We start from the raw sequence: 71,906 nt of genomic DNA on the forward strand, positions 1-71,906 counted from the left end.
AAGTGGTGGCTTTGAATGTTGATAACCTGGGAAAGATGTAGAAACAGAGAAAGGTAGATCTCAAGCAATGATCCAATCCCAAGACAAAACCAGGTGATGTGAGAGGAACACGGCATGGACTTTGCTTTGTTTCTCCTAGTCATAGGAGACAAACTAGCAGCTCACCAACAACCAAGCACATAAATTCTATTCTATTTTATATTTTTAATATAACAATTTTTCTGATAAATGAAACTGAACTTTCTTCAATTTTATTTTAACTATAATATTAATATTTCGAAAAATATTTTAGTTTTTTAAATTTTAGAAGATATTTTAACCATTTAAATATAATTTTAGAGATCAAAGCAATTTTGACTTTCTCAAATTTAGTAAAAATATAATTAATGTAATCTTTATAAACAACACATAAATAAGGAAAAAATTGAAAAGTTTCAGCGCTTGAAAGGGAAAGAAGAACTACAAAATGATATATTCTCATTCATATAATATTAAAATAATTTTGTATGGTTGATTTGATTTGTAGTGTGTGAAAAGCTTATGTATTTTGTTTTGTTTTTCTTGGTACTGTGAAAAGTTTACCTTGAAAACAAGCACAGGTACGTGTGAACTTCGTGGAAGGTGAAGTTCGAGAATGGAAGCGTCAAAGCTTTTTAAGGGACCAACAAGATAAGCACATGAATGGATTTGGCAGAAGTTTTCAGAAAAAGTGAAGCCTATGAAAAATGTTGAAGAAGAAGAAAACTACAAATAAGTGAGTGAATTCACTTTATATTCGAGGTATTATTTATTTTGAAAATTAATATTTTATTATAACTTTTTAAAAAAATATATATAAACTACTTTTAACTTCTAAACGGTAAAACTATATTAATGTTACGTGAAATTTTGAGTGATATAAATATATTGATAAAACATCGATTCTTAAACGATATGAAACAATTTTAATATAACATTAATTTTTGAACAATAAAATTATATTTATATTGATGTAATGTCGACTCTTAATAAAAATTAAATATGACATTAACTTATGAACAAATGTAAAATTATATTGATGTAACATCGACTCATAAAAACTAAATGACAATAAATATAGTTAACAAAATCAATCTCTATTAATTAATTGTTAAAGATAAATAATACTAATATGCCCATATATAATCTGGTATGTTTTTAATAAATTCAGAATTTAAATGCACTCCTAATAATATCTTATATTTTCTCTTATATTTTAAATATATTTTCTCATTCAAATATCAGGTGACCAACTTAACTAGTTATTGCTAAATATTATAAACTTTTAACTATACTTATATTTTATCTTAAAAATTTAAAAGGGGAAAAATGAAAAGATAGAAGATTAGAGAATAAAAGAATTATTTCTGTTATGTTAGCTTTTTGCTTGAATGGGTGAAAGCAATTGCGTTGCTCTCAAGTAAAGCATGATGCCCACAGCTACATTATAGGATCACAAAGAATCAATAAAATAAAGTTTTTATATAAAAATATTTTGAAATATATGAAAATATATGCACAATTTATTAAAACTAATATATTTTATTATATTAAATGAATGACATAGTTTTAAGAGATTTAAAAAACATTAATAATATATTTATCCAGATTATTCCCATGCTATTATTAATGATAAGTATTGGTGTCCTTTAGTTTGATTAAATGTGTATTTTTATTTATTAATGTACTCTTGATTTTAAAATGTATTTTATCATGTTCATTACAAAAGATAAATGCTTATTTTTATGTAATTGTAATTCATAAAATAGATATTTTAATTTAAAGTTATATTATTAAAGTCCATAGTAAATAAATATTTTTGAATGTATTAATTATATTTTAGACTTATAATAAATAAATTAAATTTTGAAATAATATTATTTTAAAGAAAAAACGACTAATGTATTTTTAAAACTCACAGTAAATTTATTTGACATAGATTATAAATTATATATATATTATAATTATTCACAATCAAATTTATATAAATAAAAATTGCTTTAGTGTATGTGTTTTAAAATATATAAATATCAATTTTTATCACATTATTCATAATACATTGATATGTGTATTGACGTAAAAAATAATCATTTAACAATATATAAAAAAATCAATATCATGAAGTAAAGTATTTTAATTTAAACACAGTAAATAAAACATGATAAAAAGAATAATAACTTCGATCAATTTATAGAAAACATTAATTATATAAATATAATTATCACATGTTTATTAAATTTTCTATCTTTAAAATTGCTAGGACAGTTACATAATTTTGTAGTATGAAACAAATTTAATTAGAAAATTCTATGAAATTAATTACATAAATATAACTTATTTTAAAATGCTATGAATTATAATTTATATAGAAAATTCTTTATGAATAAATTATAAGTTAGAAGCTTATTTGCATAAAAATGTGATTTTTTCCAATAATTAAGACAGTTATTAATCTATTACAAATATTAGTTATAACATTGAATATTACAGCCATAAATTAATAAGAGATGGTGATGTTTCTCATATTTAATTTATCAAAATTAAAATTAAATTAAGTTGAACAGTTGATTTAATACATCTAATTCATCACACGTTGTTAAGAGTTTGAAAAAATTAAAAAGAAATTAATTAATAAAATCACGAATTAGTATTTTGGTTTAAGGATAAATTAATATACGTTTATGAGTGATATTAGAGTGAAGGTCAACATTTATACAAACAATTACAAAAATTTAATTTCTTTCTCATTTCTGAAACATTAGTTTGGTTCGCTGCTTTTTCTCTTTTGCTTTTGGTAAGTCCCAATTTCTTCTCTTTTCTCCTTCTCACTTTCCAAACACAGAATTAGGGTTTAATCATGTTCCATTCGTCAGTGTCCCCTTTGGGAAAATTATTAGAGACATCGAAAATGATGGTTTGTTGTATGGCCGTTTGGTGCTGTCTCTTGTTTGGCTGCTGAAATTCAACCTTTTAGTGTTAGGCATAAATTTATCATGAAAGGAAGGAATTAGGGTTGAGTAATGTTGCTAGGGCAAGACCATGTTAGGATTTTTCATATTAGATATTTGTGAAGTTAAATTTTCTGTATGGCTTGTTTGGCATTTGTATTAAGCATATACCTCTGTTACGGATATAGAAAATGTTGAAAAAATTATTCTGGAGCATGGCACTGCTGGCAAAAAGACCAGGTTGAGCTAGGGTGAGGGTAGATTTTGATATATATGGGTTTAGTAGACATACACTATCGGTAGAAACCAGTTAGTGATCATTCGTTTGTGTAACTAAGACATTTATTATAATCATCAACCAACTTAATGTATATATATATTGAGGCTGGATAACACTGCAAAAGAACTTTTGTACTGTCAGTTTGTGTATTTATTCTGATGATATTGTTATGTATTTACGTTGGTTAGAGTTTCCTAAGATTAGGGGAATGAACTAGATATATGCGTCTTAGATACTGATACATTTGAGTTACAGGTAATTTAATGGGGGATGATTCTTCTCTTAGTTTGGACAAGTTGAGGGCTAACTGGACTCCATCTCAAGACCAATATTTTCATGAGCTTTTGCTGTGCCATGTTCACAAAGGGAATAAAACTGGTAAAGCTTTTAGAAGACACGCCTGGCTAGACATGATTGAACAATTTAACACCAAGTTTGGTTTCAAATATGATGTAGAAGTGTTGAAGAATCGTTTCAAAAGATTCAGGAAGCAGTACAATGAGATAAAAATGATAGTTAGTCAAAAGGGATTCCAGTGGGATGAGGCACAAAACATGATAATAGCCGATGATAAAGCATGGGATGCATGTATTAAGGTACCAATTGTCATAAAATGTTTCAAAAGCATTATTGATTAACTGTTACATTGCAGTTATGACTGTGCTTTTCTACTTGCAGCTCCACCCTGATGCTCAACCTTTCAAGACAAGGTTAATTCCGAATTATAATGATCTACGCATAATTTTTGGCCACACAGTTGCTGATGGCAGATACAGCCTTTCATGTTTTGATGTAGATTTTGAATATGAAGGTACAAATGCCCTCATCATTACATATTCTTGTATGGTTGAAACTGTTGGGTTGGAACAACTGAATCTAAAAAGGAAGGGTTGAATAGAGTCTAGACTCTTCTCGCAGAAAACTAGACTAGATCGTCTAGTGAACAACTAGAACAAACAACACACTAGATTTTATACCGGTTCACCCAAACTCACGGACTATATCTAGTTCTCTCTTAAGTAGATTGCATAAGAGATTCTACTAACAATCAATTGATTACAAACGAGTACATCAACCACTCCTAGTTACAAGCAAGTAGACAATTCATTTTTGGTTCTCACGAGTACAAACCACTCCTAGTTATACCTTTTTAATCTCCTCTAGGATTAAAAACTCTCAAAAGAAATTAACACTCTCAGAGAGAACATAATTCAAGCTCACAGTGTATACTTCACAATGTGAAAAATTTCAAAAGATATTGCTCACCAACAAAGAACACTATAAGATAGAAAGAATTGTATATAGTAGGTGTGTGTTCTTCATCTTCAACTCTTTATATAAGCTTAGAAGATGACCGTTGCAATTTTGATTTAGCTAACATTTGATCTTTGTTGATCTTCAATGAGAATCTTCATCTTTCTTGGCTTAGAAGCTTGATAAAGAAAGTTCTTATTTGAATCTTCAAAACACTTTTTTCTCTGTTCTGTTTGTGAAACAATTTGAACAAGATATGCATATATAACAATTAATCATAAACACTTAAATTTGCTTGTTTCCTCAAGTAGCTGATTATAGACCGTTGGTAATAAAATTTTCAGACAAGGTTATTATAGACGTTGAGAATAAAGTTTCAAACACTTGATGTTTATCTTAAAATCATTTGATTGTTACAAATTGTTTATAAGTTATCTTCAAGCTAAGAACTCGTGGTCTACTAGACTGTCTCTTGCAAGACTTTATATTTACTTGTATCCTTCATCTGTCAAAAAACACATGTTAGAATGTGCAAATAATTTGTTCACATTCAAATAGATAATAAGACATTTCGAGTATTTGTTATCATTAAAACTCAACTCATACATGGTCTACTAATACTATACCATCTAGTGGGGCTTATGGGGTTAAACCGTCTAGGGTCTTAACGGAAACTTGAAATTTCTTTACCAAATGTATTGATTTACGTTGTATTGTCCTCAATTTTGAACTACTATAATTTTTCTCTCAGAAAAAGAATTGGATGAGAAGACTATCACCAGTAAAGGAGTGGATAATCAAACTCCCACTGCTTTTAGTCAAGGTAAAATAGACTGGTCTCCAATAATGGACCAATTTTTTGTAGAACTTATGGTGGACCAACTGCGTAAAGGGAACAAGATTGACCGTACCTTCAGGAGACAAACATGGGTACATATGACAGAATCATTTAACAAAAGATTTGGATGTCGTTGTGGTAAGGTTGTCTTGAGAAACCGTTTCAGTGTCCTAAGAAGGCATTACTGCTCTATAAACGTCCTCCTTCGCAAAGAAGGCTTTAGTTGGGATAAGACGCAGCACAAGGTTGTGGCTGATGACCAAGCTTGGCAAAAATGTATCAGGGTATGAGATTTCCTCTCTCTTGGTCATTTTCATTTTTCTTTTTGACACTCTTTTATTTCCTATTACCATCACATCACCAATTCATGATTGCAGGTAAATCACAGCTTCCGGCTCTATAAAATTAGAAGCATGCCTTTTTATTCTGGCATGTGTATAGTATGTCGCAATGAAGAAGTTACTGCAGGTTTCAAGTCAAATCTTCCGAAGGGATCTTCAGGGGGTAATAACTCTGTCCCAGATGCTCAGCCACTTTGTAATGAAGATAAAGGAGCATCACATTTAGGTGATGCAGATAAAGAAGCCTTGCATATTGGTGGTGAAAAGAAGTCTTTCAGAGAAACTCAGACCCTTACCAATGCAGATAATGAAGCATTACAACATGTTGGGAAAAATGTTTCTGGTCACCTAAAAAGGCATCAACCTAAGATGCCAGCAACCTTGAATGAATCTAAGAAGGCAAGAGGGCACATGGCTGTTGCAGTTACATCACTAACCAAAGCAAAGGATGATAATTTTTCTGTAGATAATGTTATCAGTGTGCTTCAGGCTATACCAGACCTGGATGATGATTTAATATTAGACGCATGTGATTTTTTGGAAGATGAGAGAAGAGCAAGGTTGTTTCTGGCACTTGCTGCTCCTTTGAGAAAGAAATGGTTATTGAGAAAGCTTCGGTCACAATAATTGAACCTTGGACTGGTTCATCAGCTTTTGTAAGTTTTGTTAGACAGCATGCAAAGCAAGCCATAACTTCATGTGTTCACATGCACCCTGAAAATATTTCAAACTAGAAGAATTATTCTTGGTTTTTCTTTCTCAATATTAATATCTCAAGAGGTTAAACTACATAATTAGTAACTGCACTCCATAGTTTTTAAAAATATCTTTTATCTAGACTACTTTTCTGAAAATATTTTACAATAAATTTTTCAAAACAAGATTTCTAGAACACAATTTTCAGAACACATGAAATGTTTTAAAACAAAATCTTTATGAAATAAGATTTTCAGAATATATGAAATGTTTTTTGAAACAAAATTATATATAAAAAAATCTTTATAAAATCAGATTGTCAGAACATATGAAATTTTTTTCAAAACAAACTTTCTAGAAGATGTTTTATGGAACAATATTTCCCAGAAGAAATTTTACATAAAGTAATACAACAAGAGAGGGTATTTTAGTCTTTTTGATGTTAATATAAGGTGTAATTAGTAATCATGGGTGCATGAAGCGAAAGCCTCACCCAAATACAACGCAATTCTTATTTTATAATATCCAATTGTCGGTCATATAATTTTTTTTATTTTATATGCAAAACAATTATTAAATGTAATAAAAGATACACAAGGAAGAAAATTTTCTAGATATAGTTCAAAATATAAACTTATCTTAATTTATAAAGCAGTTCATTTATTATTATTTTTTCTTTTGTAAAAGTATAGTTGAAAGATTTGTTCAAAACACACCTTAGGTAAATGATAAAATATATAACTTGAAAACGAACCTAAAGAAAGAAAGCAAAAGCAGATAACATAAAGCTAATGTCAAACTTAGCCAGTGGACCAAATTAAATTAGGTTAAGTGTAATTTTTTTCTCTCTTTCACAGCAACACCACATCCATAGTGGAGAGTGTTGAAAAGTAATAATAAACACTGTTTTCTTAAAAATGAAGTGAAAGTCCACTATCATATATATATATATATATATATATATATATATATATATATATATATATATATATATATATATATATATATATATATAATTAGGTCGGTTTGACCATTTTAGGTGCTAATCAATTTCCTCCAGTTGTTTACATAATATCGGTCAAAAGAATGATAATTAAAGTCAAAATACAAAACACTCACATCTAAATATATAACTATGATGTTCGAATAGAAAGAATAATGGCAAATGATAGGGTAAACTTATATAATTCCACATAATTTATATATAATTTCCTTATTTAATTTATTGAGATGTTTTTTAAGATAAAATTGTGATATATAATATCTTTCTTTATTTTACCTATCTCTTTAATTAAAAAAGGAAAAATCTTAAATTTATTATTGTTCTAATCAGAGTATTTATTATTATTGATTATAAACATTTTTACTTATTAAAAAAGTTAAAAAAAATAGTGTTGTTATCTTAAAGTTGAATAAGAAGATTCTATTAATGTCTAATATTAAACAAATTTTATTAGTGTAAGTTAAGGTTATGCTAATATGATACTAACATTATTTTTTTATTAAAAGAGTTAAAAATAGTTAGTATCAAGTTAGAGTGGACACAATTAAATTATTTTAAATTTTTTAAATCAATAATAATAAATTTTATATTTTTTAACAACTAAGTGATTCTATCAATAATTTTATATTTTTTAACTTTATTAGGTTAGATAGACTCTAATAACATTAGAATTTGACCGACATTAATATTTGAAAGTTAATAATGTATATATATATATATATATATATATATTAAATAATATTTTTATATAAGTTATTAAATATTAAATATAAATATTTGTTTATAAAACTCATGTTAGGCAACACGTGTCATCACATGAAAAATAACATAAAAAAAAAAAAAAAACCAACATGAGAGACTAGACAAAATCCATGCAAAGAAAAACAAAAAAACTCTCAAGATGAACCTAAGCAACTACAATGAAGGTTTAAACAAAAAAAAAGGAAAAACGAAATAAAAACAAGAAGGAAAATAAAAGAATCTTCTCTAAAGAAAAACTCCCATAGACAACAAAGAAGAATGATTGAATACTAATAATCTAATCATGTTGACCCCCATTTGCATATATCACATCCATAATAAAACTCGATGATAATCACACATCATTACTTAAGTTGACGTGCTTTGTAAGTTTTTTTATTAACTTTTACTCCAACTTTAGGAAGACGTATGGAGGTTTGTACATGTTCTTCTTCATTTAATTATTCATCTTTATCCATCTTTTCATTTAGTGATCAAATTGGCTTCTTTTAAGCAAATACCACTTGAGGTAGATTCAACTATATTCATTATCAAGATGATCGGATATAACTCATGAGCCTCTTGATAATCACCCAAAAGAGATTCAAAACCATTTAAAAAAGTTAAATCATCATAAACAATTTTAGAAGTAACCTCTTTGGCAATAACAAATTTATGAGGTGTTGCATTAGATGCGGATTTTAGTTGAAAGAATTCTTCAAGAGGTCACGATTTATCAATAGGAAATGAGACATTTTCTTGCAGCGAACAATCTAATTCATGAACACTCTCCAACGAGGGTATATCAACAATAATATCAACCTTAGATTATGACTCAACCTTTATATCATCAACTGCAACAACAAAGTTATCAACAACAGATAAATCTTTAGTAGATTTCTTTAACTTTTGACCTACAAGAGATCAGCCTCCACTTGGCCAACAACAACTTCAACATAAGCATCTTGATCAATAGTAGATCCCTTCATCCCAACAACAACACAAAAATTTGTATTAAAAACAACAGACTTATTTAATTTTTGTCTCGTAATAACAACAACAGAAAAACTACATTAGAAACAAGTGTGTGTTTTTTTTCCAACAACAACATAAACAACACAATTTTTGGTTTTTTTTACAACAACAAAAATAGCTACAATATCCTCATTAGATACAATAATGTCAGAAATTAAAACATTCTCAAAAATTATTTTCTTACTAAATTTTATTTTGTCTCTTTTCCCTTATAATTAGGTCACAAAAGTAACTATGGCTAACTCAACATGTTTCTATAGAAGAGAAAGATTAAACACAAATTTTCTAATATATAAATTGTTGACCACTTGCAATCATGTGAACTGGTATTTTTATTTTACTTATTATTTTCCATGTTTGCACCCTAGTTAGTAGCTTGTATCTCTAGGGTTATGATCACACCTTTGTGGAATTGTGTTTTAGCACCGCCCCTCTATCACAAGGTCCTACTTCAATCACTCCACATTCAAACAAAATTAAAACCTACCATACTCCATACCCTTTCATTATATGTTTCTCTTTTTTCTAGATCCACATAAACACATATTTAAATACTTTTTCCATGCAAGTCAACCATTTAGTCAACTATATAGGCATGCCATAAAACATTCATGTTATTATGATATATTATTGTCTCTTCCCACCACAGATTGCTGCTGCACATCCTCAACTTTGGTCAACAGCACTCCAAAATATCTGAATCACACACTCTCAACATCTCCATCATCAGCTACTAATGAGGTCAACCTTTAATCACCTTCTCCACTTCTCATAATTAAGTCAAATTGTAGCTCAAATTATCTTATTTGATTTACTTATCCTACACTAGGGAAAGTTAATTAACTCCCTCCATCATGAGATGTGCTATTTTCCAATTTACTGAAAGATGGAACAATCATTGGTGCAGTATATGAGACAATTACTGTTGGCTAATAAACAGATTGAGTCATCTAAAGACCAAATATTTAGACACTATTAACATTGTGTCTTCTGTAATTTCAAATCCTCCTACCCATGAAAACATTGAAATGAATACACATTTTGAATATCTTTCCCTACCATCTTAGTATTGTGCTACACCAAAACAAAAATTAAAATTTATTGAGGAAGTTTTAAGCAATGTATTATCTGATATAATGTTTGGATCGCATTGGTTAGCGAGATTTGGACACACAGGAATAACTGTTTATTTATTTATTTAAAGGAAAAGTGGTTGACCATACTGAAGTTTTTTTCCTGACACAGGTTAAGGTTTACTCTTGGATCTCTTCAAAGGGACTGTCAATGAATTTCTCATTTTTTGACTGGTACTTAAAACTTCTGGTATGTATGCATTCGATTTAATGTTATTATAAGGGTGGTGAGGTCGGTTCTTGGTCTTTTTGTTTCTTTTTAGTTGGTAATGTTAGGGTATGTAGTAGGAGATTTCATTTGGATTTTTGTTGTGTATGTGGAAAAGTTCTATTTATCTCTCTTACTTTGTATAAGGGCTAAACCACCTCTTAAGTGGATCTGTTTAATTTAATGATAAAAAAAATGTATAACTTTGAATTTTTTGGTTAAGATTTTGGTGACATCAAATCACAACTTTTTTTAGCACTAAGAGAGTATAGTAGTAAGGTGGAATGATAAAACTCTCTCTCAAATTGAGTTTCAACACATGCATTTTGAAATTGAGAGAAGAAGAGCAGAAGAGTCTTAGAGTTGAAGATACTGTGTTGGTCACTTGGTTGATGTACATGCAACACCCTTGATATGTGTTTTCATGGTTTGAGATCACTAGCCCCTATTATAGAACTGGTCTGCCACTTGATGAAATGCATTATTTAAGTTCTCCATAGCCAATTATGACATGTCCCTGTGGATGTAGAAAGCCTGTGATCCATATTCTCCTACCCTTCTTTTTCAAATCACTCACCTTTATCACATTTTCTTCCACAAAAAAGCTCCTTCTTTCACGTGTATAGTTAGTTACTTACCTAATCCCTTCTCCTTCTGCCACTGCCAATTCCTCCAACACACTTTCTCCAACTCTCTTAACATGTGTCTATCAACTATGAACTTAACTTAGTTTAACCGATAATTTCAATTTCAAATCACGAATCAACAGTCTCATTAAGTATGCTTTTCAACATCTGTGTCTTCCAAAATCTAACATGTGTAACTTATAGCCTACACATTGTAACTTTCAACTGTTTTTTCAATAATAATGAGATCGAAAATCAGGTTAAACGTGTGTTTACATGTTTAAATACTCAGAAAGAGAATTTGATTGTATAATCAGATCAAATATTCAGAAAGAAAATTCTGTTTTCTGTGATATATATTTGACATGAGCATAATTGTCTCATATTCTCTCTTTTTTTAGTTCAAGTTGTGTAATGCTCCTGAGTTGGTTATCTTAAGGATGAAAAGTATTTGGATTGCGGTGATTAGTGAGATTTGGAGTTATAGGAACAAGATTATTTTTAAATATGAAATGTTAGATTATTCTAAAAAAAATTCTTTAGTTCAATTAAAAGTTTGGTCTTGGATTACTCCTAAAGTCCCCTTTGCTTATTTCTCTTGTTCTGATTGGTGTTTTGATCCTCTGATCTGTCTCTTTTTGCTTTAGCTTGTATGCGGTTGTTGTTTTGACAGGGTTCGTTTTGAGTAGTTGTCTGAAAGGTATTTTGTTGTATGGTTGTCTCAGATTTTTTCATATATGGGTTGAATCACCTCTGAAATAGTTTATATGTATATATTGTTTCTTGCTGATAAAACAAAATATCATATATACAAAAAGAATTTCCATAGGGCCACAGTGGCACCAGAGACAAAATACATGGCCATTATACCTTCTTGTCTATGTTTTGCAAAAAACAAATGTTATCTCCCCTTTACAAATGACAGTGAAAAAGTTGGCAACCTAGCTATTTGAACAAAATTATAAGTAACATTCTTGTGACTATAATGGGAAAATGAAAGGCATTGGGGAGGCATAATTTCTGGGATTCCTTCACAAACAGCAGTGGATGAGAACCAAAGTGGAGAGTGTGGCCCTCTCAAAGGGCCTTCCATCTTCCACCCCACTACCCAACTATGATTATGTCTGCATTTGATGGTCCAAAAACTCCACCCTCTTCAAAAAATTTGTGCATTTATCTTACCCCTTTTTAATTCCACATATAATAACACTAATGATATAAATCCCTTAGAGAAGGAAAGCATATATAGGTCCTGTGATTGATTCGATTACACGTAACAAGATGTTGAAAACCAAAGGCATGAAATGAAAAGTGTAGGGAATGCGTGAAAAGTGAAAAATAGGTCATTGAGTGGCCCATAACAGCCACAAGAATTTTGGATACACCCATCACTCATCATCGATCTTAACTCTACATTCATTCCAACTTGCTGCCAATCAATTCAAATCAGAGTCTTCTTCTTCAGTTCTGTTTTGTGGTATTTGCTAGCTCTCATCACTTTCTCAATAATACCATAATAGTGTGCGCACTAATATTATTCACCACCTTTAAATTCCCTTTATACCTATATAATTTAAGACTCGGACATGTTTCTTAAATGGAATGTTTGTGTCGATACAGTATCGGACACGACACTCGTACTATACTTGTTGGACACGTATTGGTGGTGAAGTGTTCAATTTAAAAAATATATATTGAATTTCTGACAATTCTAGTACAATTCTAATATAATTTTGAAAATGATAAATACATTATTTTTTTTTAAACTCAAATTTATTGTATAAAATTTTATTATGGTGATAAAAATAAGGAACAAATCTTTTTGAACCAGCCATCAGAAACATCTTCCTGCTAAAAAAAACGAAAATATACTTGTGCACATAAATTTTATTGTCGATTTATATATATAATTCATAATTATATAATATATAGATTCATATACTCTGTATATTTTTAAATTATACGTATTTTTTTTTTGTGTGCGTGTCTATGCTACATGGTATAAGAGTTATTGCAGTCTTTAACCTTTCCTACAACTTGTAGGAACATCCTATATGTCACCAAAAAAATCTCAATCTGATAAGTGTAAAGACTTGTTAAATCAGTAAAACTATCGTTCTAAGAAAGAGATTAATTTCTATTCTATTGGAATTGAAAAAAAAAACCCTAAAATTTCCTGTGATTATGTTACTTGTTATCTCATTCTTGCGTTGTGTCTCAGTTAAAATTGGTAGTGTTTTCAATGGATGGTGCTTTCTCTACAAATGTCAATCATGCAAACTAACACGTCTTTCTTTTTCAGGGATAATTACAGAAACTGTGTATCTAAATATGTCTTTTTTTTCTTCTTATAAATATTTCTTGTTTCATGAATCAAAATTATAGAATTCACGTACTTTATAGATCTAAATTTTTTGAATGTGAACCCAACTTCATTAATTAGTAGTATAGAATTAGATTGTCATTGTTTATTATTTTTCTTAACTTAAATAAAAGCAAAGATATATAATCTTATATTCTGATTTAGAATATTAATATTACAAAATGAACTTTAAGGGTAACTTAATCCTATAAAACCATGAAGTTGAAATTGAAAGGTTCTAATCTTTAGTCGATGTGGGATCTCCAACAATTAATTGAGTTTATTAAAAAAAAAATTATTCTGAATTATTTGCATATATATTGGTATATATACAATGATTGACACAGTGCATAGTTTTGGGTAGAACATCTTCTAAAGCTTTTGAATCTATCTTTCTGTTTTAGTTTGACACTTCAATTTTTTTTATGAATATGCTGATGCACTTCTGTAAGTTGAACAGTGAACCAAACCGACCAAAAAAAATTGCATGGACACAATGCATTGAGGGAATTTCTAAGCATTTTTTAAAATATCCCAAGTTTAGGTTGGATATGTTCTACACCATTCAACTTTTTATTCTTCTAAATCTTCCTTTTTAAGGCTTTTCAATATATTAAATTCATCCACATTTTATCTAATCTTTAATTCATAAAATACAATTAGGAAGGTGTATAAGGAAACTATTAAAAAAACACAATACAAAATTATTCTAATCCAAAGTATCTAGTATTACACTCATGTGTTGTAAGGATATTTTATTTATTAAAAAATCTTGAATTTAATTTTATTATGAATAAAAAAATTGTTGGAGCAATGAGAATAATTTTTTTTATCAACCAGAATAATAAATAAATATGAATAATTTAAGGGGTGACCTAACCTACAGAAAAAAAAAATATAAGACTTCACTCCATAGTTTATTACAGACTTCTAAAAATTACCAACAAATTTTTATCCTAAAAAACGGTCACACAAGTCCGTCCAAAATGACAGTCAGGATATATCATCAAAACAAATTCAAAAATACATATGAACATAAATAACTCACCAAACATTAACCTTCAACAGTTTAAGATCTTCTTATTAATCCCATATACAGAAAGTACAACACCTTAACAAATCACAGACACACACAAAAACAAAAATATACATAATATTTACACGACACATATTCCTCCAATTTTATGAAAATAGTAATATTATGAAAAAAAAATTAAAAAAAAATTATATATATATATATCCCTACAAGAAAATCATAAAATAGAAACCAATTTTTAGAAACCAAAATAATTAGTTGCAATAGTAACTAAATTAGAGATCATTCTAAAAACTAAAAAGAAATTTGGTTTCTAAATTAGTTTCTATTATTGTTAAATAGTTTCTAAATTGGTATCTAATTAGCAACCAAAATTTTGCTACCAAATTTAGAAACTATTTAAGAATAATAGAAAATAATAAAAACTAATTTAGAAATTAATTTTTTTTTAATTTCTAAAATAGTCTCTATTTTAGTTCCTATTGTAACTAATTATTTTGATCTCTAAAAATTGGTTTCTATTTCATATTATATATATATATAAAAATTGTTGTTTTAGGTTTAGGGTTAAATATATTATGTGGAATTAGGTTGTCATGGTTTGGAAGAATAGAATATTGATTTGGAGAATTGGATTGCCCTCTTGGACTAATAATGACGTTTCCTCTTTCTGTTTTCTGGCTGCCCTTCAATTTTGTACTTTTCTTGGGACCTTCAACCTTCCTCTTCCTTCTTTTATGTAACCTTTGTTTTCAATCTCTATTAGGGTTCATATCTAGTTTTTCATTTTTTTTTATCTTTAATGAGTTTTCAAAATGTTATAGGGTTACATTTTTTTAAAGACTTTAAATTCTATGCACCAACACAATTTACTCTTATTTAAATAATTATTTAACTATGCTTACTATAAAACAATTATCGACGTTAGCAGGACAGAAAAACAAACATTTTTATCATATTTAACTTATTTTTTTAGTACGTATAATTTACTTGAACTTGCTTAAGATATAAAGAAATCATTTTTAAGATTTTAATTTCAGTAAAAAAACAATATAAACTTTTTGTAAAAATAAGAGCAGGAAAAAAATTAGTTTTAGTAAAAATTAAGATATAATTACTAAAAAAAATTATTGATTTACTCACGAAAAATTATTGGATTAGTTTTTCTCAGTAGTTTTTAATCATTGATAAATTTTATCAATACTTTTACAGAATACCTTTACAGACGAAGTTTTGGTTTGTCGATAATTATTAACAAATTTTGTATAAAAATTAAAAAAAAAATATTATATTTTTTATAATTAGTAAAATTTATTAATAATTGAACGTGAATTAATATTTATCGATAATTGGACGTTAATACTATTTATTGACAAGATTTTCTGGAAACAAATTTCACAATATTAATATATAATTATAATTATAATAATTATAAAAATAATAATAGTAATAATTTTATTTTATATGAATATATAATAATGTTGTGTTAAATTGAATTAATCTAGAAAATTAAAATTTTTGTTGATTAAAATATAATTGGTTCTGATTTTTGGTTAAATGATTTAAAATATCTTTTGTTTTGAACTAAGTGTAAGTTTACTTGAGTAAAGATACAAGTCTCACTATAAGAAAATCACTAAATATTTATATTTAGAGATAAAATAATTAGTCACTATATTAATTAAATTAAATACTATTTTAGATACTAAAAAATTATTGATATCTAAAGTAGTTTCTATTATTAATAAAATTTATAAAATAGTTTCTAAATTGATATCTAAATTAGCTACCAAAGTTTTAGTTACTAATATTTTAGATTCTAAATTAGTTTTTTAAAGGCTAATAGATACTAGTTTATAATATAAGTAATTAGTTTATAAAACCTTAGTAGTTAATAGTTAGATACCAATTTAAAAACTACTTTATAAATTTTTATTAATAATTGAAATTATTTTAAATATCAATAATTTTTTTAGTTTATAAAATATTCTTTAATTTACTCAATACAGTAACTAATTAATTTTGATTTTTAAAATTAATTTTTATTTCATAATTTTTGTGACGAGCCATATACTCATTGGACAAAATTTAGAAATTAAAAAATCCAAGAACCTTGACAGTTGGACGAACAATATTCTCACTAAATAATATTCAGGAAATTAAAAACTTAAGAGCATTAAACTCTATATTAGCCCGACAGAAAGATCAAGTTTTATGTCAAACAACTAATAATTTGTCGTAAAATTATATAAATTAGGACTTCCAATTTCTTGTAAGTTTTAGACATTTACTTTATATATCCATACTCATTAGAATTTTTTTTTTTCCTTGTACTATATAAAGATTTATCAAATATTCACATCTTAAATAAATATCTAAATATAAATCATAAAATTTTTTTATTTTCAATTCTTTAAATTGCATATTATTTTTTTCCAAAAAAATACATATTTGAATTATACATTATTAAATAACCAAAATTGGAGAGTCCTTTTTAAACAAAATTTACAATACTTTTGAAAGTGCATATGTGAAGTTTTGTTTCACTGTATTTCATCCAATATAGATATTATAAAAATAATCTCTTAACAATGTTTTTATTGAACGATGATATTTTGAAAAAATTGAATACACAATTCAATCATCATTTATTATGTATTTTACATGTTTTTTTTACAATTTATTTTAAAAATAAATAGTTTTATGTTTTTTTTATCTTATTTACTTGTTTAATAAATTATTTTTTTAAAAATAATTACGTTAAGTTTAAGCATAATCTTAGTAAACCAATCATTTGACATTAAAATAATGAAACAAGGCATTCACATATAAGGTACATTACCCTAGGTCAAATTAGACCGTTTGAAATATTATATATTAGAAATTTTGCACCAACATGATTATTTTCTTTCTTTGTGATGAAATCATGCAACTTTTTTTTAAATGTCACGAGTATATAAATTTAGCTTATGCTTTATTCACTTAGTTTTCGACCGACCAAATAAATGAATAAATAAAAAACTATGGTTACGACGTGATCTTACAAAAATATTTCTTTTCTTTTTCAACTTTACAAAATATATATTTTTCCTTTAACATTGTCACTAAATGTATTCCTCTGTTCCTTTCTCTCTTTGTTATTTCCTTTTGAATATGAATTGGTCAAGAGATGATAAATATATTTTTCTCTCCTCGAGCTTATCCTTTTAAAATTTTAATTCATTGTTGTTTTTTTCTATTATTTAAATTAAATTTAAATATATTTCAGTTATATAGAATGAGTTGTTTTGGATTTAGGTTTATAAATTTTCATTTTTTGTTCATTCCTCTAAAATATAAAATTATTATTTTCTTAATAGTGTAAAATCAAAGTATTCTAATTTTGATTTGATTTCACAAAACATCATTGTACGATTTTGAATCCTTCAAAAACTTGAAATCACTATTTTTATTTTTACCATTTTGTAGAGATTTAAACATATTTAATTCTTTAAATGATTAGATATAAATCGTATTAATCTATAATTCAAAACCATTAATATAATAAAAATAATTATTTTAGTGATATCTCAATCCTTATATAGAAAAAGTAAAGGATTGGTGAGTGAACCACCATTTACAAAAAAGACTACCTTCTTATATACATAAAGACAGTACATATACAAAAAGACTACACTACACGTCCCAAAGCGTAACAAAACGAGCTAGCTTCATCAATGATAATTCCCAATCCCACCTTTTAATTAAAATTTCAAAAATACCTATATAAGCAAAATGAGATATATTGTCCTAAAGATGCTTAACATAAAAAAAAAATATTCACAAAAGTTCAAAATCATTAATATTGTACAAATTCCACTACAAATATTTGACTAAAATTAGGGTATTAAAAGTTGAACTTAAAGAACTACTTTTTTATATGTGTAGACCACCAAGATGGAAAATTAGCATATATATATATTATTTATTTGTTTTATTTAATTTTTTGTTTGTGTTAGCAATAGATGGTGTAATAATAGTTTTAGAAGCAATGCAAAGAATATGTTCCATTCTTTGGTCAAGGCAACAATCCTAACATACATGATTCATTCCATCACCACCTTTTCACCAGCTTTACATTCATGAAAGGCATCAATGAAAACTATCTTCAAAGGGAATTAAATACTTTTCCAAAAGCATGCCAATCTCATTTAACTATTCCACCATTCTACTCTTTTCAAATAAATTTATGTTCACAATTTTTTAAATCATCATAACATTGCAATTTTATTCCTAGTTAATTAAGGTATTTTTCAATAATTTGTTGTTGTCTTTTTATTTCAAAACAAACTCTAATAATTTTAAACTTTAATTAAAGAAATGAAATTATTGAATATAGTCCTTGTTAATATAAATTAGTGGTGTGGTCATACACGTAAAGTTTTATAGAATGCACATTGCCTTTTTTTCACGTAAATATCTGAAAGTCTTAATCAGAAATGACGTTATTATCCAAGCAAAACCAAACACACTAATAAACTATAATAAAACCTTGAGTGGGACTTTCAATAGAATTAAAAGAATGAAGTTTTTTTATTTTATTTTTATTTTTAATAACACATGTTATATGAATTGGTCACTTTAACATAATATATATAATGGTACGACCACTTTTTTTATAATTAATTTTGTTGTCTAAAATTTTTATATTATTTCACCTTTACGTGCTTTTGCTAATTTGTATAAATTTGATATCATAATTTCTATTACTATGTTTCATCAACACAACAACCCTTTTAATTTAAAATAAAATATTACCTCTTCCATTTTTTAAATTCTTGTCTTTTTCTAAGACTAGAAGTTAACCCCTTCAAAGTGAAAAAAAATAAATTTAAGAGAGCAACATTTTTTAGTAAGAATTGCATGGAATTCTAAAGAAGGTAAATTACTTTTTCTGTAATATTAATGGTTATATAGTTTTTCTTTTTAGATTCACCTTCTTTTGTTGGATTAGGAGTAAAAAAAAAATTCAAGAGTTCGTTCTTTTGGTTTTTGATCTATGAAAAATACGACGCACTGTTTTATTTATAAGGGTTTGGGTTTGAATATTTATCAAAAATTTCAAGTAATTTAATTTTTTATTATTGATAAAAAAACTATTTTTTTTATAAACATGGTTTCATTTACATAGATATGGAAAACAAATATCTTCCACTTCTTTCTTTCAGTGACTTATACTGTAAACAATTTATTTAATAAAAAAATCTCATTCAAAAATTTAAATAGATTTGGGTTGTTGGATCATATTGTGAAAATATCTTATTAAAGGTAAAATATATTATGCATATTAGATCATTTTGTTCTTAAGTTTTATTTGTATAGAAGTTTAAACGTCTTTTAAATAAATGTGAACTACTTCAAATATGGTTCAACTCTTATACAAAACAAAAGAACCTTTAGAATCTTCCTCTAAGAAAGAAATAAAAAAAACAAAGACTTTTACCAATGTCAACTAACAACCTATCATACAAGGAAAAAGTCAACACTAAAAAACAACACTAAATCAAATTCATACAAACCAAAGGATAAAGACATCAAACGAAATAAGAAAAACAAGCTGATGATACTTTAAAAGAGACCAAGATCAAACCTTTAATCAAATGAGAGTAAACATTTCTGAAACATCTATCAGTTCTCCTTTAAAAATTATATTGTTCCTGCGTCTCCAAATCTCACTTACTAGAACCAACAAATTGATTAAAAATAATTTTGAAAAATCCCTAATTAACCTTTCATAGTGAAACCAAAATAGTTGTTTGTTTGAAGGTACTAGACTAAACTAGGGGGAGAAAATTTGAAAGAAATGTTGGGTGGGACAATATTTAAGAATGGTTGATGACAGCTAACACTACACACATTCATACCCACAAACACAATATAAAAAAAATATAGAAAAAAGAGTTGGTGGTGTTGGTGTCATCAACACACATGCATGCCAGAGGTGCCCAAACACAACCTACAAGACAAATAAACTACTCCAAAATAAAATCCATGCTTCCAAATAAACAAACAACATCATTTAACAAATGAACAAAACCTAAAGCTTTTCCACCCAAATTTCAACCTTTCAAAATTCCTACCTCATGCCACTCCAAACACATATTAGCACCATAACCATTACCCAACAAAACAGTGTCTTCCATAAAAAATATCTTCATTTCTTTCCCTACTAATGACCACTTTGTTTTAACAAGTTTATCAATTTTCTATAGTTTTTTCTGGAAAAGTTTACAGTAACATAATAAAAGACCCTTTTCAATGGATATTACCTGAGGCCATGACACTCAGCTTTATCGGCCATGGCCAGCTGTTCCTTCCTTTCTTTACAAAGCAGCACCTCATAATGGTCCAAAACATAAAATATTGTTTCTGGAAATTTTTTTTATAAAATAGCTGTGAATTAGTATACCAACATTTTACTTTACAAAGAAAGATTTGGTCTTAAGTTGATTTAAAAGAAAGATTGAGAAATTTTTCTTATTCGGATTGATGTTTTGAACTTTTATATTGTATGAAATATTTGAGAAATTGATGTTCTGGTTAAAAGAAAAGTTGTGGTGTGTTTCAGTATAGGTTTTTTTGACTCTGTATTATCTCGCGGCTTTATGTTTATAACTCTTTGGTGTTTGACTTACCTCTGTCTCTTGTTGGCAAAGAATCTGTTTAGTTGTTGGAATTGTCTTCTTTTGTGAGAATGTAATTCCTTTAGAGGATTAATATAATTGTATTTTGTTGTGTTTATGCCTATTGTCTTATCTATGTCAATCTAGTTGATGTGTTGGAGTGTTTATTGGATTCATAACTGATTGAGTGTTAAGAAGTTTGATATAAGTTTTTATATATAAGGGTTGAAATACTTTGAAGTGTCTTATTTTATTTTATTTATTATTTACTGATAAAAAAAATCATATGTAAGAAGCTTATTTAAGAGTTTTTCTATTAATTAATTTTATTAATAAATAAATTTTAAGATTACTCATTTATAAACTGAGATGTAAACTTATTTATATATATAAATATTATAAAATATATTAATTTTTATTTGTTGTCGTTTAAATTTTATATCTAGAACAGGAGTAAAGAATGTTTGATGGAGCATGTGGTTTAATTTTATAGAGATGCAAAATCTTATTAATCTTTAACATATGAATAACAAACAATCCTTAAGAGAATGTAATTGTCTTGCACACTGATGTTGCATTATTGTTTTCAGGTCGTATCGTGCATTTTGGTCAAGTCCTATAATATAACTCAGGTGCCACTTTTTTTTTTTTTTTTTTTTTTTAGTTCAAACTAAACTTCTTTGAGTATTCTTTTTTTATATAAACATATATGAGATTTATGATGGAAATAGATAATAAAATTATTTTAAATTTTATAAATTAGAAACAAAAACTTGGTAGAATTTGAAGGGTTTATAGGAAATGAGATTAGATTTTGAGGAAGGAAAACTTTTATGCATTGAGTAAAATTTGATAATTTGATTAGTAAGTTTTTTAGGGGTAAAGTTTGAAATAATTTAATAACGTTTTTAAAAAAATAATTGTTTCGTAATTTATATGTTCAAATATTCATTTTTCCCCTTTAAAGTTTTATCTTATATTCTATTTTTTTTATAAATTATCAAATTCATAAATACGTTAAAATATATTTAATAAATAAAAAGTAATCAAATTAAATATAAATTAAGAAATTGTATTTTTTTTATTTTTTAAATATATTAAGTTTGTATTTTTTTATTTTTTTAAGATATTGTTATAAAATAAGAAATGTATGATTGTCAGTAAGAAAATTACTTTTTCTTTATGAAATTATATATTCTTATATAGTAAAAGAAATATGTTTGAAATTGTAAGATTAATATTAATCTATAGCATCATTAATATTTATAAATATTACAATCTACAGTAATATATAATAGGTTTTTCTGTTCGATATACATAATCTTTTAAAATACATTCTCTTTAAATATTTCTATTTTTTTCCAACGGTTACATTCTGTTCTTACAACAAGGACCAAGAACACTTGAAACGGGTTAATCAAGACTAATCCTTCAATCTTGGGCTGAATACTGTCTTGGGCCGGGTACTTCTCTCCTTGATGGTGCTCTCGGCTTCTCCTCTCGGCTGGTACTCTCGGCTGGTGCTTTCGGCTGGTGCTTTCGGCTGGTGCTCTCGGCTGGTCCTCTCGGCTGGTGCTCTCGGCTGGTCCTCACAACAGGTGGGGGTTACCTGCAAGTCGCTCCGATGCCAAAGTCAGAAAAGGTTTAACATTCATCAGATAAAATCACTCTTACCTCTTTCTATCTCTGAACTCCTATTTATAGAGTTTCTTTAATGGGCTTTCCCTTTACTCTTGGGCTTTCTTTCTGCACCTTTCTTATTATTTGTGCACCCCTCTTGTAAGTTTTTATCTAATTGGGCTTTTGCAGCTTTTACATTTGTTTTATTCTTGTCTTTATTACTTTCGGTCAAAACCTCTCGGTTTTAACTTAATCATCTTAATTGTTATGCTATGTAGTTCTCGACATGAACCTCTCGGTTTTACCCTATCAGTACACATTCAACTTTTAATTTCAATATCTCTTATATTAACTACAAAATTAATTTTAAATATTTTATTAAATTAACTTTTTAACAACCTTTTAATTATAGCATTTGACGACGTCTTAAATTATTTTTAAAATTCTTAAAAAATATAAAAACACATGCATAGTAACTACTATATTGTATTCTCTAGTATATATGAAAAAATTGAAGTTAAAATTAGTACTTAAAACAAATATTAATTCATATTTGTGATGGTGATTTGTACTATTAAACGTATAATATATGTAAAACATTTTAAAATAAAAAAGTATTAAATAATATTGCATATTATCTTAAATAATAGTATTAAATTGAATAAAAAAAATTAAACATCACTGTCATTAAAAAAAGTCCGAGAACAGCAATTTGTTAGAATTAGGTTCTTTTTAAAAAAATTTGATGTGTGTTTGGTTGTGGTTTTAGGCACTTTTCTTAATTTGTGTGGGTCCCACATACACGCGCTTTCTTCGCACGCGTTACTTTCAAACCTTTCCCTTTCTTCTTTCTTTATTAGTTACTATCAATCATACTTAGGTCACATTTTATTTTCATAAAATAACGCGTCAATGTTATTTTAAAATTTCTATTTTCCAATTTAATTTTCACATATATATATATATATTCTTATTATTTAATAAAATCATGGTAAATTTAAACTTAAAAATAACTGTTTTAAAAAAATTAAAAATATTTATCGATGATAATATTTGTTTGAATTTCTAAGTTCGAGAATTTTTTATTCAAAAATATAAATATTGAAACTATATCTCAGTAGAAAGTACTTTTTTGTGAGCAAAATGTATTATTTTTTAGGTTTTTTGTGGCCATGCTGAATGCCATAAATTATTACTCATTTCATTATTTTTTATGAATGTTGATTTTTTTAACTAAAAGATTATTTTAAATTACGGAATATGAGGTTGAAAAATAATTAGACCAATAAAATGTTATTCGCGTTTTTTAAATAATTATAATATTATTAAACTGGTTTATAAAGAAAATAATATTGCCCACTAGTTTGAGTAAAATAATAATAGTTTTATGAATTTAATTTTTTTCAAAACTTATTTTGTAATATTTATTAAAAAAATTCCTCTTTATCATTTACTTATGTATTGGAAGTAAATAGATCAAAATATTATAATTCAAACTTTTAACATTTAAATCAATAAAATTTTATGAGGCTCGGATACTTCTTTTTAAATGGCGTATCCGTGTCGGACACACGTATCCGCGTTGACACTCGTAGAATACTTATCGGTGAAGTGTTCCATTCAAAAAAATATTTGTTGGATTTTTAAAAATTCTAGCACGGTTCTAATACAATTTTAAAAGGTATAAATACAATAACTTTCTAAAAACTCAAATTTATTGTATAAAATTTTATTATGATTATAAAAATAAGAACAAATTCTTTTGAACCAATCATGAAAAATATCTTCCTACTTCCAAAAGAATCTAGAACATACTTTTACACATAAATATTTATTTTCAATTTATATAATTCAAAATTATATAATATATAGATCCTTGTCCCCGTATCTTACATTTTAGGAATTATACATATCTCTGTATCCGTATCCATATCGTGTCAGTGTCAGCGTCCGTATCCGTATTTGTGTTACATAAATAAAATTGATTTGTATATTACTAAAATAATAATAAGAATATATTAAACAAATAAAAGTACAATTTGAAGGAAGTGAAAGGGGAAGAGAAGAGAACTAGAATTACCAATAATGACTTGGGAATGAGTTTATTAATACATTAATCTTTTCCTTTCTGGTAATTTTCGCTTTAAAAAAATCTCCTTTTTTTATTTAACAGATTAAATGTTTACTATTTACTATTTACCAATTTTTTTTTTCAGAAAATTATTAGATATTAAAATTTTCATCTTAGGAGTATAAAATAAATTTATCCTTTTTCCTTTAACATACTTATGATAAAATAATTATTACTATAAAATTAAAATTAAGGGTGCTACAAAATATTATTGTAAGTGATTTAATTAGTCTCATAACAATATTGGTGATATTATATTTTAGAAGACGAATAAAATAACTTTAAAAGAGATATTTTATATTTTTTAATTCAATGGTTATAATGAATAACTTATGTTAAATTTCAAGAAAAATAAAGAATAAAACTAAAAAATGATATTTTTCAAAATAATTTGATCTTACGGCATTGTATTCTAAATGCAAAAAAAAAAATTATCCTCATTAATTTAAACATGTATTTTATGTGATAAAAAAAAACGCGCACACATATATATATATATATATATATATTTAGAATGAAAAATAAACTATACAACTAAACATTAAAAATTTTATGCTTAATTTTCATTATTTAAGATTTTTTTTACATAAATAACTAAAGTTTTTCATTAAAAGCAATAAGGTGAGTTAGGTCAACGGATTTTTGTACTCATTTTTACTAAATATCCTTTTATAAAATAAATAAATTTAATTGTATCATTTTATTTAATATATATAATACCCAATTTAACTTAGATTGTAAGTTAAATAAATAACCAATAAGTCATTCACTTCCCCAAGAGATGTGTTACTTTTGCACTGCAATGGCTTAATCACTCTTTGTCAAAATGAGTGTTATAAAAAACAAATTTAACTTTGTTATTAACGATGTGTCAAAGTCACTTCACACAACACTTCAGATCTTGTAATCTTATAATAATAAATGGATTTTTCAATAAAAATTTAATTTAATTTTAAAAATAAAATATAATTAGTTGTTATAGTGAGTAAATTATAGATATTTTAAAGTTTAAAATATTTTTTAATTTTTTAAATTAATTTTTATTACTTTTAAATAATTTTTAAATTAATATATAATTAGTTATTAATGTTTTAACTACTAATTATTTAAATTTTAGAATTGATTTTTATTCAATAATTTTTTTTAATAATGGATGTAGTGATAGATTATGTAGAAAAATATTATAGTATAAGCAAATTAAAAAATGTGGTTGGATGAAGTAATTTAGGAGAATAATCTATTATTTTTATCAGTAAATAAAAAATAAATGATAAATAAGAATATTTTTTAGTGAAAAAATAATGACTGAAAACAGTTTAGAGATGTTATAAGCTATTACTAAAAGGAAAGAAAAAGTCATACTAAAACCCTAAAACACCTCAAAATTTGGCCTTTTATCCTCATTCCCCTAAAAAAAAATAAAGAGACTCTCTCATTTAAAGCATGTATATATAACATAATAATATTACAACATAAATAGAGGCTGCTACCAAAATAATAATAAGTGAATTGTGAGTGTAGGTTTCAAAGAGAGCAATTCATTTATTTGATGAATTTAAAATTCTTTGAAGTAAAATGAGTTATTTGTTGATAATTATTATTAAATAACTTGAAAATTTCTCAAGGTAAATAGAAACAAACATATTTTAATGCAATTTTTATTCAAGATTATTGATGTCTCTTGATTCTTCCTAAATGTGCCTTGAAAAGATGATAAAATATGTAATCATCATTTCAAATAATTAACACTCTTTCAAACTATCCCAACAATTAAGTCATATGCATGTACTGGATTAAAGTTCAACATTCATTCATTTGACAAGTTGACACAAATGTCATACAATTTTGGAATGTCTTGCATAGGAAAATTTGTAGCCAAAACCTAGGTTTTATAATGGTGCTTGTGGAGTACCTTGAAATGTACGATTGACACTAACCCACACTCCAATCCTAGAAATAAAATACTTTAGTGATATTAATTAAGTATTTGTATATATTTTTTTATTTTCTGTGTCCAACTACAAAGAAAATCATAAATTAGAAATCAATATTTAGAAACAAAAAATAATTAGTTGCTATAGTGACTAAATTAGAGACTATTTTAGAGACTAAAAAAAGTTTGGTTTCTAAATTAGTCTCTATTATTGTTAAATAGTTTATAAATTGGTATCTAATTAGCTACCAAGATTTTAACTATCAATTATTTAGATTCTAAATTTGGTAGCAAAAATCTTGGTTGCTACCAATCTATAAACCATTTAACAATAATAGATTTTTTTTTAATTTATAAAATAATATATAATTTAGTCACTATAACAACTAATTATTTTTTATTTATAAAAATTGGTTTCTATTTCATGATTTTCTTGTAGTGATATGAATTCTATAACTTGACTTAAGTGTTAAAGTAGTATTATATTTTTGACATAAGAATGATAGTTTTTATGTTAAAATTAGTGTAGATTCACCAACAATCTTGAATAATCTTTAATCTTATTCTATTTATGTTTCATAACCTAATTTTAGGTAGATGCCTCTAGAACATTTGAGATGCCCAAAAATGAAGGGAAGAACATGGATATAAATGAAAAAAATGGGGAAGGAAGAAGTGAAGTTTAGTTAAAAGTGTGGGAGAATTAAAGAATTAGGGCAAAGGGATCCCTACAAAAATGGTGTAAAGAAGATAATCTCTTGAAGCCAACCTGTAAAGGCAAGTTGTCCCACAGAGATAGGACTCTCTACTCTTCATGTTGTCTTCACAAAGGAGATTATTGATCCAACGGTAGATGCATGAATGTGTAGGTTGAAGAAGAGAGATCCTAACCCTACTTTTGAAGCAATAGCATCCACATGCTGTGACTAGACCATCAAGTCAAATATGTGCTATACTTTCTTCCATCACCAAGAGAAATTGTAATATTAAATAAAAATGAAAAATAAAATTAATAAAAAATACAAAAATATCTAACAAACATTGGCTACATTTATTATTCATATTATAAATGTTGACTTCTTGCATAGTGGAGGGTTTGTTCATATGAAATTTATGCAATGGCCATGCATTAGTGGTACCACCTAAGTCACCACCACTCAAAGTGGAATTCAAAGTTTTACCAATATAAAAAACTTGTGGATTAATAATGTGTTTAATTCATAAAGTTTATGGCTAGGGTTGCCTTACCAATATAAAAAACTTGTGGACGATATGATAAGAATGATTAATGAAAAAAATTTAATCATAGACACATATATTCTTCTTAAATTTAGTATTTTTTTTAATTATTTATTTTCAAGTATAATAATTAACAGTATTTACTATTAAAATCCGATACAAAGATCAGAGTGTGCTATATCTCTTGATCACATGAGACTAACCCTAATCACAAGTTAATATCATTTTTTTAATAAAAAATAAAATAAATAAAATAGAACACTTTAGGAATATCCTAATCCTTATTTAAATACCAAATAAAATTTACTACCTAACTTATAAACTAAAAACATTAAAAACTAACATATAAAATAAGTTTAGACAGATTATTAATATTGATATTTGTTATTTGTGTCCATTTTTAGAAACACTAAGTTTAGGTTTTCGTAGTAAGAAGTGTAAATGTGATTTTCATAAACTAAAATCATTATAATTTATCTCTCTATATATATTAATATTTAATTTTTTATTTTAGTTATTTTGACTTTGTTTCATTAATCTAAACACAATTAAACTTGAATCTCATAAATAGTTTTAAGTAAATATTGATAAAAAACATTTAATCTTTATTGAAAAACTTACCTATTTAATTTTAGTGGAATCTTCTCCCCGAGTCATTTATTGGTGAAAAGACATTTTAATAATCCCTAACAGAATCTCACTTTTTTATTCATAGAATTTGAAATTGAAACCTACTTAAAATTAAAAGAATTGAGTCCAATACACTTAAGAAAACAATGTGCATATTTAATTTTAACATTGTAAATAATTAATTTTGTTTTGTTTATAAAGAAATATATTTGATCAAGTTTTAAACACTTTTTCAATTAAATTTCTATTAAAATTTTGTTTTTAACATACTTTTTATTTTCATTTAAATATGGTGTTGTTTGTTTTTATTGTCAACAGAATGATGTAACCTTTATTTATATCTTGTTGTCTCAAATTCACAGATAAACCATATACTTAATTCTCAAACTTTTTTTATCAACTCCTTTTTCCACTCTCTTAAAGTGAGTTGACTTATAAAAACGAGGTGGTTGTACTAATTACAAAAAATTTTAAAAAAAATATGTAAGCTAATTAACAAGTTAGAGATAAAAATGAAAAACCATTTATACAATTAACTACAAATTAAATAATTTTTTTTTTTAAAAATAAAATAAAAATAGTTAAACCGGAATACTAAGAAACCGGAATAGGATATTTCTGTGAAGATTCGTTCCGGTGTAAAGGAAAGCGCGTAAACCGTTATTTTTCTGGTTGGAATGAGAGTGAAATAATGTGTAACAAACAAACAAATTTGCGTGTATCTATCTGTCTTACATTGGAAATTTAACCTTAGCCAAGGTTAGGTAAAACTTAAGGTGGAGTTTCTAACGCCGTAATAATGGGGTTGTTGACTCCACTATTCCCTGTTTGGTAATCTCTTTTTTTTTAGCTTTTGAAACGTATTATTACTATTAGGCTTTTCCGTGACAGTAGTTAGAAGAGATTATCCATTCATTTTCCTTTTCTTGCGTATATTCAACTTCATTTGTTAAGGTTTTTCTTTGCTTCTTCGTTATATTTAAGGAAGATGCCATGTTCCCACATACTCTATCATATAACATTTTTGGACTTACATGCAAATTTAAATTTTAAATTATGATACAAAATGCATAACCTAAGTTTCATCACATGTGTATGTTGAATAATATTGATAGGGATACTGTAACAGCTTCTATTCATGGATTTATTTAGTTAAATGTTTTATGATAAATAAATAATTTTTCAAAAAACTAGTCTATAAAATTAATCATAATGATGTTATTTGTCTTTGATATGCTAAGTAAAATTTACTTTATAATATTTATTTTAAATTGTAATAAAATATCATAATTAGGGTTATTTGTTTTTGATATGCTAGTATTGAGATGGTGAATTCAATTGCATTTTAACTACTTTCATACTTTCCTTCTAAGTAATTGGAAATCAATAACACAGTGTTGTGCATGTGTTCTTGTAATCTTCCTTGCAACAACAATGGTGTATTTAGTAATCTAAAAGATTGCCCTATTTATCATTTATTCTTGAAGATTAAGGTTCTGAATCATGACTCAATAAACAAAAATATAAAAGTTAATTATGTTTTCTGACTTATTTTAAACACTTATTTGCAGTTACTCTTTTTGCATTGTCTTTGCCAATAAGCAAAGTCTAAGGATACAGTGGAATTGTATTTTTTTTTTAAGATTGTGCAATTATAATTTTTAAGACTGTTATCCAATATTATTATATACATAAATTGCATTTAATAAGATAATTAATTTACTGATTAACTTATTTATGAGTTAGTTTTGTCAATATGAAAATATTTGATAAAATATATGAAAGCAGTTCATTATAAAAGTTTATAATTTAAGAATATGGATATGCTATTTAATTTTCTTTTATTATTATTAATTTTATAATTAATATATTTTTAATTATTTTATTTATTACTATTTTTAACTAAAATTTAATTTATTAGTCATAAAAAGAAAGATTTCATTTAATTTTTACTATAATAGTAGATCTTTATTTATGATTTAGGTAAGTTTTTGTAATTTTCATAATAAATGTTTAGAAAGAAATTTCAAATATGATATCTTTTATCATTTCTAAGATAATAACTCATTCTGTAGGAGAAATCTTTTATTTCTTCTTTTAATATAAGATATTGTAAATAATAAATATTATATTTAAGATTTTTTAAAATATACTATCTTATTAACTAGTATAGTCAAACACAACCTTAAATATTAAATTAATCATTTGTTTTTTTTTCTCTTTTAGTGAATATATGGTTGAGTATATTTTTGGAATCTAAAGTTGTGAAAATTGACCAGAGAAACTAATTAATAAAAAATATATAATAAAATATTTTTGTTTACATTACCTTATTTCTAAAAGCTTAATGTAAATACTCTCAAAAACACATTTCACCAATGAAATAAAATTTAATCATCCACATAAGTTATAATTATCGCATATTTATGATTCCTAAATAAAAAAACCATGATTTACACAAAGTTAATAATTCCTAATATGATTTTTAAAAATTTAGCAAACGTTCATTATGTTATTTCATACAACTTTTAATTAAAATTATAAAATTAAATCTTTATTTTTTCATGATTAAAAACCTTCTCCGTTGCAATTTTTTTATGAAATTTAAACAAATAATAAACAAACGGACAGTTTAAAAGCTTTTCTGTTATAAATATCACACCCAAAACTTTCGTTGACTTTTTCAGCACCCATTTTAAAAAAATACATCTAAAACAGTTTTTAATTAATGCTACTATAAAAGCTTTTATATTTACAGTACACGCGTATTAATTTTTTTTTTTCTTTTTGGCCCAATTTTTTTAACTAATACTAACATTGTAGCTTAATGGCTATTCAAATTCTTGGTAACATTTTAATTTTTAAAATTAATCATTCAACAATTAATTTTAAATTTTGTTATGACTTTAAAAATTAATAAGGTAAAAAAAAAAATATGGTGATAAATTAAATTTCTTAAATGAGGTGTATCCTGACAAAACCAATAAAAGTTGCTTTAATTGTAATTTTATCTTTTGTACTCAGAAAAATGACAAAATGACGTTAATATAACAGCGTCCCAATCCTTCCGAGTTTCGCACTTTCTTTCGTTTTCCGTTTCTCTCTCTCTTACTCTCTTTCTCTCTCTCTCTGTTTTCCTTCTGACCGGACGACACCGTTTTGAGCACATGGTGGTGAAGATGATGCGGTGGAGGCCGTGGCCGCCGCTGGTGTCGAAGAAGTACGAGGTTAGGCTCGTGGTGAAGACCCTCACTCTCCATGGCTGCGATCTGGTGCGGCCAGCCGCAGATAAAGGTCTGGTACTCCAGATTAAGTGGAAGGGACCCAAACTCACGCTTAGCTCGCTGCGTCGAAACGCCACAGTCAGGAACTTCACCAGAGAGGCGCAACCTCAACCCAACGACGTCGTTTTATGGGACGAGGAGTTTCACACGCTCTGCACCCTCTCTGCCTACAAAGACAATGCCTTTCACCCTTGGGAGATCGCTTTCTCTCTCTTCAATGTCTCTCTCTCTTTCTCTCTCTCTCTCTTTCTATATTTCTCTTTTCTCTTCTGCTGCAATTTTAGAATTTTAGATTGATTTTGTTTTGGGGTTTTCTAATTTATCGTAAATTGAATTTTTTTATTAAAAAAAAGTGATTTTTGGGGTTGATTGGAAAGGGGGTGTTTTTCTTTCTTTTTTTCTTGTTTTTGTGAATTATAATAATTATTGTTCCTTTGAATTTGATTTTAATTGGGTGGTTTTGTGTTGCAGGGTTTGAATCAAAGGTCAAAGACTAAAGTTCCTGTGGTTGGAACCGCGTCTTTGAATCTGGCTGAATTTGCATCTGTGGTTGATCAAAAGGATTTTGATTTGAACATTCCTATTACAGTTTCTGGTGGTGCTGTGGAATCTTCTCCTTCACTCAGTGTATGTCTATCATCGACGATTTTTTTGTTGGTTCTGTTGAGAGACTATGATGATTTTTTTATTCAACATTGCGCCTTTGTGTTTGTTGTTTTTTGTGTTTATAGTGGTAGCTTTTGGTTGTTGTTTGCAGATATCGATTAGTTTGGTGGAATTAAGAGCGGCTCAAGAGAGCACAGATATAGTTCATAAATCAATAGTGCCTGTGCCTTCTTCACCCTTGGTTCAGCCAGGAGAAACTACCTTGGCTGAGAAAGATGAGCTTTCGACCTTCAAAGCTGGTCTTCGGAAAGTGAAGATTTTGACCGAGTTTGTGTCTGTTATGAAGGCAAAGAAAGCCTGCCATGAGGAGGAGGGGAGTGAGGGCAATTTCTCTGGCAGGAGTGAGGATGGTGAATACAACTACCCTTTTGACTCTGATTCACTTGATGATTTCGAAGAGGGTGAGTCCGATGAGGTTAAGGAGGATTCCAGTGTGAGGAAGTCGTTTAGTTATGGAAAACTGGCCTATGCAAATGCTGGAGGGGCGTTTTATTCCAGCATGAGGGTGAATGGTGAGGACGAAGACTGGGTTTACTACAGCAATCATAGATCAGATGTTGGGATTTCGCACAAAGACGATTCAACCGTGTCAGCGACCGAGCCTTCTGTGTTGCAGAGCTCAAGGCGTAGTATACTTCCTTGGAGGAAGAGGAAGTTGAGTTTCAGATCTCCTAAATCTAAGGGGGAGCCATTGTTAAAGAAGGCTTATGGTGAGGAAGGTGGTGATGACATTGATTATGATCGCAGACAGCTTAGCTCTGATGAATCCCTTTCACTCGGGGTAAGAATTTGTTTGCTTGTTGTCATTGATTTCATTAATCTATATGTTATGGCACACACAAAAGAAAGAATAGATTGCTGGGTGTCCTGAAAATTGATTCTTTGGTCTTTGTGACGATTGATTCGTACTTGTGGACTAGTAATCTGACATTTATGGCAGGCCATGTATGTTTAAGGAATTAGTGACAGTAACTTCTGAACTTTTAGGGGTACTCTTGAAAATTGTTGTTAATTAATGTTTTACTGTATGACTGTCTTGCAGAAGACTGAGGATGATTCAGGTGCTAATCGATCATCAGTATCTGAATTTGGGGATGACAATTTTGCTGTTGGGAGTTGGGAGCAGAAAGAAGTATTGAGTCGTGATGGCCACATGAAACTCCAGACACAGGTCTTCTTTGCCTCAATTGATCAGCGTAGTGAACGTGCAGCAGGTGAGAGTGCATGTACTGCTCTTGTTGCTGTAATAGCCGATTGGTTCCAAAACAATCACGATCTTATGCCGATAAAGTCCCAATTTGATAGTCTTATTCGAGATGGCTCATTGGAATGGAGGAACTTGTGTGAAAACCAAACCTATAGGGAGCGATTCCCTGACAAACATTTTGATCTTGATACAGTCATTCAAGCCAAAATCCGCCCTCTTTCTGTGGTTCCTGGCAAATCCTTTATTGGATTTTTTCATCCAGAAGTTATGGATGAAGGCAGATTTGATTTTCTGCATGGGGCGATGTCCTTTGATAACATCTGGGATGAGATAAGTCGTGCTGGACAGGAGTGCACTAGTAATGATGAACCCCAGATTTACATTATTAGCTGGAACGACCATTTCTTCATCCTCAAAGTTGAACCTGATGCTTACTGCATAATTGACACTTTGGGAGAGAGGCTCTATGAAGGATGCAATCAGGCATATATCTTGAAATTTGACAGCAACACGGTAATATACAAAATGCAAGATGTTGCTCAAGGGTCAGGAGAAAAAACTGGTAATGACCTGCAAACTGTTGCAGAAGTATTAGAGCAGAATGACAGGCAAATCCAGCCAATCAGTGGTAAAGAGGTGGATTCTGTTGTGGAGACAGAAGAACAGGTGAAGAATGACCAGGAAGAGGAGGTTGTGTGCCGAGGGAAGGAAGCATGCAAAGAATATATCAAAAGCTTCTTGGCAGCGATCCCTATCAGAGAATTGGAAACGGATGTCAAGAAAGGTTTAATATCATCCACTCAAACGCCATTCCATCATAGACTACAAATTGAGTTTCACTACACTCAGTTTTTGCCGTCTTATGTTGCACCTCCAGTGGCTGAACCATCCATGACCATGCCAGATACTCTTGCTCTCGCAGTAACTGAGGTTTCCGCATGATTTTACTGTATATTGGACAAAATGCGGTTATTCTAACTAGTCTCACTACTTTAAGAGTGTTTTCTGATTTGAATTAACAAAAAGGCCTTGTTTTGCTTCATCTTTCTAAGGAAGAGTATCTGTAAATGACTCTGTAATTTCCTTTCTCATGTGAGCTCAAACTTTTGGCACCTAACATGTAGTTTGCAAAAGACCTGTGAATTGGCTTTATAAACATTTTGCACTCTGGATTCCAATTTTTAGTTTTTATTTTTTACTGATAGCAGTGGTATTTTCAACTGTTCACTTACACCAGGGAATATTTGATCTTGTTGGCTATTATTCCACCTTGTTATGGTTTCAATGTTTACAATAGTTTAGTACTTCGTTTTTGTTTTCATATATAGTTGTTAAAAGTATATCAAACGTTTGACAATGACAACTGGTTAGAGTATTTTTCATTCTCAAATTGTCTATTTTAGTAGTTATAATCAAAGTATGTCTACGAATTACATTGGAATACACTTTTACTAGTCGGATTGAAGTGTCTTCTAATGTAAAATAATGCATCAGGTTGGGGGAAAATGCATAATGCATATATAATACACCATAATCAATGCTTCAATTGCTAGAAAATCGGCGAGTTTATTAACTACACGTGTAATCTCCAAGCATATCAGGTCTGCATCATGAATGATATCATCAACAAATGTGCATCATGTGAATAACGGTTGGGGTTTTCTGTGGATCCATATCCAAAACATCTCCCCATGTCTCATCAGTCTATATAGTTCAATTGTAGCTGCTTAATCACTTCTCAAATTCATTATATATATTAGATTTTCAAAGATTTTAGTCAGTCACAATGACATGATCGATCCATATAACAGAAACTTTATGATCGATCTTTCTTTCTGGTTTGAAAAATTCAACAAGAGTTTTACAAGTAGAATTAGTTTCTTATGTAGTAAATAATAATGATAGTATCATAAGTAAAATTAAACTAATCCTGACTTAAATGGAAGTGGTTTTAACAAGAAAAACCTAAGACTGATAAGATACACATAATGTAGTGAGATTCTACTGAGATGACAGAAAACATGTGATGGGGTGTAACATGTTGATTCTGAGATAGATGTTGATGTGAGTTGGTTCCAAAGGTTGGAGAGAAGTAAGGTTATAGAGGGTGGTCTAGAATTAGAGTAAAGTGAAGAACAGAGCAAGTAAAATGCACTTTTTCTTTTCCCTCATTGCACTCTTCCTTTCTAATTTTGGTGATGAGAAACTGTGCCAATGGGTTTGTCTTTACCATGTTTGATCCTTTTGTTTGCCCAAAGGCAAGGAAAACTGAGCTACAAAGTACAATCCAGTCACAAATAGCATAGCATATTCGTTTTGTGATTATTGTATTATTATTTTAATTGTTAGAGGTTTTTCTTTCTCAAATAATGAATAACAATGCGAGGGAAAATGTGCATGAATGTCTCAGATTCTGTACGAAATATGTGTACCAATTGAGATGTTGCATGCTTGTGATTTTTATTTAACCAATGAATTTCACGATTCCCTCGAAAATAGGCTTGGATTCTTCGCATAATTACTTTTGGGAAAAAGTAGTTTATTAGTATTATTTCCAGGGATCGATAAAAAAAGTGCTTTTATAGGTAAATTTGAGATTATTTTGGATTAATTAACAGTTTAGATTCTTGGATAACAACATAGAAAAACGTACAAAGTTATTTTTCCTGAACAATTTTTATTCTAAATTTCCCTAGTGTGACACCAAGGACATTTAGTAATTAATAGAAATGAAAGTATAGTTAATTTATATGAATGATTAAAATATTTAAATCTAAGTGAAGAACACTTTACATGGCATTTTCGACTGCAAAACGATGTTTTTCTTTATTTCAAAATTCGTTGAGTTTATTTGCCATGGTTTACTTAATAGTATAAACAGAATTTTATTTCTTAAGTATAGTATTTTTTTTCTCTGTTTTTTTTTTCCAAATAAAATATATCATTTAACTTTTCAATATTTGTTTTCAAGCAAACAAGCTAATTTTATTTTTCAATTAAATCATACAAAGCAGCATAATATTTTAAAAAGAGGTATATTTAAAAGTTTAAATGTATTTTAGCATGTCTTATTAAATATTTTAAAAGTTTCTAGGGTTTGTTTGGATTGAGGGTTACAAATTGAGATAGAAAAGATCAGAAGCATTAGCAAGAAAATCTTTTGTGGGCTTTATCATGTCAGATTTATGCTGGCCCTTCTTATAATGTTCCTTTTCTTGATCCACTTTTAATTTTCTTTATCAATTCGTTGACTATTTTTTTAGTAAATATATAATATTAAACTGTCAAAATAGAGTTGGTGTGAAGATTAACCCAAAAAATCTTCAAAATGGGTTAAGTCAAACCATTTAAAAATTAATTTTTGTATATATATAATATCTTTATTTATTGATTTATTATGTAGTCACAAAGAATACCAATAGTAATTAACTTTGATATTGGAAGTACTATGCTGAAGCAATCTTAAGGCTAAAACTTCTTCTAGTTCATAATTTTCTTTCCACAAACCCAAATAAAAAAAATGTGAATTTTTCGTATTTATCCCCTTCTATAACACATGCTTTTCTTTTTATCTATGAAATTTTTTTGACAATGATAAAATGTAATGCAATTGGTACTTACGAGGGGTTTGAATGAAAAATATCCACTGAGTTGATACATGTTTTTTCAATAATTAATGCATAAGTTATCACTTAAAAAATATCAGTATATGGCATGGATAAAAAATAAAAAATTTATATGACCAAAATAATTTTTTTATTAAGAATGTAAAAGTTTGTAGGATAAAAACAAAACAACATATTAATTAAGAGTCTTACTCACTTACCATCTAACTTTTTTTTTTTATAAAATTTTCGTGTTAGGCATCATTATGTAACTTGACATCTAAGCTAAACTGACACCTCAAGTAACAACAATCATCTGCCATCACATGAAAAAATATTATTAAAAAAAAGAAAAAAGAAAGAAAATACAAAAATATGGGGGGACTAGACCAAAACCCATATGTTAACACAAACGATACATAGGTAGATTATACCTATTCATAAAGAATTCTAAGAAGAGACTAGCTGGGAGTCTATTATACCAATGAAAAGATTCTCTATGAATAAATCCTAAATTAGCCAACTTATCAGCACACGCATTCCCTTCACGAAAAATATGAGTTACCCTAAACCTGATTGTCCCACAAAAATTAAGACAAGTATTCCATCGATTCTAAAGCATCCACGGAACATTAGTCCTAGCAGTAAATGCAGCACAAACCAAGGCAGAATCACATTCAAGCCAGACATTAGTAAGTCCCATTTTTTGAGCTTCCTCCATAGCATGTATAACTCCATAAAACTTAGCAACTAAAGCAGTTTGAACTTCAAGAAACGCTGAAAAAGCACCAATAAATTCTCCCATACTCCCACGAAAAATACCTCCACAAGTAGCAAGACCAGGATACCCCCTAGCAGCCCCATCAGTATTAATTTTGACCCAGCCTGGTGAAGGAAATTCCCATCTAATAGGAAGAGGACGAAGAACTTTACCACTACGAGTCTTAATACCGAAAAACTTAATCACGTTGAAGTCCAACATATCATTCTTCATTGAAGCTTTAGACGAATTTCCCACTAGACAAGTTAAATCTTTAATTATCGAAATAGCCTTAGAAACCCCAATCTTATCCTGAAATCTAGCATAATTCCTCATACGCCATATCATCTATATAGAAAAGGTTATCATCGCAAGCTTAATCAATTTAACCAAAGGACTACCATCACTCTTAATAAAAGAAAGTATATCATCCTTATTAGAGAAATGAGAAGTAAGAAAAATTTGTCGTACCCAACTCCAAATATGCAATGCGTTAGAACATTCAAAAAATAGATGTTGAATAGATTCCTCTTGCTTTTCACAAAGCGAACACATAGAACATTTATGCAAATCCTTATTCTGAATATGTTGATCTGTAGGAAGTCGTCCATGAAAACTCACTTACCATCTAACTTATCACTTAATAGATATTAGAAGATGAGACATATAGAAGCAAACATAAATTGTTTATCCAAAGACTAAAATAAGAATAAAAATTTATTAAAAATACTATTTTATAAAAATTCATTCCTAATGCCATACATTCAGGAAGATACTATTTTATACTCAATAAGGCATATGGTTCATTTTCTTTTTTATTATATAGTGTTTTGTTTTAAAACTCTAAAGTTAATTTGAAAGTTTTTTCCACATTTGTTTTGTTATTTATATAAATAAAAGTTGACATCATATATGTTTTTTAAAATACACTAAAAGTGCATCATCGACAAAATTCACATTTTATATAAAATTATTAAATAAAAATCAATTTTAAAATATAAAAATTAATTAATTGATATATTAAAAAAATAATTAATTAGTATATTAACTAAATTAGATACTATTTTAGATAATAAAAAAAAATTGATTTTTAAATTAATTTTTATTATTAATAAGTAATTTTTAAATTGGTATCTAATTAACTACTAAGATTTTTATTATCAAAAATTGATAATTAAAACCTTGATAACTAATCAAATAGCAATTTAAAAACTATTTATCAGATATATAGAAACTAATTTAAAAATTATTTTTTTTTATTTTTAAAATAATATTTAATTTAATCAATATAATAATTAATTATTTTTATTTTTTAAAATTAATTTTTATTTAATGATTTGAACTAGTAAGTTGAAACACATACACATGCAAGTTGGTAAAATTTCAATTGGTTTTTTATCTTTCATATTTTATTTAATTTGGTTTCTTATCTTGAAAAAGAAAAATTGTCCTGTAGGTTTCTAAAGTGGTTCTTTCCCAACAACATTCATCTTCTTCCTCCCCAACTTGCTTACGTTACCCCCACAAATAATAACTTCGAAAACATCCAAACAATTAAAAAACCAAAGAAAGAAGAAAGAAACCATATTCATCAAAAACCAATTTTGCTTAAAAATAAGAACCAATAGTATAATTTAGCCTCTCTTGTGTGGATATACAAGTAAATAACATCACACAATGTTCATCAATAAGATAGACAAATATATAAGGAAAACACATGGTTTGTGTTTTCTAATCCCTCAAAGAACTTCAACACATTTTACTTTCTGATCATGCTGTGGATCATAGAAGAAGGATCTGGTAATACAGGGTGTTCAGCAGTTTGTACAAATAATTATATAGATCTGTTTCTGATCATAGACTTAAACAACCAATGTAAATTACATATCCGCAACAGAGGAACCAAACCCAATATCAAAACCAAATGTAATGCAAGTTAACTCATGCTTGTTTCCATCGAACATCTTCATCTTCAAAGAGTATGAACCCTGCAAATACAAGATCATAAGTTAGCATTGAACAAGAAATGGCACCACATTGTATAATACATGTCAATGTCATAACATGAGTATGAGGATTTCTTTCCAAAATTCCAATGATTATAAGAGAAACCCAGATCAGGAAGTGAGACATTGGACTAGCTGCAAACCTGCACTTTCACAGATAGATAAATAGAAAGATTTCTTCTTCCACCTAACTACACACACATGCACAAGGAATGAACAGAACAGTGACTCACAGGTGGAGTGAATCCAGGTAAAAGTTGTGAATGAGCAATAACAAAATCACCAATGGAAACAGGGCATGTGGTTTCTCCACAAAGATCATGAGTCTCACTATGTATGTGCCATCCGAAATAAGACACATCAATCACTAGCTTTCCTCCTGACAATGCCTTATCTGCATCATGAAATGCTTGATTTAGAGAAAATAGGGAAATTATTTATCCACCAAAACCTCATTCACCTCTACCAGAATACACAGTGGTACCAATTCCCTTCACATTCCCAAATAAACTTTCTTTCTACATTCAGAATATATGCATACAAACAATCAACAACAAAAGTTTTATTCAGCTATCTGGGCTTGTAACAAGAGCCATGTTAGTGAGAACAGAATAAACAAATAAATAAGCTAATAGCAAACCTTCAACACAGAACACCATATGCTTGGAATGGAGACTGTAACATAAAACTAAAATATAATAAAAACGAAAGGAAACAAGTATCATAACAAACATATTAAATCACAGAGTACCTGTAGTTGCAGCAATGCTGAATGTAGCAGGTTGGCCTCTTGCGATGGGATCAGGAGATATATCAACCCCACTGACCTCAACATCGTACTCAGCTTTCTTATCTGAGACAACAATAGTTTGTTCAATATCGATAAAAACAGCAGTATAATGCAACAAAACATATCTAATTATTAAATTATAAGACTAAATCAAGGAGAAAAACCCTTCAAAACTAAAAGACAACTTCAAATAATTATTCAATACGTTAACTCAACTCAGCAAAACTGATTATTCGATTACACTCACATAAAAATCTCCCCAATGGTAAATCTCCCAATTGAATAAAACTGATGCCAAGAAACAAATAAAAATAAAACGAAATATTTAGGCATGACCCAATACAATAGAAAACCGTACAGAGAAACCCAATTGTTTAATAACACAATTTCGGGGGAAAGTTTAAAACTTTCAAACCCCAAATCAAGGAAACAATATTCAATTAAAGAATATAGTACTAAAGGTTTAAAAAACCGGCCACAGTAATTTTGGGGGTTTCTGCAATCACAGTTCCAGTACCAGACCTTATTCCCACAACATCAAGAATTGCACCATGAAAAAGCTTCTACAACTACAATTTGAAATCTTTAACCCAAAAAAAGAAAAAAGAAAGCTTGATAAGATCATATTGGAGAAAAAAAAAAGCAGGAGAAAGGGTAAAGGGATTAACCGCAATAGTGAATATCTGTGGCGTTGGTGAATGCCCAGAGAAGAAAGAGAGTTGAAAAGAAGAAGAAGAACTTGGAGTTTATAATTTCCATGGTGAAGTGTGGTTGGAAAGAGCTCAAGCAACTTTGCTTCCGCAGGTTAACTTCTGAATGTTCTTCTCCGACACGATTTATAGGAATGGATAAGAATTAAGGATATTATTTATAGTTTCTGTTTTTTGTTTTTCTATTTTGTTTGTTTAATTTTCGCTGGCGACCCTTAATTGCAAAACAATATTAATATAATTTTAGATAAATGACACGTTTCCACATCGTGTTTTCCAATTTTATATATGTTACAGTAAATTATACAAAATTATATAAATATGTTTACTTTTTTAAATATTTACAGCAACATTTTTAAAGGGGTTATGTATAATGTTTTTCTTCTTCTTTAAATTAGTTATTAGTTTATCTAATATACCTATTTTATCATATTAGTTTTTAGTTTATTTTATGTTTGTAATATAACTTTTATAACTAGATCTTACCAACTGAATGTGACATATGAAATAACACATAATAAGAGGCAAGACTTTAGCAGCATGGATGAAAAATACTAAAATTTTAAATTTTAAAATAAAAATATCAAATTTTTATAGAAATTAAAATAAATAACTGATATATTTTAATATAAAATAATTTTAAAATAAATACTTATTATTTTTTTGATTTTTTAAAAGTATTATATTATTTTTATAAAAAATACTTAAAAATAATATACATTGTAATTTTTTAAATTTATACTTAATTTCACAATGGTAAAATTATTACATTTTAAACAATTGAATCTAAAGAATGAAAAGATAGAAAATGTTCGTGTAATTTCACGAAATCTTATAATTAGTGTATTTATTTTATCTTTTACATTTCAGTTAGTTGCATAGGCTTAATAAAATTTTAAGAATTTTTATTGAGTTTTTATTTTAAAATTATGTTCTATTAAATGTTTTAAATGCTTAAAATATTTATTTATATTTTTTAGTATTAGTTATTTAATTTTGTTATCAGCAAAATGATGTAATTATTATTTTTATTTGAACAAGTCACATCCCTCCTTAATTCTCTTTGACTCGTACTTTCTTTGACTTGTACGTCAACTCATTCTTGAAAAAAAGAAAAAATGAGTTGATCGACTACTTAGAAGTAATAAGAGATAAAAGAAAATGACTACAAAAGATAAATAAACTCATATTATTCACCTATCCTAATTTTGATGAGAAATTCACACATTGACCAATTATGGATATATGTACGAGTAATATTCAATTTTTTAATTAGGTATGAAATAGAGATGAGTATGTATCATCTCGTCCTTGGTCCCATACTTGTTCGCGTTTTAAATGATTAAAAGATTCATAGTTTATTAGGTAACCTAAAACCTTATTTTCATTATTCTCGCTTATCTTTTAGTTTTCTTTCATTTGGAAAATCCTCATTTCTTTCTTTTGCGATAATTTTTCATTTTTTCTTTCAATTGTTGTTCGACTTGTTTAATATTCACAAAGTTCACTCAAAATTCAGAGGTATATCCTTTCGTCACTACCTTGATTACACTTTTTTTTTTGTGATTTATGTATTGCATTTAAGGAAATACAAACCTCAATTTCATTAAATCAAATAATTTTCTGGACATACATTTGATTATTTCTACTTCTTTTCCATATCTGTATTCATTGTTTATTTTTTTTCACATGAGAATATCTAACTCTCAACTTTAAGTGTTCAATCGTGTAAACCCTTAAAATGTTTGTCCTTTTGACATTGAGACATTGATAATATTATGGTTTCTTTATTGTGATTTTACTTTTATTTTGGAAAAAACTATTTAATTAATACTTGAAATAGTAAGGGTGCGGGTGTGAGAACATGTATGAGTATTTCCATTACCAAATGAGAATAAGGATGAAACAAAAATTTCATACTCATTAGAGATAGGAATGAGGATGTGAATGATTTTTTACTTTGGAGATGAGGATAAGGATAATCAAATCTTGCACTCGTCTTACCTTTTTGTCATCCTTTGGAATGAGTTAACTAGTGGAGTGATATCAAAAAAATCTTGTAGGTTTGATCGTCTCCTATTAGTTTGTCCCTGTGAAGGCAATGTTGCCTTCATTATGTTACTTTAGGTTGGAATGTAGACTTTGCGCTCATCATGTGTGGAGAGCATCCAGTATTCAGGGACAAGCTTCGTTCCTGGCCTCTTATGGTACAACACATATGTAACATGAATTATGAACACTTTTGGTACCAAAATTTTCTTACATCCTTTCTTGTTAGTTTGTAGTAGATGTTGTTTATGTTTGCATATGATACTTAAGTGTCTAGACTTCCAACTATTATAAGTAGTTTTAACATATTTCTCACTTTTCAGGTCATATCTTAGGCCAAACTTATCACATGCATGTCTAGCGTTAGAAAAGATAAATTTTAAAACTTCAAAGCTTTTAAAAAAATTTGAAAAATCATTTTGCATCATGTTGTTTTACCTTCTAGACATTTTAAGTTCTCTTCATATGTAATGCGAGTCTAGTTTAGGCGGAACATCTTCTTTTCAGTTCATAACTAATTCTCTTTGAGCTTTGCATTTTCAAAGGTAAAAGATCCAAATCTTTGGTTTAATTTCAAATATTGTTCAAGGATTTTTTTTTCAAAAGATCTTCATAAGAAAGATCATTCTTATCATTTTCATCACATGTGAATGTGATGAGTCAAATGATGTTTAAAAAGAAAGATTAAAGTTAGAAGTTTCTTCATTCTCTATGTATACCATGAGGCATAGATTCACTTGCTCTATGTGTGATCCAAAATCAGAGCATAAGTTTGAGTCTTCCCACATAGCCATCATGCTTATCTTTTTTAATATGGACTTTCTCTTATGCTTGGGGCACTCCATCTTCATGTGTCTTGGTCGTCTATATTCATGGCATATGATCTCTTGATCATCTTCCTTCCCTTTTTTTTTACTAATTTTTCATTGTCTTTTGATCTTTCATTTAAGAATCTCCTTAACTATTTTGACATCCTAGATATTTTCTTATTAGTTGAGTTGTTTGATGCAATTTTAAAAGTATCATTCTCCTCATTTATACACGAGGTGATATCAACTTGTGGTTAGTGGCCTATGTGGTGGAGTGTTAACCATGTAAACTCATTAAATAAAACATATATCTTGACTTTAATAATGATCTCATCATATAATTTAAGACATAAGGTGGTGAAAAAATGAAGAAAGTTCATATATTAGGCTTGTATAAGTAGATATATGAATCACTTGGTAAATGTTAGTCTCTAGTAGGAATATGTTAGTCTCTAGTAGGAATGTACTTAATACGTGTCTTTGAAAAAATATTTTTATCAATTGCATTGTACATTGGGATGTGATTGAAGATTCTAACATTGATGTAATGAATATATGGTGTATGCTAATGTGTGTGCAGTAAATGTTAGTCTCTGGTAGGAATGTACTTAATTTCAATGTGTCTTCAAAAAGATATCTTGAAAATTATATTGTACATTGAGGATGTAACTAAGGATTCTAACATTAATGTAATGAATATATGGTGCATGCTAATGTGTGTGCCTCTGCCTATGTTTGGATGTGCAACCATAATGGTATTAACACATGTGACTATAGTAGCATGTGTGATAGAGTGATAGTCTTATCGTATAAATAAAAATACCAGGTGATGGAAAATGAAAAATTAAAGAATGTTCATACATCAAATTTGGATAAGACATTAACCTCTCAATTAGATATTAGTATATAGTCTTTAGTAAAAATATGATTAATATTAATATTAATATGTCTTTCAGAAGACATTTTATGACCGTTACATAATACATTTTAAATTCCAAATACATATAAATTTTTTACATACACACTTGTATACGGATGGAAAGTTGTAACTTACTCTCCATTTTCTGAGATAGTTTAAAATTTAGAAGCACAAAGAACTCCATATAAGAAGTATAAAGTCAAATGTTGGAAAAAAAAACTATTTTGGCATATAGTAAATACTTACCATTTGCTGTACTTAATTAATTATTAAAAAAAATGTTGTTGAAAAAGAAATGATTAGATTGAGAGTGCAATTGAAAAGCTCATGAAAAAAATGATCCACAGGTATAAATGTATTAACTCAGAAGCCGAATATGGAAGGTCAAATGAGGTTGCCATTCTTAATCTAGAAACCAGTTAATGCATTCAAAAGATCACAAAAAGCTCGTGCTTGGCCAAACCAGAGTCTGAGTATTCCTATAAATTCAACCCAAACATTCATCTGTCACACATCTCATACTCATTTTTCATACCATATCAGATAATATAGCTCACAGTAACACATGGATTCCAAAAACATGGCAAAGAAGAACCTCAAAAAGACCAGAGGTCGTCAAAAGATTGAGATAAAAAAGATGAGCAATGAGCACAACCTTCGTGTCACATTCTCCAAGCGTCGTACTGGGATTTTCAAGAAAGCAAGTGAGCTTGCTACCCTCTGTGGTGTGGACATCGCTGTGATCATGTTTTCACCAAGTAGTCAGGTATATGTTTTCACCAAGTAAAGTTCTTTTCACGTGGTTTTCCATTCATTTCCATTGAGATTTGGTTTTGAAGTCTACAGAACATGAAAAATGTATGTGAGCAAGTTGATCTTGACTATATTTTGTATAAGGGTTGAGACACTCTTGAAATGTCTTTGTAAGGGTTAGGACATTCTTGAAGTGTCTTATTTTATTTTATTTATTCGATAAAAAATAAAATAATCAAGGTTGAAAAAAACTATATCTATAGTAAATAAAGACATTTAACATGTTACAGGATGCCTTTTTTGTATTCTCATAATTCTTTGTTATACATAGTGTGTTATTTAGTAGATTAAACATTAACATTTTATTTTGAGACATGTTTATGTAGTGTGTGGTAAAGTTTGTGATTTTCAAAGGTTGTTCATGGCATTAGATTGTTGAAAAGTGTCTTAAGTTGTATTATAATAGTTTATATTCTGTGATTGATCTATTACTTTTGTATATGTTATGAGATTGATCTTGTTCTTTTCTATATAAAGATTAAAACACCTCTCAAATGTTTCATTTTATTTTATTTATTTATTGCTAAAAAAATAGATATTCTCTTTCGGAAGCCCTAACGTGGATCCTGTTATCCAACGCTACACGGCGCAAGGACCACCTCCCCTCCTCACGTTGGACCTCAACGAGGCTCACAGCACCGTGGACGAGGGAGAACTCCATGCTCAACTCAACAACTTGTCTGACCAGATGACTGCGGAGAAGAAGCATGAAGAGGCTCTCAAACGTCTGATGAAGGTATGCATGTACTCAATTAATAGTTGTTGATAGGGTGACAGATTAGTCTTTGAGTTTCAAATCGTTTTTTAGTTAGTTGGGACAGGGTAGTCAGTCAATATTTTCTTGAAATTTATATCTTTTTTGTTTTATAAGAATGTTGAGTCACCCCTAAAATGTATCACATTTATTATATTTTTTCTTACTGATTAAAAAAACGCTCTGATGAAGGATGTGGAGGAACACTCTTGGTGGGCCATACCGATGGAAAACATGAATGATTCACAACTCGAGAAGTGCAAGAAGATGTTGGAGGATCTGAAGGAACGTGTGAATGAGAAACGTGAGAAACTCCTCCTTCAGAGCACTTTTTCTTATAACTCACAAACTCAGTTTTTCACAGGTGGAAACTCCTTTTCAAGTGTGAATAACACTGAGACTATACATCCACCATTGTCGTTGTAGAAATGGGTCTTGTTTGATAGATGGAAGCATTTTTGTGCCAATGTGCATGGACTCTCACGTGGAAGATCTACTCATGAGATGATGCCCTATTTAAGTTCTTAGTATCTGTTTGTTGATTTTTGTTAAGAATGAACACTGGCTTAATCGGTTTCATGTTTTTGACATGGTTTAGGATTGATTACCTAGGGTTCTAGTTTTCATTGTCTTCAATAATCTTCATCAAGTGTTGGTGAAGTGTGTTTTCTTTATGTAGTTTTTGTTTTCTGACCAGACACTGTAATAGGGCATGTAGTTTCCTCATGTTATGTTATTGGAATGAAAAGGGCATCTCACTAAAAATAAATATCTTTTTTTTTTTTAACTTAGTTGAGTATTTTGAATTTTGTTCACATTCTTGAAGAAAAATCCAATAATATATTATTTGAAATAAATTTTATACCAAGTTACTAATTATATTTTAATTCAAATAATACATAAAAATTAATAAACAATATGAACGAAAAAATCTTACGTTGGTCTAAATACACTTCATTATTTAGAAAGCTCTTTGGATTGGGATAATTTAGAATTACTTCAACCTATACTCTAAATAAAGAAATGTAGTAAGAATTTTTTATAAGCAAATAATAAAATGGATAAACTAGAGCATTTCAAAGATATTCTAACCCATATAAAAGAAATTCGAGACATATCCATGTTATTGAAAATTACGAAAAGATTCGTATACGACAAAAAAAAAACCTTAGAAAAAAATAAACAGTGATTAAAACATAGGCTAAATCCAATTTTATCATATTTATGTTTTATAGGCTTGTTATTTGGAAGCTAAATTATAGATGAATCAAAACGTTTTGTATATTGGTCGAAACTTTCCTCAAATACTTTAAATTTATTTTATTTATTTTTTACAAATTGAAATATTAACAAATTGTATGATTTTACTTCTATCACATACTAATAATCATTATAACTATTTAATAATTTTGGTTTTATAATAAATAAAATAATTTAATAATTATAATTAATTTTAGTGTTGAAACTATATAATAAACTATATAATTTAATATTAATTTTAGTTTTTATTTCAAGTACTAATATATTGATAGTCAATGCTAATTATATACAAGGTCACTATCACTTACTTAATTATTTAATAAAATATTAAATCATTAATAATTAAACTAAATGTTACTAGTATTATATGATTATAAAATGATCATATTATTAAAAAAAATTATTAATTAATTAAACCTGGAAAGAGTAGTCAAACATCATTTTTCTTTTCATTCACATAAGGTTGACTCGGTGAAGGATTGTGATTTTAAAAATTGATAAGATGTGTGTTTATGGTGGTATTTTAAACCAAGATCTTTGGAATTTTGAACTAATTTTGATTGTTCTTGCTTCCACCAAAATAGGTCGAGTTGAAGAGATCTAAAACAGATTCAACAAGGTTTTACCCATACGTTGAAAGAATAGATAAGAGAAAAAAATATGGATCAATACCTTATATATTAATTTAAAAATTATTTTATAAATTTTTATTAATAATAAAAACTATTTTAAATATATATCAATGATTAATTATTTTTTATGTTTAAATAATAGTATATATTTTCTTTTAATATAAACGAGATTGATCTTATACATAATCACTTTGTAAGAAGACAAAACTTACGTATGCATCTCCTTAGATGTTTTTGACTTGTTCAATTAGAATTAGAGTTACACTTGAGTAATCCATTTTTTTACATTTTTATAAGCAAATTATTATTAAGATATAAAACAAATCGATTCTAATTATAAATCAAAGCCAGAAGCTCTTATATAAAACTATATCTATATTTTGTCATTAAAAAAAATATTATGAATGAAAAGTGATACATTAACAATATATAATTTTTTCTTTATCTAAAATTTTAATTTTTGTATAAAATAAAAAAAATCATTTTTTATATTATTAATTAGAAATTATATAGTGGAGTATTTACCAATATACCACCAGGTTCTCAAGCTTCCATAGCAGAAAAAAATGAAACATTAATTTCAGGAGTTTTTCTAGCTCCTACTCATGATGAACCAATATATCTGTCAAATTTCAACATTTTTTGTTTTGTTTTGGAGAAAGGGTACAGAAGAGAAGAATTTACATATAGAATGAATCAATAAAGTACTTTATGAAATTTTGATAATCCTTAACCTTGGTGCTAGTGCTACAACAATGCAAAATCATTTGAAACTATGAATTAATCTCGCCTTGTTGCTAATGGGACAACTTCTGCAAGAGGTGTTGAGAGAGGTGTTGGGATAGGAGATGTTCTGCAGAGAGGACAAGTTGGATGCAGCCTCAACCATGGATCTATGCACTTCAGGTGAAACACATGTTCACAATCTGGCAATACCCTTAGCACATCAGAACTTTTGTAATCTCCCAGACATATGGAACAGCTTGTTGCAGTGGAATCAGATTTCCTCTGCTTGGCTTCAGAGTACAGCATCTTGGGGTAGTTCATGATTGTGGCTTCATCTAGTCCAACATCAACAATGGTGTGGTGTGGCTCAAGGAATTGTGGGCCAGTGGAAGTTCTTCTCCTGGGAGCAGATGGCAACTGTGACCTGGTGCAGAAGTAGGAGGTGAGTGTGATGGTTGTGATAAGCAGAAGAATCCCAATTGAGATTCCTATGCCCATGCCAAAGCCACTTATGTTGCTGGAGCCAAGGAACCCAGATGAATCAGTTGTGTTGTTCTCCATCTTGATGATATTTTTTAGTATTTCAGAGATACTTCAACTCTTATACAAGAGACGAGAACTTACTCAAACCTGTAACCTTGAAGAGACTTAGTCTTCCTTACCTTACCTTTAATCTCTTGTAATCACCCAACTGTTATGACTTTGCACCTCTAACCATTATTGTTTTTAATAGATCTATACGAACCAATGGTTTCAGACACCGATCAAAGTAAGAAAAATATGTTAAGAGTACCTTTTATGTTGATGATGATATGAAATCATGCAAAAAGTGGTTGCTAGAAGATGGTTTTGGATTGAAGGAGGTTAAGAAAAGTGTTTATGATAGCCATGGCGTTGCAATGAAGAAGTGTTGGTGATTTGGGTTGTGGAAGATTTGATGCTAGAAAGTCAACGGAAAGAGAGAGAGAGAGAAGGTTAAGAAATGAAGGGTTGCGTTTGAATGAAGGAAAGAGATGTATTTAGGATTAAGTAATGAGGCATTGCATGTGAATACATTCCAGTTTCTCAACGTTAGATTATGTTTACATGTTCAGTGGTTTGTTCAGGTCAATGATCCCTGATGTCAATATTTCCATTGATTTCTTTCTTTCAAAGATGATTATATTAGAAAACCTTATCTGTCACTGGTCAATGCTTGAGAATGGCCACGTTCCATGCATTACTGGGAAAGTTGTGAATCAACTTTTATTATTTTTTGGCTTATAGTATGTTGTAGATTAAATGTTATGCTTCATCATTGCAGATTAAATGTTACGCTATTTTTTTAATTTAACCTTTTGTACATATAGGTTGTACTTATATTAAGTATATAGGAAATAATGCTTTTGGAAATTGTCTTCACTTCGTTTTTATCGTTGTTGATGGAGATCCCACGTCGACAGAGATAAAGATATTTCATTGTATATAAATTGGTGCAAACCTCTATGAACCGATTTTATGGGATTGAGTTAAACTTAAAAAATCCATTTTATAATATGGTATTAGAGTCATTCTCACGTACTTTTCACATATAGACTTTCAACTTGATTAGTTCCCCTCTAGTTAATTTATTATATAATTGTAGTTTAGTTTTGTAATCAAAAGTATTTTTCTGTTTCACCTGTGTAGTTAAAGCCATCACCAACTACATTAATAGCAAAATATATTTTATTTAATAATAGAATCCTTAAGTTTAAAAAAAGTCAAACTGCACTAGAGTAAACAAATTGCGTATGGATCAGCCCTTCTATTTTAAATTAAAAGTATGAAATATATTAATAATTGGATCAAACTCTTGTAAGGTAGTGAGATGATTAAATGTACAAGTTAAAAATAATAATTGTATGACTATAACACTTGATTACATGAGAGTATATTTTGATAATTTTGTAATTTATAATATATTAATGGCAGTTTTAAACGTTAACTTTGTTTGATCAATATAACAAAATTGACAAATTTCAGTAGCTAAATCCACTTGCACTGCTTTAATTTTTATATCTAAAAAACATAAAAAAAAAAACTATAATATTTTGACATTTGTACTCTTGATCCGTCACAACATCGTTTCTATTAATATAAAGTCATAATATTATGTATACATTTTTTCTTAAATTTTTTATTTTTTCTCGTTGTAACTAAATTAAAAAATAAAAAAAACTTGTTTCTATTTTTTTTAAGAAAATCTAAAGGTGACAACCATAACTTAATTTGAATAACTTATATATATATATATATATATATATATATATATATATATGAAAAATGCGTTAAATGGACATATGAGGTGACAACTATTCCTTAAAAAAGAAAAATTCCTTGATATAGGACTAAGTGTCATAACATTAAGAATTTTTTTAAAAAATTATAAGATAAAAAATAAGGATGAGTGTAATATTATTTAAATAGAGTGGTTAAGTATAATCTATTTTAAAGCATGATTACATAAACCACTGGCTTCGCACATGTGAAGTGGCCAATTATTTTATGCATATAACCCAAATAGGGTTCATAATATTATTTAGTGTTAAATCTTCTTTTAAAATTAAAAAAAAAAATCATTTCATCTGTTAACATGTTTTGTTTTTAATTGTTTTTTTTTATACTTTTTTTCTGAACTCAATGTCAAAATTTTGCTCTTCTTCGATTGAGTGTTTGGCTTCTTCTCTGACTTTTGATTTCAGTCCCTCTCCTTCTCGTGGTTATACTTGTTTTTTTAGAAAAAACTATTTTGACAGCTCATAATTTTTTCTTAGTTCTATTTAACAACCCTGTATATTAATAAAATATTAAATTAAAATATTAATAAAACTAGTTATAGAATGGTAATATAAACTTTGATGAATATCGAACTACCAAGTCCCATTATTTTATTTATGAGCGTGTTTAGACAACTTTAATGTCAGTTTGATAACTATATATAATTTCAAAACACTAATTTACAAATGATCAAGTATCAATTTTCATTGCTAATATGTTTTATTTTACACAAATCCTTCTTTATCTTCTCCCAAGTGTGCATAATCAAAATAAAACATCTATTTAAGACATGCATAATTCATTTACGAACTTATTTGTCACCTTATCAATGTCACTAATAAAAAAACATGTATGTTGTGTGGAGTGGAGTGCATGAGTAAAAAATGAGATGGGAGTGGTTTAAACAGAAGAGAAAAAGATTAGGATAAATATGTAATATTAATAATAAAATAGAAGGGATGTGTGTTCAGCAAAAGAGGGAATGTAAATAGAAAGCAGCCTAATAAAAACATTGTAAGATGATATGATTTAAGCAGTTTCTTCCTGCACCCCACATTTTTCTTCATGTACCCCCATAAGGTTGCGCAAAGACAAAACTGACCCTATATAAAACTGTACATTTATTTTGTGTGCATTCCGGATTATGATATCCAGAAAATTTTCAGATTGGCGCTTCTAGTAAAATTTTGGATTGGTGCGTCCAGTAATCTCCTGGATTAGTGTTTTCGGTAGTACATGAATGAGTTAATCCAAAATAAAAAAAAATGCAGAACATCCATAATTGAAAAAATCATTGTGGATCCGACAATCCATAATTCAAAATATGTATTCTGGAATCAAAAATCCATAATTGAAAAAAAGCATTCCAGATTTAGTAATCCAGAAATCAACAATTTATGAAAACTTTATTTCTGGAACACCCTCTCATTCAAAAAACAACATGATTCACTTTCAGATTGATGAAATCCATAGCACACTCTTAGATCCCGAATTCAAATAACAGGTGAAGGTCAGTTTCGGAATTTACAAAATTATGGGGGTGTAGGAAGAAAAATGTAGGGGTGCAGGAAGAAACTGTCAATGATTTAATATGGGCTTATAAATCTGATCTTCTTCATCCAGCCCAATGGCACTGTGGCTCCAGCTCAACAACAGCAAGTTTGCTTCTGTAATTCAACTTGATAATTGTCTCACGAATCATTGATTATTTGATTATTTTAGAACAACTTGTTCACACTTTTCTACAACATTGGTTATCTATTTTTTTTTACATAAAGCAAAAAAAGAAAAGAAAATATTACTAAATTTTGAAAAATATATAATAATTTAAAAAAATTAAAATTAGACTATTACAATCTATATGAAAAAAAGTATATTAAAAACTGATTATTATTTAAAATGTACAGATTTGGTGTAACTCCGACTCGGAAAGTGTTTCGGGAAACGTCTAAACACAACTATTGTAGCACTTTCAGAAGTCGTTTCACACACAAACAAAGTCGTTTGATTGAAACGAAGTCGTTTGATTGAAACGAAGTCGTTTTGCATATAAACTACATTCGTTCTTCGACGGGATGAACGGCCGAAGTTAACGTGTGAAAACCGAAATTCGCACTTTACCGCACGCAGCGACTCCGTGTGGTTTGGGGAAACCTTCTAGAATATTCTTCCATGGAGGTTATCAGAGGACTAGCGGCCGCGATCGTGGTGGTGGTGCTTGTGGCGGCGTTTCCGGCGGACGCCGGCGACAACAATCGAGTATTCTCTCCGTGCACCGACACGCAAGTGCAGAGATCCGACGGATTCACGTTTGGAATCGTGTTCGCGCCGAAGGACAAGTTCTTCTTGAACAACAACAGTAGCGTTCAGTTGTCACCGTGTGATACGAGACTCTCGCTCTCCAATTCGAATTATCAAATCTCTGTGTTCAGACCCAAGGTCGACGAGATCTCGCTCCTCACCGTTAACTCCTCATCATTCACCGCGGTTCGTTCTCGGTTTCTATGTTTTGTTTTCTTAATTTGGATTTTAGATTGGTATAGTTTCTGTTGTTGGTAATCGAAGTAACCGAAGCCAATTTCTTTTGTTATTTCATAACTTGGTTAATTTGTATTTTTTTTGAATTATTGTTTGTTACTCCAAAATGTAGCACTGAACTACGATAATATGTTTTGATGTGCCAATTGACTAGAAAGTATTGATGAAACCCCGATTTTCGCTGGACTTTGGTTACAATGTAAATCCTGTGGTGCTTTATTCATAGCTGCAGAAACCTTGGTGCATGTGGAATAGAAATCTTTTATTTTGGGTGAGATTTTTTGTTTATGTCTAAATTCAAGCTATGCTTGTTTGAGTAACTGGAAAATGTGGAGTTGGGGGATTTGGAAGGAAGCTTATTTCTCCTCTCCTTGGTAGAACATACAAATATGGACGTTTTAAAGTGGAGTGCAACTCATAGAGAATACAAATTTGGGCCACTCCAATGGTATGAAAGAGAGTTTAAATTGTTTTTTAGTGAAACATGAGATCGAAACCTTTGTCTCGCTCCATTTTCAATTCTCTTATTATTTTCCTCTTTCGTATTGTCAACTTACTGAAACATTTATTGCCTCCGTTTTATAGCAAAATTCAAATTTGTTTGGCGCGCTTGTTGAGCCTGATTAGTTCCTGTTCTGTCAAAAGTGAATGAGGCTACAAGTTTGAGCAAGGTCACTGACCAGTCCAAATTGATTGACATTTGACTGAACTGATTGTTTAGTCATCCAAACTTATTGATTCAGGCTTAGACACTAGAGTGGCCAAAATACATGATACCTTTAAAAATACTTCAACACTCATGTAATAAATCTATGAAACACCAAAGCGACTCTGGCGCAAACATTGAACATGAAACTGACACAGATACATGACATGACATGATGTCCAATATATAAGATACTGCAACATTCAAGACACCGGTAATATAATTCTCTGAAGTAACTAGATGTAGCTGATGTATACCTTTCACGATGTTGGTAGGATTTTGTAGGTGTTAGCTATAGGATAGAATCCTTATAGCAAAGGGTCCAACGCCCCTTATGGCAATTATGCGCTATCTCAGCATGTATGTGCAATAAAGTAACCTCCCAGTTTTGACTATAGTCAGAATATCCTGGAGTTGTTTGGGTTTCATACAGATTGATATGGGGTTGGGCTTAAGCGAATGAAAGGCCAGCTTGTAATAGTTCCTAACCCTTGAACTGTGTGGATTGATTTCATCGTCAGTCTGGTTAACTTATATTTTTTGAATCTGTTGATTAATTTGTTTTTTATTGTTTTGGGTCTGTTAATTGTTTTCCTTGTGCAGGACACGTATGGCTATATGGTTGCATTTGCTGGCCGGAAATATGCAGCAAGGTCTCCTCCCGCTTTTGTTGCAAACGGCACATATACTGTTACCAGTTTTACTCTTGTAAGGAGAGGTTTTTCTTTTGAAAGTAGTGTTTTGATATTTGTGCTCATAATCATGATCCATACTAAGAACCAACTGAACCTGTATCTGCAGGTCCTTGAGTTTAAGAAGGGCAGACTGCAAAATTTATACTGGAAAAGAGATGGGTGTGCTAAATGCTCTAGTAATTCGAAAGCTGTGTGTCTCAACAATCAGGATTGTGCACTACAAACATCCAGTTGCAAGAGTCATGGAGGAACTGTGGACTGCAGCATAGGTATACAATTGGCATTCTCTGGCACAGACAAGCACCTTGCAGTTTTCAATTCTTGGTATGAAGTGAAAAACCTTCGCCAATATTCACTGTATGGCCTTTATTCAAATCTGAGAGATTCCCTCACTAGCCAGTATGACCAGTTTTTCTAATTCCCTGTAGTTCTTTTTTTTTTTGTTCTTTTTTTCTTGTGCCATTCTGTTGTGATTTGCTCTTGTTATTACGTTATCCACATCCCAACCCTTCTCTTATCAATATATTTGTGAGAACCCAGAAAGATGGCGTGTATATTTGTATGCCAAAGTTATTTTTATTATGCTGGAAGGAGTACAAAACATATGAATTTGTCGTTGACTGAACTGTGTTGGCTTGGAGAGGCCATATAGTGTGATTGAAGAATGTAGCCTGTCCAAACTTCGACCAAACAAGCATGAAAAAACCTTCTAGTTCCACATGAATTATTGAGCAATGCATGTTTTGCATCTAATATTGGAGAAGGGAGGATTTAATTAGGAAATAAAGCCATTATTGTATTGGGTGCCAAAAAAGTGCTCCAAGTGATCTGATGGTAAATAAATTGAATCTTAAGTATTGTTCTGGTAAAGATGCAGTGGTTCATCAAAGAAGAATGAAAATTAGAAGCAGAGTTCACGATTGATAATCTAGGTATTGTTTCCTTGGGATTTTTAGCAACTTTAGATTTGAAAGAATCTTCTATGTATGAAGTTTTGACCTTTAATACGTTCACTAAATAATTTTGGATATTAACATTACCTACAAATATTTATAGTGATGATTATATGCACTATACTATTCATGTCATTTCAAATCATTTCACCATTTAAAACATTACAACAACAAAATCCTCATATTTAAAACGCAGCTTATAAAAATATTTTGTTTTTTGACCTCAGATCTTTTCCTTATTTTGTCTCGATCTATTGTTCTTACTATTGTTTACAGTAGTCTCTTTTTATACATGTCTAAAATCATCATATATTTTTTTCTTTTGTTCATGGATGCCATTATTTAAATATTAAATATTAAATTAAAAATTTAATATGTGTATGTAATGTAATTGTAAAACTTTACTATCATAATTTACAAGATATATTTCTGTATCCCAATTTTTGTTCTAATTTTTATTTTATGCATTTCTAAAGTATTTTTAAACAATAATATATAATTGTTACAAATTTATCATATTTTATTTACTGTGTGATAAAAATTATTAAAATTACTTGTATTTTAAAATTAATTATACTATACGTTATATATAAATCTAATTCTATGTGTTCTAAAGTTTTTAATAGAAAAGGAAAACTGCGTTATTTCTCCCTTCATTCCTCTAGAAATTAAAGCATGTATATGACATTTTTTTAAACATGAAGTGTAATCTAGTCTATTTATCTGTTGTTGGTGTTTTAAGATTTGGAATGCACGGTAATTTTGTTCTGATATATGAGTTTAAAGTCTGTTTAGTTATAATGCCTTTAAAAGACCAATAAACTTATTATATTATTAATTTAAGTAAACTTATTAATAATTATACTTTTCTTATATTTATGTAATATATGTACTGTATATATTATAGGTCACAGGTCTTTATCTTTTCACTTTTTTTCACTTTTACTTTTTTTCTTTTAAAATGTTTAATTTAGTCTTTTATATTTTAAAAATAAATCAAAATGGTCCTTCTATCAATTTAGACTCATTACTTTAATAATTTAGCCGTATTGACTATTTAAAACCACCCCAAAACACTTTTTAATATTTTACTATATACATTCAATTATATAATTATACAACTAAAAATAATAGCTTCATATATTGATTTATTTTAAATTTTAAGTAAGTTTATATAGTATCTATATAAAAGGTCTTACTACATTTTAGGTTTCTAAACCTAACTTATTTCATTTCTACCATTAATAATACTTTTAATTAACGGAGAGTTTTCTCAAAACGGAGAGTAATATAAAACTTTTAATTCATTTTAATCCATAAGATATTAATAAAAAATTTCATGAATTTAAAAAAATAAAAATGTATAAATCCGCAACCAGAGTTGAACCCAATTTCATAAGTGAAATTTTCCAAGTGTACTACTGCAGAAAATTATAAAACTTTTAAATAGTAAAATAGTATATTCACCTCAGTTTTGTAATAGAAATAAAAGTTTTAAACTTGTAATTTATGAATAGTAATTCATCTTTAGATTCAATTAGATGATAAATTACTTCATAAATATTTATAAAGGAAAAATAAGAAAGTAAAATGGATGATTTTTTTATATAAATTAAATTTAACTTATAAATATGAAAAATATAGATAAAAGAGTTGAAACTTATAAGTTGATCTTAATTTATTGTAAAAAATAAATCTATTTTACTTTTTATTTCTTTGTAAGTGGTCATGAATACATTTATTTAAGTACATTCTTTGTCATATTTTATTATGTGCATCAACATTGTTTACGCAGCTGATGATGTTTTTCATCTGGTTGACTTCTTTTTGTCTTGAAATATTGTTGACAAGTTGTATTTTCTTTTAAGAGCTATTTTGGTACCACTTTTGTAAACAATTAAGAACATTAACAATTTATAATAATTAAAAATTCATCAATAAAATCAGTCTATAATTAAAAAATATAAATCCATTGATAAAGCAATAATTTCTTATAATAATTATGACTTAAACTCTGTAGCATAAAATGCTTTTTTACACAAACTACTGAATTTCTAGATACCACTTCATTGCCCACAGTTTCAAAACAGTAGCTAGCCAAATGAAATGACCAAAAACACCATCTCTGTTTTTCCTCTATTAACCTTCTCTATTTTTTGCAAAAAATTATTAAGACAAATAGACCACAAATGCCTCACTGTAGCAGCTTTGCAAAATAGAATAAGATAGAGAGGAGCCAAATAAAATATGGTTAAATAAATTATTATTAAATAAAAACTATTTTTTATAGATAAAAAATAATTAATTATTATATTAATAAATTAAATATTATTTTATAACTAAATAAATTATTGAGTATATAAAATAATTTTTCATATTAATTTAATATTAAATAATCATTCGTACTGTCATATAATATCAAGTATTATGGAGGATCAACACAGTGACGTACCTTCCCACTCATGTTTTTTTATTGGTCACCATCACAATAAATTAAGGAGGTCATGAATATTATAAAAGGACTAGATTCTAATGTAGAATCTTCACAATTTAAAAACTATATAACAAGATTCTAAAGGATAATTCATTGACATATCTTAACAACAATTTATATAAATCACCCCAGTGGATTAATGAAAAGATTTAGAATTATAATCCACTAGTGTTTTATTTAGACTTTTGTCATTTACTCTAAAGTATGTAATGTAAAAGAATGAAGCTGATTGATGAAACTTTTTTTTAAAACATCAAAATTTTCTAGAATGTTTCTTTGTTTACCTTTCAGGTCTTAGATTTATTTGTAAGTATGAATACATTGTAAAAGTTTAAAACAACTGTCATACCAAAAGTTTAAGGAACTTATGAGTCCTAATGAGTATTACATATAAGACTTATTACTTCAATAACCTTACATAATAATAGTAAATAAATAAATAAACATAAAATATTTGAGAGGAATTTCAATCTTATTATAAAGAAAAAGTTCAATAAATATGACCTCTAATATAATTTACAAAAACTTATAGAACTATGTACTCTTGTGCCTCAAAACTTACATTATCAGAAAAGTTCTTCCAAAATCCTACTCAGCTAATAACTACATAAAAAATTAGTTGTTAAGAAATCTTATTTCAGATATATTAATTGTTCCACAACCTTATGCAATACATATATATTCCAGAGTAAAAAAACTACAAACTACAAAAGATATGTACAATATTCAATTATATTAAGATCAGTAATATGTTTAAACTCCTAAAAAAACCTCATTTTTTTATCAGTAAAGAATAAATAAAATTTAAATGAGACATTTCAGTGGTGTCTCAACCCTTATACAAAACACCCAAAAACAAGTTTTCTAACACCTTACCAACTAAGGACCCAACAAACATTACACTACAAACCAAAATAATAAATCAATACAAGACATAGAAACCCAACAAATACTGTTACAACACCAAAGAGATCACACCCTCAATATAGGACGTACATCCAACACCTAAACGATTTTTACCAGCAAGCAGAAGTGTCATAACCAAGAGCCAAACTCGACAAAACCGATACTACAAGAAGGAGTTGGAAACAAAAAATAGTCCACCAAAGAGATCCACCCTTAGTATAAGACACAATATCCAACACCTAAACAATAACTTTGCAGCAGGCTGAAGTACGCCAATAACCAAATGTCAACATCAACAAAACCGATCCTACGAGGAGAATACATAAACCAGATATATCCTGCAAATAACACACAACACCTTCCCAAAACTGGACATGTTAGTAACCAAAACACCACATATCAAGCTCCCAAAGTTCAAACACCATACAAAATTCCACCACCAGACCGAAAAGAATACATCAGAGACACTTCCTTTACCGCAATCCAGGGACAAAATCATCAACTTGACCCTGCCAAGTAGAAAAGACCAAAAAAACCTGCACAAACCCACTATACCTTCCAAACCTCAATCCAACCTTGCCAGGTGGGTAGACCCGATGAGACCTGCATAAAACAAACCACTATTTCCAGGTCTGGGCAAAAACGTTAGTTAAAAAACCAAAAACCCAGTCTTTCAAATACCTCATACAGAAATGAGGTTCTAAACACTAGTCTGAGTAGGAGAAAACAACCAATTTTTCTTTTACTGTGACCCAAGACCAAGTTTTCCTTTGTACCACAGTAAAAACCTCCACTAGATCTACCTGCCCATTCTCAAACACAACCCTATTCCTATAATTCCAAATTTCACTTACAATACCTACCCAAATGCCCCCCAGCACTTGATAATAGCATGTTTCAAGTGTAAATGTTTAAACATCCTAAAATGCATTTGTACATCACGATGTAGAACCGACGAATACCCAACCACTTGAGACACATACCCCAAATTCTCCAAGAGATCCTACATTCAAAAAATAAATGTCTTACCAACTCTTCTTCCACACCACACAAGGGGCATCGATCACTCATCAAAAGTAAACCACGTCTCAAAAGATTGTCTTTAGTGGGAATAACATTACATAGCACCCTCCAAGCCGTAAATTGTGCCGAAGGTAAAATTTTTAGATTCCAAAAACACAACTTTCACTTTTGCAGTAGAAAACTTGATAGCAGTATCATCCACTGATAGATACTCTTATTCTGACTGCATGTATTAATCATTACTGTCTTGCACTCTAATCCGGACCACTAGATCACACTTTTCTAGCCATGTATTGTACCTTGTTACTAACAAAAAAATCTTTCTTCACCATCTAAATGATTTATATGTTAAAGGAAAATACCTTAAAGTCTTCCATAAGACATAACAGTCATACATCCATACAAGCAACAAATTTTAGCATAAAATTAGGTACATGGACCAATAAGAGAAAAAAAAAGTTGTCAATTTGCATTTCAACCACTGCCAAGATTTTAGTAGGATCATTTGCAAAATTTACTCAGCATCAATAAACTCTTGTTTGCAAACGACACAATTACTATGTTCTCATATTTGTCATACTATTGCAAACCACACTACCTTTCAATATTGATTATGCTTTTTACTAAAATAAATAATGAAAACTGCTCAAAATAATTAAAAACATCATTTTTTTTTACTCCTGAATACCTACCCACCTAAGACAAGAGTTCCATATTTCCACAACAATGCCACAACCCAAAAATAAATTACTTACAAATTCTTCTACTTGTGAACAAAGCGAACACATAACACTAACTAAAACTATCCCTCTATTAAGAAAGTTAGCCCTTGTTTGAACTTTGTCTAATAATACCCTTGTGTTAGGGTCAAAGCATTGGGAGCTGCCTTCACATACCAAAAGAACTCAAAGAAATTATGATATTTCCATTAACTTTTTTTCTTATAAATTTGTATGTTGACCTCGTTGTCAAAATTTCTGCTTTCTCCCAATCAAATCTATTTCTTCTCCGCTCTAAATTCCATATTCATCCTCTTTCAGACCATCTCACAACCTCCTTCATGTATTTTTTTTTTTTTATGGTTTGACATAAACAATAGTCTGAAAAAATATTGCTTAAAGTTTTCAGTATCTATCAGGTTATCTTTCCAAAATCTTACCCTATATCTTTTTCCTATATTCCATGCTATACCTTTTTCAAACCAGTTATCCTCACCTCCCTACTCATAAATTTAGACAAGATATTTCTCCATTTTCCATATGTTTCAAATCCTAAAAACCACATCCCTTAAGTTAGAATATGTTTAATTAGGACTACTAAAATATGTTTAATTAATTGAATTGTGACAAAATATTATTATAAATGATAAAATTTGTGGTAAGTATAAGTTAAGACATCAACAGATTATATCTGAGGAAGGTATGTTACATTATAGGACATCCATAAGTTCTATGGCCTCATGCATAGATGGAATCTTTTTCCTCGAGATGAGGTATTTTCTCCCTGTAATATTTTCTGTTTTCTGATTCAATAAACATTAGTTTCCTTTGTTGTTTCTCTCTTTCTCTGTGTCTGACTTGGCTCATACCTAACAGTGAGGTGCATACTCAACATAGAACTAAATCTGCATGAGTCCATATACCTGAAATAATAATTTTGTTTATTATAAGATGAGTTAAAAAGTAAGAAAAGGACTTATCATTCTTGGGTGGATAAAATACAGAAATGGTATTAAGTTGAGAGATGTGGACAACACGTTTGCTAAGTCTGCACCAAAAAAAGTCATCATATTACCCTATTTAAAGGACTTAGTTCACACCTCGGTAACTACAACTGATCATCAATATGAATCAATCTTATTCTGTGTAAAAGCCAGACAACTAAACACTACCCTCTACAAACACACATTTTATAATAAAAAAATAAAAACATTGCAGATTTATACTAAATATCATATATCAGCCTAATCAATTATTTTATCACTTTTAGATAATCAATATATAATATATTACAGTATTATAATTAAGGTTGTGAAAAAAACTGGTCAAAATCAGCTCCTTATAAAATTGCACTCAACTGCACACAATTGCATCAATTTCGTAAAATGGAACTGTTTTTATTTTAATTTCTCCACTTATTTAGTATTTCTTTAATTAACCGAAATCAACTTATTTTTCATCAGGTTGAATCTTTAAAATAATTTTGAAACTGTTTTCCTTTATTAAGAGTTTTCCAAAACCAATTCAATTCTAAATTGGTGATCCTTTATTAAGATATTGCAATTTGACTTTTTTTCGTGTGGTTGGACATTTATTATGTCACACATTTATTATGTGGTGGGGAATGTTGATATGAACCTTCTATAAATGTAAAATTTGAATGACTATGATTCTCTTGAATGGCGCATAGGATTCTCCTCCTTTATAACTCTTAGAAGAAAAACAAAAAAAAAAGTAACCTTTCCTCCACATTGAAGAGCATAAAACAATGTACCCTTCCACTTTTCTATGGCTAAGACAAATATCATATTACAAAAATCTTTCTTAAAAAAATATTATAAAAATGTGTTTTATACTTTAGTGATCCATATAGTGTCCAAAAGCTAAAGATTTATCTTATAGTAGTTATGTGAGGGAGGACATAGCATGATGATTTGACATTATTTTTTTATCTGGGAGTATCAAGTTTATCTTAAAGAAGAAAAAGTAAATAGTGAACAAACAAAATATTCATACTTATCTATTTGAGTCATGAGAAGTCTAAACCAAACAAATGGCACTGCATAACATATCAAGAACACATTTACCAAAGAACAAGGACATTAATACTTATTTATTTATCTCATAATAAATTGTTCAAGGATTATAATTAATGATTAACAACACATTAACAAGAGAACTAATCCATGCAAGACTACATTGCCATCTTGGGAATATAAATAAAGAACCGACAATTCCAACTCATTGACATTAACCTGTGGTCCTTTGTTTCCCTCTATCAATTTCACTTTTTTTTTTTCTATTTGCTTTCACTAATGGTAAATTAAGTATTTGATAAAACAATAAATATCATTTCCTCTTTTAGTTAGTGATAACAAATTGATAAAAAGTTTTTGCATCAGAAAAGAAGAGAGACAAAACAAAACAAGAAAAGTGTCATCTAATGCAACAAAATAGTTATTGTTAGAAGTGAGATTGACTTAATTTATCTTAAACTGGAAATGAAATGTTGTTTCTTAAAGTAATTAAAATGATGAATATAAAAGAAGAATCTAACTGAATTCATTTCATTGTAGAGCCAGTCTTACACAGAAAACATTTTTTTTACCAATTGATTTAGTTTTTTTAATACATTTAAATGTTCACCATGGACGGCTGAAAAACAGCCCAATCTGAGCTTGAAGGCATTTAGACTTTGATACAGTGTAGTTACTATACAGCAAAGAGCTAAAATGGACTTTGTAATGAATTTTGGTTCAAGTTTTTTTCTTAAATGTCCAAATGAACAACTGTAGCAACTGCTAGGATGATGACTGTGACATGACTAGTTAACTAGGATGCACTAGCTTCAAGGTTTTTCATATCCTAAAAAATAACCTTAACTTTTCAATATTTGGCTTTTGGTAATTAACCTAGCTAACATTCTCCGTATGCAATGCAATTATGTCGGGTTTAAGTGTTAGTTGTGAAACATCATGCGTGAGTTAATTGAGAAGCTGAAAAGGTACAGAGACCTGAAGTACTTTCCATTTGTTTCTTGTTAGTACAGTTGACTCTATTTTCTGGTCAAAACTAAAACTGTTTTAACTAAGTGATGTTACTTATAATCAAGTACACCTCTGCAAAAGTATACTCATCACTCACTCAATCAGATTTTAGTTAATTAGGTTAGTTGTGAAATTTTTAGTGATACACATCTTTCTGCATAACTTTTATAGTGATTTTCCACACTATTAAACAACCAAACTATTGTAAAGCAAGAATCTCCAAAACCAGAAAACCAACAAACTAAAATTAAATTCAAATTGTAATGAAGAAGGAAGATTGATGAAGTGAAGTTATGATGCACAGTTAAAAGAAGCAGTGGAGTTAAAGATGCAGAAAAAAGAAACAAAGTCCAAGGTTTTGAAAGTGTGAAGGTTTGTAATTACATGAGTAACAGCATAGAAGGATGAATTGGGTACGTCAAATGAAGTTGTCAGGGAGAGAGGCATGATCGGTTAGAGGTGATGAAAGCAACAATATGTATTAGAGTATTATGACAAGACGATCACGATCACCTTGAAAGCAACGAAGAGATTCTTGAATATCGAAAATTTTGAATAGAAAAATGAGCCTAATGCTGCTCACCTCGTCACGAGATCATGGGCCACACAACAGACTCATCTAATGCACCGTATGTATTCTATGGGACCACTCCTCGAATACCAACAACCCACTTCAACTTCCACTCATCACAATATTTTATACCTAAATACTTCTTAATCTCACCTTCATCACTCTTCTAATATTCCATCAAGCTGTATTAGTTCAAATCAAATGAATATATAAAGGTTTTCATAGATGCAAAAAGCCACTTAGCACTATTGCTTTTGTATATTTTTAATTTTTAAAACACTTGTTTTACATTCTTCTTGTAACATTAGTAGTAATTTATATTCAATGAGATGAGATTCTCATTTTGAAAATGTTAACCACTAGTGTAAGATTTTGAGAGTTGAAGCTTGTTAAAACATGTTCTTACCCTAAAACAACAGCAACTGAGGTAATGAAAATGGGACCTGTAAATGTCTCCTTTTGAAAAGAAATAATCATGGTGAAACTTTAAACTTGGGGGAGTGCATTGAAATGCGAAATGGTGTTTCATATTTATATTAAAATATTAGAGAAAACTCTTTTTGTAAAAATGAATAAATAATAAAAAGCAGAAAAACATAGTACTAAAAGGAGCACATCCTTTCAACCCATCAATACCAAAGGCATGGTGATTTGATTTTTACTTCTACCACACATGTACGAATTCTTTTTGCCCCTTTCTCTCACTTTGCTCCTTCTTCTTCTTGTGTGTAAGTGTACTATGTGTGTGTTTTGCTTCATTAAGTACCGACATGACTCCAACCTGTTGGGGTGTTAATTCATCTACTACTTCGTAGAAACCGATGCTGCTACTTATTCTTCTTCTTCTTCTACTTTTACTACTCACTCTCAGAACTCAGTGTTATCGCTTTCTTTTTTTTGCTCCTCCTTCTCCAACTAATGTGTCTTCTCAACTCATCTGTTCAGTGCCCTATTCTATATCTTCCCTTTTATATGATTTCATTGCTATTATATGCTAATTGAAGTTTACTTTTTCTCCATTTTATATTTCAGCTCCTTTTTTTGCTTGATGCTCAGGTTGATGAGTGGAGAAATCTGATGCAGAACAGTGGTTTTTAAAAACTTGGTGGAGCTAAGAGAATCTTGAAAGCTATAGGTAGACATAGACATGCCAACTTGCGATTTTTTTCCCTTTGTTGGAAAATTGTTCTTTTTTTAACTTGTTTCTGAATCTTTTCAGTTTACTTTTTATCACTAAGAAACAATAAATTAAATCGACTGTTTGGAGGGCGATGCAAACTGCTTACCTGAAAGAACACGAAGGAATTGTTCACAATTCTGTTGGACAATTGTCATCTGCAACTTCAGCTCCATGGTTGAATGGCTTAGGATCTCAACCAGTCTGTGGGGATTATTGTGGCCAAAGCAAGCCCTTTTCTTTGGAGTTTTCCAACTATGTCGACCAACTTGCTGGTGGTAAGCAAACAGCACGAGGACATGCAAACCAGTTTTCCATCTTTTCTGGTATTTTTTTTTTATCAAGAAAAAAAAATATATAAATAAAGATATTTCAGCATAACTCAATCCTTACCTTTCCTTTCCTGGTATTTAATTTGATTTTGGATTACCAGAGTTGCATTTTGCATGATTTGCTTCTCTTGTTTATACCAAATTGCAATGCTTATGAATCGTTGTGATAGTTCAAACTATACACAACAATTCATAAATGATAGAGAGACATGCAACTGGTTTCTTACCAATGCCTGTTTTAAAGAAATCTAAACCAAAGGAAGCCGCAGATTTGGGTGGTCTACTTTCTCTTTTTCTTTTCTTTTCTTTCTGAAAATTAAGATATGCTCTTGCATGCACTGATTTCAGTTTTGCATGTGTATATATTTGTGTTAGTAGGTCTGTAATAGAGAGATCCAGAGTTGGATTCCTGTTGGCACTGAAACTAGTACCAAATTTCCAATGTAGCAAAGCCTATGTTATCTCAAGTCTTTGATATTCAATTTCTGTGTTATCTAAAGTGTTGATATTCCATTTCTGGCTCTAACCAGCTTAAAAAGCTTTGGACTTGCAGCTACTGAGATTGATTTCCGACGAACTAAAATAGTGTTTTTTCCAGTGAAAGCCATGACTCGCGAGCACATATTAGTCTTTGGCTATCAACTTTGAGACATGGACAAAAAATGGAGAAATCTCTGGTCCCCCTTTTGCTTTCTGCATGGCTTCCTCACTCCTATTACATATTCAATTTGAATAAATAAAGAAATAAATATTTTTGGAAAGAAAAAGGGCTGCAGATGTAGTTATTGTTTAAAAATAAAAATGATACATTTACAACCTTGTTTTAGTATTCAATCTTCTTTCTTAAAGGTTGTAAATATATCATTTATCTTAAAAAAGAATCTCTTAAAAAAAGATGCTTAAATTTTGAGGGCAACCTTTTTCCACAGACTACAGTTACTCTTATGGGGGCTTCTGCTCTGCCTTATGAGCCTCATTGGTTGATTAATATACTTTTCGAGAAAGCCAATAAATGGGAAGGTAATTTTCAAAAAAAATATGCACTACCCTATGGAGAACTTATTTGGTGAGCTGTATAAGGGTTGGTTGAACTAAACTGATATATATTTATTTATTTATTATTGTTCATAAAAAAACTTATCTGGAGAACCTCTTGCATGGCCAATCAGATGATGTTTTTTTTTATCGGCAATAAACCCTAAACCAATCAGATGATGTGGTTTGACAGATTGCCTAAGTTGAAGCTTGAAATCAATTTCTTGTAGAATGGTATAATATTAGAGGTTTACAACTACACAAAGATGAGGGTTGTTAATAGTTAATGATGCATTAACTCAAACTTTTATACTCATTGTGGCAGAAACTGAGAAAGCAAAGAAAGTTGCATGCACTTGTGACTTCTTTCTTCAGAGTGAAGACCATTTTTTTTATTGTTGAACCAAATTCGGGGACAATGGTGCCTTCCCCCACTTTTTTGTACTGTTTCCAAAGTTCCCTAAACACTAGAGCTCATAAAAATATTATCAGAAGAAAACATAGGTTACATCACTCTCATTTATCGTGCTCACATTGGGATTATGCATTTTAAGGCCTTCCTACAATTTTGCTCCCGCTCCAGCAACATTTTTTATTTATCTAAAGTTTCTTTTTTCCTTATAAATTTCTGTAAGTGAAATTTTTTGTTGCATTCAACACTTGGAAAATTTGTTTCTTCAGATGATTGTAAAATGTTGGGCGATGGCCAAAATCCTCCGGCAACCTTAGCACCGCAGTCATCAGTTGCTGAGCCCCCCAACCATTTGGAGTTAGGGTTTAATCAGCCTATGGTAAAACCTCTCATAAAACTACCCCTTTCTCATTTTAATTAGTATTTTATTTCTGCAGAGTTGATATGTATATGGATTAGATTATCTCTTAAATGTTCTTATTTATATATTTTTTTATAAAAAAAAATATTTTATTTCTTCTGGACATAATTTAAAATATTTGGCACGTTTTCCTTCGTAGATCTGTGCGCCATATCCCTGTATGGATCAGTTTTGTGGGCTCGTTTCAGCTTATGGACCTCAAATTCCGGTTTGCCTTTACCTCAACTATTTTATCTCTGCATGAAAAAGAAAGAAATGAATTAGCCTTTAAAATAATAAAGTAATTGTGGAATGTGTTACTGGGTTTATATGTCTGTGTACCCTAGATATACAATAGGTTCTAAACAAATGGAAAGATGAATAAGCTACTTCTTACAGAAGAAAGAGAAAACAATACATTAAGATTCATTCTAATAATTTTTAAGCTTGAGTAAATTTCTTAACCACATGCAGATATCCAGCTTCCATCTAGTTGTAGTAGTGATTTTCGTTGTATTAAAGCCAATAATTTTTATCAGATACTTGATATTAAATTGGATATCGTACACTATAGAGATATTGATGTTAGTCTCTTAAAAAATTCACACAAAGATTAAAAAGATACACTAAACTCACATCTTTTTTACTTTTTGTATGTGTTTTTTTTTTTGCAAATGTTAGCATCAATATTTATTCTAGTGTTACTAGAAAAAATAACGACCATGTCACTCTCCGATTACAAAACCACAGGAGAGCAACATAGGTTAGGTTTTGTGTAACTTGTAGATGTTATGAGAACACTTTTGTAATTGATGAAAAGACAAGTCATGAAATACAATGATATTACATTTATCGATGAACAAGGTGATGATATCAGGTTAATAATTAAGAAAAAAAATACAAAGTGCAAGCCCTGAAATTAAATTATACATCTTTTTGTATGCTGCTATTGATGTTTATTGATTGTATTCATCTTCTGTTTGTAGTTATCATTTGTTTTGTATCGTTTTTCCTTTCTCTTATGGATTCGAGGAGCTGCATTACTGAAAGAAGTTATCATCTGTTTACCTGCTGTAATCTTTCACTCTTTATTAATTCATGTATGTATCCATGTTTGATAAATTAGGGACGTATAATGCTTCCGCTTAACATGGCTTCTGATGATGGACCAACCTACGTGAATGCTAAGCAGTACCATGGAATCATCAGACGCAGGCAGTCACGCGCGAAGGCAGTTCTTGAGAATAAAATGGTTAAACGTCGCAAGGTATGATCACTTCCATGGGCCTCCCAAACATCTTGTCATAAGATGATACTCAAAAGACAACGTTCCATAATGTTTCACTACGTGTTTTTTTATCAGTAATGAAATATAAATACATATACATCACTTCAGAATAAACCAATCCTTATACAACATCCTAATACAATCAAAAAAATATTAACTGAACTACTTTAAAAGCTATCAAACTACTATCGAAACCTTCCCTTTTCATTAATATGAGTTGTGTTTGTCTTGCAGCCTTACATGCATGAATCACGCCATCTGCATGCAATGAGGAGACCAAGAGGAAATGGTGGTCGCTTCTTGAACACAAGAAACTCCAGCAATGAAAATGGTGGAAATGATGTTGAAGGGAATCAAATGGGTGGCCTACAATTTCTGTCTAGTGCCTCTCAGAGTTCTGAAATGATGCAATCTGATGTTGGAATGCATTCACCAATGGAGACAGATCAATACAGTCCAAACATGTCTAGTTCAGAAGTGAGTAGCATGTATTCAAGGGAAGGTTTCGATGGCTTTTCTGTTCATCCTCTTGGATCTTCTTCTGTTCATCCTCTTGGATCTTCTTCTGTTCATCCTCTTGGATCTTCTTCCGTTCATCCTCTTGGATCTTCTGTCCATTCTATAGCAGACATGATAGGTAGTGGAAATGGTATCACCATGCCCACTAGATGGGCTTAATGTTTGATTTGCAAGGAGACTAGTGGGTTTGGTGTGATGTTGCACCAAACACGCTCCTTGAAAAAGACCAGATCAAGAAACTCTCTTTCACTTTCTAGTGTTTGTTGAAACAAATTTCGTTCAGGAAACTTGGTTCTATCTGATTTAGGCAAACCTTGGCTAAGCTTAGGCAAATCATCCTTGGCTCACCACATTCTTTTACCTTCTGCAAAGGCCTTCCATGACATGCTCATGGTAATGACCTGCAGTCTACGTGATGTTTGTGCTAAATAACTTGAATTCGGGTTTCGTGTGAGCTTGTTAAGTCATGTTAGGGGTCTTGTTTGGTTCTAAATTTCTGACTTTGTGGAGCTATGTAATAGGCATCTTAGAACTCTGAATTCTGATATTAGTAGGAAAAAAAAAACATTGATTTGGGAGGCTAAGCCTAGAAGGGTATTCTTAAATATGACATGTTGGTAATAGTTTTCATATGGAGTGTGGTTAGTTTAAGCCTAAGAAATAGGTTTGTTATTGTAGCATGCAAGATTTATAACCAAACTCTTATGTGGCTTTGAATGCAAGGTAGGAAACATTAAGTGTGGTTTTGAAGTGGTTTAGGTTAGTGGAAACTCATAGTAAGGTAGGAAATTATGTAGCCAGGTTCTTGCTCCCAACCTGTAGCAACCACAGTTAACAAAATAAATGAACTAACTCCAAGATTATCAAATTCTTGACTGGGTTTTATTTTCGAAAAAAATGCTCAATTGTTTTACTAATGTAATTAGGGTTTTGATTCTCCCACTGGATCTCAAAGTATTCTTGCATGTTTTGGTTTCTTAGGTTGAATATACGACTAACTTTTTTTTTCTTTTTTTTTTCCTAAACCCTAAACTTATTTAGTCATGCTTAAAGTTCTTTGTCTCATCTC

The 71,906-nt window shown here is 29.1% G+C and overlaps 8 protein-coding genes across 31 annotated transcripts in view; 5 read left to right on the forward strand and 3 right to left on the reverse strand.

Moving 5' to 3' along the window:
- The window catches only part of LOC137830728 (polyketide cyclase/dehydrase/lipid transport superfamily protein), a 5,339-nt gene extending 5,128 nt beyond the window's left edge, over window positions 1-211 (reverse strand). For 3 of the 9 annotated variants that reach the window (XR_016523265.1, XM_068638220.1, XM_090304928.1), the window contains exon 1: window positions 1-181. This exon is cut by the window's left edge and continues 12 nt beyond it. The gene's annotated coding sequence lies outside the window, so the exon portion shown is untranslated. The other 6 variants (XM_068638222.1, XM_090304931.1, XM_068638221.1 and 3 more) reach the window with 4 other exon arrangements.
- A 2,515-nt stretch (window positions 212-2,726) lies between these two features.
- LOC137830729 (L10-interacting MYB domain-containing protein) lies at window positions 2,727-6,473 on the forward strand. Of its 5 annotated transcripts, none has more exons than XM_068638226.2 (6): window positions 2,727-2,812; window positions 3,502-3,624; window positions 3,703-3,842; window positions 3,925-4,057; window positions 5,252-5,622; window positions 5,716-6,473. In XM_068638226.2, exons 2-6 carry the CDS (start codon window positions 3,510-3,512, stop codon window positions 6,304-6,306), a joined length of 1,350 nt encoding a protein of 449 aa, XP_068494327.1. In that variant the 5' UTR covers window positions 2,727-2,812; window positions 3,502-3,509; the 3' UTR covers window positions 6,307-6,473. The 5 variants fall into 5 exon arrangements, with proteins under 5 accessions (XP_068494327.1, XP_068494324.1, XP_068494326.1 ...); XM_068638227.2 differs by lacking the exon at window positions 2,727-2,812 and adding an exon at window positions 2,914-3,217; XM_068638223.2 differs by having other exon boundaries at window positions 3,502-3,842.
- Window positions 6,474-31,750: 25,277 nt separating this feature from the next.
- LOC137830731 (structural maintenance of chromosomes flexible hinge domain protein) lies at window positions 31,751-35,069 on the forward strand. The gene is made up of 4 exons (XM_068638228.1): window positions 31,751-32,237; window positions 32,490-32,645; window positions 32,776-33,465; window positions 33,727-35,069. Exons 1-4 carry the CDS (start codon window positions 31,902-31,904, stop codon window positions 34,831-34,833), a joined length of 2,289 nt encoding a protein of 762 aa, XP_068494329.1. The 5' UTR covers window positions 31,751-31,901; the 3' UTR covers window positions 34,834-35,069.
- Window positions 35,070-39,936: 4,867 nt separating this feature from the next.
- On the reverse strand, window positions 39,937-41,898 carry LOC137830732 (Immunoglobulin E-set superfamily protein). Its single transcript, XM_068638230.2, has 4 exons — window positions 41,721-41,898; window positions 41,014-41,115; window positions 40,496-40,656; window positions 39,937-40,244 (listed from the first exon to the last, which is right to left on the reverse strand). The coding sequence occupies exons 1-4, from the start codon at window positions 41,809-41,811 to the stop codon at window positions 40,137-40,139; spliced, it is 462 nt and encodes a 153-aa protein (XP_068494331.1). The 5' UTR covers window positions 41,812-41,898; the 3' UTR covers window positions 39,937-40,136.
- Window positions 41,899-46,104: 4,206 nt separating this feature from the next.
- LOC137829473 (agamous-like MADS-box protein AGL62) lies at window positions 46,105-47,583 on the forward strand. The gene is made up of 3 exons (XM_068636274.2): window positions 46,105-46,305; window positions 46,888-47,088; window positions 47,299-47,583. Exons 1-3 carry the CDS (start codon window positions 46,105-46,107, stop codon window positions 47,530-47,532), a joined length of 636 nt encoding a protein of 211 aa, XP_068492375.1. The 3' UTR covers window positions 47,533-47,583.
- A 2,099-nt stretch (window positions 47,584-49,682) lies between these two features.
- Window positions 49,683-50,489, reverse strand: LOC137830733 (RING/U-box superfamily protein). Its single transcript, XM_068638231.2, has one exon. It carries the CDS (start codon window positions 50,283-50,285, stop codon window positions 49,779-49,781), a length of 507 nt encoding a protein of 168 aa, XP_068494332.1. The 5' UTR covers window positions 50,286-50,489; the 3' UTR covers window positions 49,683-49,778.
- Window positions 50,490-53,925: 3,436 nt separating this feature from the next.
- On the forward strand, window positions 53,926-56,581 carry LOC137830734 (uncharacterized). Its single transcript, XM_068638232.1, has 3 exons — window positions 53,926-54,509; window positions 55,870-55,974; window positions 56,068-56,581. The coding sequence occupies exons 1-3, from the start codon at window positions 54,195-54,197 to the stop codon at window positions 56,377-56,379; spliced, it is 732 nt and encodes a 243-aa protein (XP_068494333.1). The 5' UTR covers window positions 53,926-54,194; the 3' UTR covers window positions 56,380-56,581.
- A 9,393-nt stretch (window positions 56,582-65,974) lies between these two features.
- LOC137830735 (nuclear transcription factor Y subunit A-2) lies at window positions 65,975-71,184 on the forward strand. 12 transcript variants are annotated; one of them, XM_090305218.1, is made up of 7 exons: window positions 65,975-66,349; window positions 66,731-66,809; window positions 66,894-68,203; window positions 68,900-69,009; window positions 69,191-69,259; window positions 70,157-70,297; window positions 70,553-71,184. In XM_090305218.1, exons 3-7 carry the CDS (start codon window positions 68,128-68,130, stop codon window positions 70,994-70,996), a joined length of 840 nt encoding a protein of 279 aa, XP_090161344.1. In that variant the 5' UTR covers window positions 65,975-66,349; window positions 66,731-66,809; window positions 66,894-68,127; the 3' UTR covers window positions 70,997-71,184. The 12 variants fall into 12 exon arrangements, with proteins under 12 accessions (XP_090161344.1, XP_068494336.1, XP_068494343.1 ...); XM_068638235.1 differs by having other exon boundaries at window positions 66,894-67,177; XM_068638242.1 differs by having other exon boundaries at window positions 66,894-67,129.
- Window positions 71,185-71,906: the final 722 nt, after the last annotated feature.

The sequence above is a fragment of the Phaseolus vulgaris genome, chromosome 7 (genome assembly GCF_051622355.1).
Source record: "Phaseolus vulgaris cultivar YP4 chromosome 7, ASM5162235v1, whole genome shotgun sequence".
NCBI classification, from domain to species: domain Eukaryota; kingdom Viridiplantae; phylum Streptophyta; class Magnoliopsida; order Fabales; family Fabaceae; genus Phaseolus; species Phaseolus vulgaris.

Excerpts from the sequence above, each read along its gene's own strand:
- LOC137829473 (XM_068636274.2), top strand. The coding sequence starts at position 46,105 with ATGGATTCCAAAAACATGGCAAAGAAGAACCTCAAAAAGACCAGAGGT. Across the intron at positions 46,306-46,887 it reads TGTTTTCACCAAGTAGTCAG|ATATTCTCTTTCGGAAGCCC; the intron begins GTATATGTTTTC and ends CTAAAAAAATAG. Across the intron at positions 47,089-47,298 it reads CTCTCAAACGTCTGATGAAG|GATGTGGAGGAACACTCTTG; the intron begins GTATGCATGTAC and ends GCTCTGATGAAG.
- LOC137830732 (XM_068638230.2), bottom strand. The coding sequence starts at position 41,811 with ATGGAAATTATAAACTCCAAGTTCTTCTTCTTCTTTTCAACTCTCTTT. Across the intron at positions 41,116-41,720 it reads CACAGATATTCACTATTGCG|ATAAGAAAGCTGAGTACGAT; the intron begins GTTAATCCCTTT and ends TTGTTGTCTCAG. Across the intron at positions 40,245-40,495 it reads TACCTGGATTCACTCCACCT|GGTTCATACTCTTTGAAGAT; the intron begins GTGAGTCACTGT and ends TTGTATTTGCAG.
- LOC137830735 (XM_068638235.1), top strand. The coding sequence starts at position 66,946 with ATGCAAACTGCTTACCTGAAAGAACACGAAGGAATTGTTCACAATTCT. Across the intron at positions 67,178-68,899 it reads CCAGTTTTCCATCTTTTCTG|ATGATTGTAAAATGTTGGGC; the intron begins GTATTTTTTTTT and ends TTGTTTCTTCAG. Across the intron at positions 70,298-70,552 it reads AAATGGTTAAACGTCGCAAG|CCTTACATGCATGAATCACG; the intron begins GTATGATCACTT and ends TTTGTCTTGCAG.
- LOC137830733 (XM_068638231.2), bottom strand. The coding sequence starts at position 50,285 with ATGGAGAACAACACAACTGATTCATCTGGGTTCCTTGGCTCCAGCAAC.
- LOC137830731 (XM_068638228.1), top strand. The coding sequence starts at position 31,902 with ATGGTGGTGAAGATGATGCGGTGGAGGCCGTGGCCGCCGCTGGTGTCG. Across the intron at positions 32,238-32,489 it reads TCGCTTTCTCTCTCTTCAAT|GGTTTGAATCAAAGGTCAAA; the intron begins GTCTCTCTCTCT and ends TTTGTGTTGCAG. Across the intron at positions 33,466-33,726 it reads ATGAATCCCTTTCACTCGGG|AAGACTGAGGATGATTCAGG; the intron begins GTAAGAATTTGT and ends ACTGTCTTGCAG.
- LOC137830734 (XM_068638232.1), top strand. The coding sequence starts at position 54,195 with ATGGAGGTTATCAGAGGACTAGCGGCCGCGATCGTGGTGGTGGTGCTT. Across the intron at positions 54,510-55,869 it reads ACTCCTCATCATTCACCGCG|GACACGTATGGCTATATGGT; the intron begins GTTCGTTCTCGG and ends TTCCTTGTGCAG. Across the intron at positions 55,975-56,067 it reads CTGTTACCAGTTTTACTCTT|GTCCTTGAGTTTAAGAAGGG; the intron begins GTAAGGAGAGGT and ends CTGTATCTGCAG.
- LOC137830729 (XM_068638223.2), top strand. The coding sequence starts at position 3,510 with ATGGGGGATGATTCTTCTCTTAGTTTGGACAAGTTGAGGGCTAACTGG. Across the intron at positions 3,843-3,924 it reads CATGGGATGCATGTATTAAG|CTCCACCCTGATGCTCAACC; the intron begins GTACCAATTGTC and ends TTCTACTTGCAG. Across the intron at positions 5,623-5,715 it reads CTTGGCAAAAATGTATCAGG|GTAAATCACAGCTTCCGGCT; the intron begins GTATGAGATTTC and ends TCATGATTGCAG.